Consider the following 72,089-nt stretch of genomic DNA (forward strand, 5'->3'; position numbering starts at 1 on the left):
ATGGCAGAAGTAAAATCCTTCCACAGATCTCAGTGCTGGGCAATCAGCAAGTATCACCCTGCAAACCATTCAACGAAACATCATCGATATAGGCTTTTGGGACCAATGGCCCACTCGTGTACAGTTGATGACAGCAGGACACAAAGTTCATGAACACATGGACCCTGCATGTCAGCAGTGAACTGCCCAGGCTGCTAAAGGCTCTGTAATGGTGTGGGGCATGTGCACTGGAGTGGTATGGGACCCCTGATACCACTTGATATGACTCTGACAGGTGACACATATGTAAGCGTCTTATCTGATCACCTGCATCCTTTCATGTCCATTGTGCATTCCAAAGGACTTGGTCAATTCCAGCAGGACAATGTGACACCCAACACGTCTAGAATTGCTACGGAGTAGCTCCAGGAACACCCTTCTGAGTTTAAACACTTCCGCTGCCCGCAAAACTCCCCAGAGATGCACATTATGGAGAATATTTGGGATGCTTTGCAACATGCTGTTCAGAAGAGATATCCATCTCCTCATACTCTTACAGATTTTTGGACATCCCTGCAGAACTCATAATATCAGTTCCCTCCACATTAGTCGAGTCCATGCCACATCATGTTGAGGAACTTCTGCATGCTCATGGATGCCCTACAGTTTATTAAGCAGGTGTACTAGTTTCTTTTGCGCTTCAGTGTATAACTTCAAGTGACCTTTCAACTTCAAGCTGCCTTTATACAGCATAGGCTGTCTTGTTTGCTTGTGCTCATTACATACCACACAATTCTGCTTACAAGGGAAACTCCCCATAACAGCCCCTCAAATTTAGTGGTATGATGACCCAGTAGATAGACCATCAAAAACTGAACACAGATCAAGCATGAAAACAAGAAGAAGGTGTACTGAACTGTGAAAAAAGAAGTAAAATCAAAACAGTGAATGGTCCCATCTCAAGATGCGCAACACTGAGCACACCTCTGTGCCCATGATGTCTTGGTTATGTGGTCATGGTACTGTACTTCAAAGGGGTAAATCTGGGTTCAAATCACCCTCATGTTCAATTTTTTTTCACTAAATTATGATCTGTCTGTCCAGTCATTGTCATGTCTGTGTCTGTGACATGGTGCATTGTCCATTCACAACAGTGAGGTGTAAGGGAGGGTCCTCCAGATGTACATACCTCCTATTTGTTCTACACTAGTACCATCTGTTATGAGTGCTGGAAATTTTGACTTTTGAATTCATTTGTTGTAAAATAGTTCACAATATTTTTTTAATTTAATTTATTTATTTATTTATTGAGTGGTCTATGCGGCATCTTGCCTGCTCTCACTATACATCACATTTACTTGTGATGGTAATATATTCTTACCACATGACTCATATTCTATAACAGTGTAAAGTACGACACTTTCCAAGACTGCAGAAGGAGAACAGACACATCCGTCACCAGATAGAAGGTTCATAATTTTGTGAAAAAAAAGGAAAGAAACTAAGGCACACACCCAAATCAACATATCAGTCACCTCTATTAAAAGAACCACTTAAAAAATAGCAGTGAAATGAACTGTGCATGAGGGTAGGGCCTCTGGTCACATCCACTGGATGCCTGATGCAAGTCTTTTTAGTTGACAGCACTTTGGCAACTTGCATGTCAATGAGGATGAAATGATGATGAAGACAACACAACACCCAGCCCATGAGCAGAGTAAATCTCTGACCTGCCTGGGAATTGAGCCCAGACCCTTTGCGGGGCACATGCTGGGTTCACCACTCAGCTAACAGGGAGGACAACATTACATTAAAGGCAACTGAGGTTCTGATTTGTCTGACATCATTAACCACACTGTTTTGGCACTTACTTTCAAAATGTTCTGGCTTTTTGAATTTTTAATAAATCTCTTCCTTCTTACCTTGATATTGGTATCCCACATGATTTGAAAATACAGGTTCAGTTTTATTTCTAAATGATGCCACTGAAGTCCCAAAGACTCATATTAGTGAAATTACTTTTGATTGCTCTGCCTTTTTTCACTCAAAAAGCACAACTAATGGTAACCTTTTCCTCCACATCGAGAAGCTTCCTTCTTTTTGTTTCTGACTGGTTTAATTCTGCACGCCACAAATTCCTCTCCTGTGCCAGCCATCTCAGAGTAGCATTTGCAGCCTACATTCTCAATTATTTGGATGCATTCCAATGTCTGTCTTCCTCTACAGTTCTTATGCTCTGTAGCTCCCTCTAGTACCATGGATGTTATTCAGTGACATCTTAACAGAAGCTCTGCCATCCTGTCCCTTCTTCTTCTGAGTGTTTTCCACATATTCCTTTCCTCACTAATTCTCTGAAAAACCTCCTCATTCCTTCCCTTATTAGTCCACCTAATTTTCAATATTCTTCTGTGGCACCACATCTCAAATACTTTGATTCTCTTCTTTTATAGTTTTCCTGTTCTCCATGTTTCATGACCATACAATTATATGTTCCAAACAAACACCTGAGAAAGTCCTTCCTTAAATTAAGGCCTATGTTTGATATTAGTAGACTTCTCTTAGCCAGAAATATCCTTTTTATCAGTGCCAGTCTGCTTTTTATGTCCTCCTTGCTCCAACCATCATGAGTTATTTTGCTGCATAGAGAACTCCTTAACTTCAACTACTTTGTGATCCCCAATCCTGATGTTATGTTTCTTGCTGCTCTCATTTCTGTTACTTCTCATTGCTTTTGTTTCCCTTCAATTTACTCTCAATCCATATTCCGTACTTATTAGAATGATCATTCCATTCAGTACATCCTATAATTCTTCACTTTCACTGAGGATAGCAATGTCATCCATGAATCTTATTATTGATATCACTCAGCCCTGAATTTTAATTACAAACTTTGTTTTGTTTCCCTCATTGCTTCTCCAGTGTATACATTGAACAAGAGGTTATATCCCTGTCTTACATCCTTTTTAATTTGAGCACTTCATTCTTGGTCTTCCTCTCTTATGAGTCCTTCATGGCTCTTGTACATATTGTATATTACCATCTTTCCATATAACTTACCCGTATTTTTCTCAGAATTTTGAACATCTTGCACCATTTGACATTGTCAAATGCTTTTTGCAGGTTGACATATCATACGGACATGTCTTAATTTTTCTTTAGTCTTGTTTCCACTATCAACTGTAACATAAGACTTGCCTTTCTGGTGCCTTTACATTTCCTGAAGCTAGACTGATCACCATCTAACACATCCTCAATTTCCTTTCCTTCTCAGCAACTTGGATGCATGTACTTTTAAGTTCATTGTGTGATAATTTTGACTGGAATACTCTCTTTCACATTCTAAAGGTGGCAGGGGTAAAATACAGGGAGCGAAAGGCTATTTACAATTTGTACAGAAACCAGATGGCAGTTATAAGAGTCGAGGGGCATGAAAGGGAAGCAGTGATTGGGGAAGGAGTGAGACAGGGTTGTAGCCTCTCCCCGATGTTATTCAATCTGTATATTGAGCAAGCAGTAAAGGAAACAAAAGAAAAATTCGGAGTAGGTATTAAAATTCATGGAGAAGAAATAAAAACTTTGAGGTTCGCCGATGACATTGTAATTCTGTCAGAGACAGCAAAGGACTTGGAAGAGCAGTTGAACGGAATGGACAGTGTCTTGAAAGGAGGATATAAGATGAACATCGACAAAAGCAAAACGAGGATAATGGAATGCAGTCAAATTAAATTGGGTGATGCTGAGGGAATTAGATTAGGAAATGAGACACTTAAAGTAGTAAAGGAGTTTTGCTATTTAGGGAGTAAAATAACTGATGGTGGTCGAAGTAGAGATGATATAAAATGTAGACTGGCAATGGCAAGGAAATCGTTTCTGAAGAAGAGAAATTTGTTAACATCGAGTATAGATTTAAGTGTCAGGAAGTCGTTTCTGAAAGTATTTGTATGGAGTGTAGCCATGATTGGAAGTGAAACATGGACGATAACTAGTATGGACAAGAAGAGAATAGAAGCTTTCGAAATGTGGTGCTACAAAAGAATGCTGAAGATAAGGTGGGTAGATCACGTAACTAATGAGGAGGTATTGAATAGGATTGGGGAGAAGAGAAGTTTGTGGCACAACTTGACCAGAAGAAGGGATCGGTTGGTAGGACATGTTTTGAGGCATCAAGTGATCACAAATTTAGCATTGGAGGGCAGCGTGGAGGGTAAAAATCGTAGAGGGAGACCAAGAGATGAATACACTAAGCAGATTCAGAAGGATGTAGGTTGCAGTAGGTACTGGGAGATGAAGAAGCTTGCACAGGATAGAGTAGCATGGAGAGCTGCATCAAACCAGTCTCAGGACTGAAGACCACAACTACAACAACAACTGTGTGATAATTGTCGAACTTGTCAGCTCTTGCAATCATTGTAATTATGGATTATGTTTTTCTGAAAGTCAGATGCTATATCACCAGACTTGTATATTCTAGACACCAATGTGAATAGTCATTTTATAAATTCTGACAGACTGTTATCTATCCCTTCTGTCCTGTTTAATATTCATTCTTCAAAGTTTTTTAAAGGGGTGATTCTAATACTGGATCCCCTATCTCTTGTATATTGATTCCTGTTTCTTCTTCTATCACATCATCAGACAAGTCTTCCCCCTTATAGAGGCCTTCAATGTACTCTTTCCACCTATCTGCTCTCTCCTCGGCACTTAACGGTGGAATTCCCATTGCACTTCTAATGTTACCATCTAGGCTTGTATCAAACAGTGGAAAATGCAGGATGGAATGTAACAATATTATGAGAATGAAAGTTACTACTCACCATATAGTGGAGATGCTCCCCACCACCCCCACCATACTATTCCTCCCCCTCCCCTTTCCAGCCTCCTCCTTACCACTGCCCAGTAGCCACTACCATCATACACTGCTTCTGCTGCTCACAGCTTGTTACTGAGTCATATTTTTCTAGACATACTGATATTAATGTTCTCAATAAGTTTATTCTTCTTGCTAAACAGAGTCATCGAACAATGATTTCAGTTTCTGCCACAGGGCTGGCTGCTTTTTTACATTCACATACAAAGACAGAGCAAGGGTAAGAATTATTTTCACCTTGGGTTTGGCATCTTCAGACACAACTACATCTGAGGTACATTATGCTAATACCTTGAGAATAAAATATCCATTGCAAAAGACCAATCTCTTCACTTGCCATGCCCTTTCAGCTTTGGCACATTAACCAAATAATTTGTCACCATCCATGTTGAGCAAAGCAGTTCTTCTATTCAACAACAGTAACCTGGACTGTGTGCATAACCTGTTGAGAGTATTAATGCATGTGGATAGGCATGTAGACACTGCCAATAAATTACTTCTGTTGAGAACACTGATGAGTGTAGTACTGTACACTTTATTAGACCACTTCAAGATGAAACAAACTCACATATTCTACTGCACTGAGTGCTACATGACATAGTGTATGAGGACTATAACATGCTACACAACAAGACATGACACAATGCAGGTACACACTGGCAAATTGACAGACAGACAGACGGGCACATACTGAGACTGAGCAAAGATACTGGTACATAAAAGCAAAGACATAAGAAGATCATGTCTCTCACATATCCACAGATGTTCATTTGAATGCTTTGACTAAATTCAGCAGTGCATAAAATAGCTCAGAGACAGCCACAGTATGCCAAACTTCACATGTCCTTCTCAGAAGTATGTGGAACAGCGTGACATTTCATTGAGTATTGAGGTGTGGCATTTTTTGGTTGGAACGACTCTCTGAGAAGCTCTCTGCCAGTGCAGTTTACCTTTCCTTTTTGTTCATGGTATGAATGCCATTCACAAGCCAGTGACTATTTGCACAAAAAGGGGCAGTCTAGTGATCTATTGTCACAATCTTTTAAAAAGAATGGGAATGACAGAAGAGAGGGATGAGACTTCTCATTTCAGATAATGACAGCTACTGCATATTTGCTCTGAAACAACTTTGCAATACTATGCAGAATGAATTTAAAGATTTAGTTGACAATGAAAGAGCAAAACATTATAACAATTGATAGGTGGTATTCATCATTCTGTACATAAAAAAAACACTTTTTGCTAAATCTGCAGGCGTGGAGCATATGAATAAATTTGTAACACAAATAGTAAAATTTCTGAAGTAGCACACATTATTCTAGGGGGTGTCAATTGCAACCATTTTTAATGGAAATGAACAATGGGTATGGACATTCCATATATAACTGCAAAGTACATTGGCCAAGTCAAGTGGCATGCCCAGTGCTGTGTCATCCAAACAAGACACAGTCAGGGCAGAGGCACCACAGGCACAATGATGCGAGCTGTGCCAGTGCCAAAGAGACTCACCACTTATGCAAGTTCCACCAGTGCCAAGGTCGATGCTGAAGATGGAGATATTGATTTTGCCTCAGCTGTTTGCTGGCCGAGTACAATCTGCCGACGACTGTACAACAGCAGACAGCAGCCTACTCAGAAGATAGAAGAGCAGCTCTCACTGACTTGGTTATACATTATTGTCCATGGCTTACTTAGACAAGGAACATTATTTAGCGAACTCTTGGAAGTGAACAGACAGTTGTAAATAGCATTCACTATGTACTGTAAAGTTTATCTACAATTATTTCCACTTAGCCATTGAGGGCCATTTTTGTGTTATGTTACATGCAGTGTTGTGTACTTTATTATTCAACAAGGCACAAAGATAAGTAAACCCTTATAACTCATTTGTGTGACTTTCCAAGTAAATTGTTTGAGTGTTGTATAACCTTCGTTCTCATATCCTGTTACCTGACCCCTGGGGGATATCTGTGTAATAGTGTCAGAGAGAAATTGTCTTAGTGGTGTACTGTACCAGGAGCCATTTCACGAACTCACAAACACGACTTACTGTATCAACAGTGGCAACTCGGCCTCCACAGCAGTAGAGACAAGGCCTTTACAAAACTTGTGGCAAGGGTTTACAAAACTGGTGATGGGGATGGGATGAATGAAATGTAATAATTGAGCTCCCTAAGACGGATTGCAATTCTTTGACATTCTGAGGCAGTTTGAGATCACGTATTACTTGCAAATGTGGCTGTGTCAGATGAACACCTCAAAAATTGAAAACATGACCTAAATATTCTATTTCTGTCTGAAATAAACACACTTTTCTTTATTACTCTTGAGTCCAGCCTCAGATAAAACTTGAAATAAAGTGTGCAAGTTGGCAAGATGATCTTCTGCTCTGCAGTCAGCAACTACAATATCGTCCAGGTAATTTATACAGTACACAGCAAATACAATTTACAACAAGTTTGGTCACTTCTAAGACTTCACTAAACAATGTTATCTGTCTAAGTCAGCCATGGATGATGACTTATAACCAAGTGGGTGAGAGCTACTTTTCTGTCTTCCAAGTAGGCTTCTGTACATTTTCATCTAGTCATTGGTGGATTGTACTCGGCTGGCAATTAACCAAGGTGAAGTTGATATCTTCATCCTCAGTGCCACCTGTGGTGCTGGTGGAACTTGCACAAGTGGCAAATCTCTATGCCACTGGCATCAGCTCACATCTTTGCACCTCTGGTGCTTTTACCCTGCCTGTGTCTTGTTCGGACGACACAGCACTATTTGTACAATATACTCCATCCAGTCTTCTGTGATTTCATCAAAGGTGCTATGGTGGTAGGAACTGTGGCATGGAAGCTGCAGACCTGGCTGCCAATGTGCTGCTTACTGTTAAAGCTGCCGTTTGATGTGTGATGAATTGTGCCATGATTTCAGTGAGCTTCTGAAGCAACTGCATCTGAAATCAAATGAATGTATTAAGATCCTGTAGTGATTGTACATCCACATTGGACAATGGTTCTGTAGGAACAGATACAACTGGTAGATTCTGTGGATTTGGAGCCAGAATCGGTGCAGGCATAGGTGACAGTTGCGTTACAGGATAGTGAATTATAAATTGTGGCTACATAGTGGGTGGAGTTGACATTGAAACTAGTTAGACAATAGTAATGACCAAAAAGCAAAACGTGTGATGTACATCACATGCTCCCACAACTAGAACAAAAAATGTCACAAATGAGCAGTGTTGGATTAGGGGAAACAAGACAAATAAGAACACTTTAAATTTGAAGCAGAAGTCATGCCTCCCAGCCATTATTGTCACTGCTTCTGGCTTGGGAAGCCACCACCTCATCACCAGTTTTGTAAAGGCCTCATCTCTACTGCTGTGGAGGCTGAGTTGTCACTGTTGTTATGGTAGGTTGAGTCTGTGGGTTCGTGAAATGATTACATAGCTATGTCCCTGGGTCTGATAACAAGATTGGAGAACAAAGATGCTACAACACTCCAACAAATTAGTTACACAGTCACACAAATGAGTTAAAAAGGTTTACTTATCTTTGTGATTTGTTGAATAATGAAGTCTGCAACACTGCATGTAATATAACAGAAAAATGGCACTCAATGGCTAAGGGCAAATAATCATAGGTAAACTTCACAGTACATGCAAATGTAGTTTACAACAACTGTGTATTCAATTCTAAGAGTTCACTAAACAACATTCTCTGAGTCAGCCCTGATCAATAACCTGTAACCAATTGGGTGAGAGCTGCTCGTCTACCTTCCAAGAAGGTCGTTGGTGGATTGTACTCGCCCGGCAATTGGCCGAGGCAAAGTTGATATCTTCATCCTTAGCACTGCCCATGGTGCTGGTGGAACTGGCACAAGTGACAAGTCCGTAAGGCACTGGCACCAGCTTGCATCTTGCACCTGTGGTACTTTTTTCCTGGCTGTGTCTTCTTTGGACAACACAACACCTGGAACAATTTTTCAATTTAAAACTTACTATTGTTGAATTTGTGAAGGAAAAAGGAGTGCAGAGATAAAAATTAGAACATCCAGAAAGGATTTCAGACTTCACATTTTGAGTGGACTTGACTCTACACTGCCCACAGTAAGACATTGCAAGGTAACTTCTTTCTGATTTATTTAAAAAGATGTATTTAAAAAGAAAATCATGTAATAGAACAGACACATTCTGACAAAGACAGTCCACATCTCTAACCCCACTGTCACTAAAGAAAATACAAGTTTTGAAGAATTCATTGTGTCCCCAAATGAATTGCAAGCGTAGTTTTACAGAGATTTTGAGGACAGTGTCAATTTACATCTGTTTTCGTGCTGTTTTTGAGACCATTTGCTCTTTCAGCTGAAAGTGCCCCTGTGTGTGTGCATTTGTAACTGAGTGACCTGCAAGGTAATTTTAGTTCTAATGACAAATCTTTTAATGTTAAATTTCCAGTACATACACATGGCTTTCCTCAGCGAGAATTTTCAAGTCTCAATAATGAGGCTGCAAAAGTGTGTCAATATTTTGATCAACATACACTCCTGGAAATTGAAATAAGAACACCATGAATTCATTGTCCCAGGAAGGGGAAACTTTATAGACACATTCCTGGGGTCAGATACATCACATGATCACACTGACAGAACCACAGGCACATAGACACAGGCAACAGAGCATGCACAATGTCGGCACTAGTATAGTGTATATCCACCTTTCGCAGCAATGCAGGCTGCTATTCTCCCATGGAGACGATCGTAGAGATGCTGGATGTAGTCCTGTGGAACAGCTTGCCATGCCATTTCCATCTGGCGCCTCAGTTGGACCAGCGTTCGTGCTGGACGTGCAGACCGCGTGAGACGACGCTTCATCCAGTCCCAAACATGCTCAATGGGGGACAGATCCGGAGATCTTGCTGGCCAGGGTAGTTGACTTACACCTTCTAGAGCACGTTGGGTGGCACGGGATACATGCGGACGTGCATTGTCCTGTTGGAACAGCAAGTTCCCTTGCCGGTCTAGGAATGGTAGAACGATGGGTTCGATGACGGTTTGGATGTACCGTGCACTATTCAGTGTCCCCTCGACGATCACCAGTGGTGTACGGCCAGTGTAGGAGATCGCTCCCCACACCATGATGCCGGGTGTTGGCCCTGTGTGCCTCGGTTGTATGCAGTCCTGATTGTGGCGCTCACCTGCACGGCGCCAAACACGCATAAGACCATCATTGGCACCAAGGCAGAAGCGACTCTCATCGCTGAAGACGACACATCTCCATTCGTCCCTCCATTCACGCCTGTCGCGACACCACTGGAGGCGGGCTGCACGATGTTGGGGCGTGAGCGGAAGACGGCCTAATGGTGTGTGGGACCGTAGCCCAGCTTCATGGAGACAGTTGCGAATGGTCCTCGCCGATACCCCAGGAGCAACAGTGTCCCTAATTTGCTGGGAAGTGGCGGTGCGGTCCCCTACGGCACTGCGTAGGATCCTACGGTCTTGGCGTGCATCCATGCGTCGCTGCGGTCCGGTCCCAGGTCGACGGGCACGTGCACCTTCCACCGACCACTGGCGACAACATCGATGTACTGTGGAGACCTCACGCCCCACGTGTTGAGCAATTCGGCGGTACGTCCACCCGGCCTCCCGCATGCCCACTATACGCCCTCGCTCAAAGTCCATCAACTGCACATACGGTTCACGTCCACGCTGTCGCGGCATGCTACCAGTGTTAAAGACTGCGATGGAACTCCGTATGCCACGGCAAACTGGCTGACACTGACAGCGGCGGTGCACAAATGCTGCGCAGCTAGCGCCATTCGACGGCCAACACTGCGGTTCCTGGTGTGTCCGCTGTGCCGTGCGTGTGATCATTGCTTGTACAGCCCTCTCGCAGTGTCTGGAGCAAGTATGGTGGGTCTGACACACCGGTGTCAATGTGTTCTTTTTTCCATTTCCAGGAGTATATTTGTGAGAAAGACTTTTCTTCTCTTATGAAACTAAATAAGTCAAAATTACATTGTAATTTGAGTGTGAAACTTTGTGAAATTGTCTTTTTCTGTCCATATGCCAACAGTCTGTACCTGATGAAAATTCTATTATGTCTTCAGTGCCACAACAATAACTAAATAATACTGAAAATTTGCTTTGTTTGTGACCTATGTTGTTGAGAAATCCAAAATATAAACATGCTTGTGCACAGATGGCATGCAGTGGTGGTGGGAGAAACATGAAGCAAGGCTGAGCACTTTGGCACTCAAGCCTGGGCACAGCCCACAAACTTTAGTCTTGGCCACCCCTGCAGTAGATTAAAAGTTATTTTCTGGTTTGCTCTTATTTCTTTGAGTGTTATTGCGTTGATATGATTACAAATAAGATGATGAAGCCATAAATATAAAGGGCCATGGAAGCATAATATGTTTCAAAGCAATATGGCGACAAATTAGGATGGTGTGTATGACATGAATAATTCTCTTGTGTTTACTTTGAAATTATTGTGTCATATTGTTGTATGTGTTAGCATAAGGCTGTGGAGGTCAGTTTGTTGTGTATATGTTATGTTTAGTTTAAAATTTTTGAGATATCTCTTTGCTGTTGGGACTGATAGACTTTGGGAATATTTTTATTGTGTGCTGACAGATGTAAAAGCTTTAGAGCAGTTAATTTAGTATATGTGTGTTAACCTTGTGGGATGATATATTGTGAGTTACAGATGAAAGTGAATTGTAAAATAGTTGCTCAACAAGGTTCAACAGCTGTAATTACTGTACAATATTTTATGTGTTTTTAATTGAGTATCCAAAGGGAATGGATTGATATAGAAAAGATAAAATTTTATCTACTGCAATTGCAAATTTTGCATAAGCAGTTGCATTTTCATGAATGGTGAATTAGTTTAGGTTAAACATCAAACATTCTGATGGATATGGATTGAGCTGTTACCTGAGGAAAGATCAGCCATTAATAATAAAATGGAATTAAAGTGGTCTGAAGTTAGTAACATAAGATTTACAGGTAGCTTCATCAATTATGTTTTGGTTTGTGATGTTATTTATTCATTAGGGTATAATTAGTTTCCTGTGCACTGTTGTTTAGTATTTTTGTTATTTGTAACATAAAGTGAATGAACAGCAGTTAATTTTGTTTTTTATTTTGTGTGAAAGGAGATATAGTTTGTTGTGCTGACAGTTGTTCATGACACCAGTCATTTCTTAACATTCTGAGCATTTTTTACATCACATCTACATTTTTGTAGGCGAAATTTTGTCTCAATGTAGAACAGTTGCAATGGTGTGGGCCATTCTGACATTGAATGGAACAAACTTTAAACTTTTAGTTTTGATAGTGGTGAGTCTGCATAGCAGATGATGTAGGTTTTCATCTGGCCGGTCCTTGGTATTCAGATGCATCTAAATAATAGGTGATTCATTGGGTAGTTTTTGTCCTTTGCTTGTGTCATGTCAGCTGGCTAGCAGGAGTGTTTGAAACAGCACCAATGATCTGAACTTCATCCTTGCAACAAGCCTGGGAGTCACATAAGAAGACAGCAAATGTGTTGTAATCAATGATTTGTTCATACTATTAAAAAACTATAAACAAAAAGTGCAATGATACAAGTGATTGAATTAATACATTTCAGTCTAGAGAGACAGTCAATTATTTCAATATCTTTCATCTTGTTTAGTTGTAACTGTAGCATCCCTAACAGGTGGCAGCACTGGAAGAGCCTTAATGTTTAACCTTAATGTTTAACTTCCTCACCAGAGGTCGGCTACGCACTGTTGTGTAATTCAACAAATATCCTTCAACCCCCTACTGAAATATTACTCCAATATCTAATATATGTGAAATAAACTGATAAATTACAATAATTAGTGCAAGTAAGTGGAAGATCACAATGCTAAATGACTTAACTTAGTGTCTTTCATATGTTACATGTGAAGAAGATCCATCATTGAGTCACTTGCGATATATGTGCTAGTGAATTATTGTAGACATCCAAGAGTGTCCAAATTTTTTCTTCGCTGGTGCTATACCCAGGATTTGCCATTAGAAAATGTGTAGGAGCAATCAGACAGTGTTTTGATATCAGTAAACATATGACTTTATGTACAAAGAATCCGCAGATCCTGTAAGTTACTTGATGCCTTTAGTTACAAATTCAGAGATACAGATAATAATGCAGAAGTCCCGTTTGCCCCCCCCCCCCTCCCCCATAGATACTGTAGCTCTTGATGCATAGTAAACAACATACAAATACTTGGACACAGACTATCCAAGCTCATATACATTTATATTGAAGACTTCATAGCAAAGCAATCTCAGTAGGTTCTTCTCAAAGAGAAACATTGTCAGGAGTAGAGGTAGCATTGCCATACCTCATGGCAGTGTGAAGGAAGTGCTAATACTCACAACATACAAATGACGTGGCAAATAGAATCTGCAGCTGTATGTGACTGTTCCCAGATGATGCAATAATGTATCAGTACCTGGGTTAAAGTGCAGTATTGTGTCATTATTTCCACCACCACCCACCTCTCCCCCCTGGAAACTTGGCTTTGGTCACAGACTGATGTTTGTTGCAGTCTGAGGTCTAGGTTAGATCTATCAGAAATGAGAAAGTCAAATAAAGGTTGTGTTGACAAAGTGACCATTAGCACAGCCTAATGTTTAAGTCCACACCATATTCAAATATGCAAGGGGTCCAATACATAACTGGTGCCAGGACTGATAGTTGGCACACAATATAAATAAATATAATTTAATGAATGTAAACGGACATAAAATCCAATACAGTTTGACTACATGATCAGCCTTCAGTCACTGCCATCAGTCTCACAGCCATCAAGTATCCAGCAGTTTCAGTTTGAAGTGACCATTGGCACTCTGAAGGAATTGTAAGAAATTGTAATTGATGCAGGATAGAGGTAACTTTCAAGAGCCTGGTTTGACCTATTCTTGAATGTTGTTCATTGTTATGGGACTCTCAACAACTTGGTTTATGAGATGAGATAGAACAGATTCAGGAAAAATGTGTATAGTTATTCACATATTTGTCTAGTCAATGTGATAGTGACATGGAGATGTTTAACAAAATGCAGTGGAGGACGGTACAGAAAGACACAAAAAGCCTTACTTACAACACTTTGAGAGACAACATTTGATAATGAGTAGGGAAACATTTTGCTTCCTCCAACTAATATCTCACATAATGGCCACAAAGCTCAAATAAGAAAGTAGGGCAGCAGTATCAGTTCTGGAGAAAAGGGCCCATTGTTCTCCTTACTTATTCAAATCAGTCTCTTGGCCTAGCATCCTTAAGTAAAGCATTCCAGCATGCTACTCCATTGTTTATTTATGGCCATAATATAAACAAACTGGGTATGTATACTCTTAGTTATGCAAGTCTAATTTATGATCAATGGCAGATTGACACTTACTGAAAGATAACACACTAAATTGGAGACAGGGACAATTAAAAGACACTTACAAATAAGCTTGCAGCCACAGTCTTTATTGGAACAAGAGAAAAGCAAACCATCCATTCACACAAGCAAGGACACCTCAAGAACACATGACTGCCAACTCTGGCAGCTCAGGCCCTATATAGAGTTTACATTGTCTGTTTGTGATAAAATGATTTCAGCATAATCTTAACTAGTATAATTTATGACCCAAATTAGCTTCCTTCCCCTCCTCCACTCCTATAGTCATGGGTGGGGGGAGGTGTTATCACGTTGATGGGAAATGACTCCCACCATATCTCCACACCACTCTCACCATTCTTTGGTGTACGGTAACAACCTCCACCTCCCCCCCTCCCCTCCCCACCCCTGAAACATGGACCTTGCCAGTGGTGGGGAGGCTTGCGTGCCTCAACGATACAGATAGCCATACCGTAGGTGCAACCACAATGAAGAGGTATTTGTTGAGAGGCCAGACAAATGTGTGGTTCCTCAAGGGGGGCAGCAGCCTTTTCAATAGTTGCAGGGGCAACAGTCTGGATGATTGATGGTATGGCCTTGTAACACTAATCAAAACGGCCTTGCTGTTCTGGTACTGAGAACGGCTGAAAGCAAGGGGAAACCACGGCTGTAATTTTTCCTGAGGGCATGCAGCTTTACTGTATGGTTAAATGATGATGGCGTCCTCTTGGGTAAAATATTCCGGAGGTAAAATAGTCCCCCATTTGGATCACCGGGCAGGGACTACTCAAGAGGACATCACTATCTATTTTTTTTTTTTTTTTGTACTCTTTTGATCGTTGCATCTGCTCAGGGCGGACGTCGTAAAACATCCATTGAAGTTCGCTGTTAATCGAGTAACTCAGTTTTTCTTTATTATGGAGAGCACGTAACCCTCTGACCAAACACGCTGAGCTACCGTGCCGGCTACTATCAGTAGAAAGAAAACTGGCATTCTACAGATCGGAGCATGGAATGTCAGATCCCTTAATCGGGCAGGTAGGTTAGAAAATTTAAAAAGGGAAATGGATAGGTTAAAGTTAGATATAGTGGGAATTAGCGAAGTTTGGTGGCAGGAGGAACAAGACTTTTGGTCAGGTGAATACAGGGTTATAAATACAAAATCAAATAGGGGTAATGCAGGAGTAGGTTTAATAATGAATAAAAAACTAGGAGTGTGGGTAAGATACTACAAACAGCATAGTGAATGCATTATTGTGGCCAAGATGGACACGAAGCCCATGCCTACTACAGTAGTGCAAGTTTATATGCCAAGTAGCTCTGCAGATGATGAAGAGATTGATGAAATGTATGAAGAGATAAAAGAACTTATTCAGATAGTGAAGGGAGACGAAAATTTAATACTCATGGGTGACTGGAATTCGATAGTAGGAGAAGGGAGAGAAGGAAACGTAGTAGGTGAATATGGATTGGGGCTAAGAAATGAAAGAGGAAGCCACCTGGTAGAATTTTGGACAGAGCCTAACTTAATCATAGCTAACACTTGGTTCAAGAATCATGAAAGGAGGTTGTATACATGGAAGAACCCTGGAGATACTAAAAGGTTTCAGATAGATTATATAGTGGTAAGACAGAGATTTAGGAAGCAGGTTTTAAATTGTAAGACATTTCCAGGGGCAGATGTAGACTCTGACCACAAACTATTGGTTATGAACTGTAGATTAAAACTGAAGAAACTCCAAAAAGGTGGGAATTTAAGCAGATGGGACCTGGATAAACTGAAAGAACCAGAGGTTGTAGAGAATTTCAGGGAGAGCATAAGGGAACTATTGACAGCAGTGGGGGAAATAAATAAGGTAGAAGAAGAATGGGTAGCTTTGAGGGATGAAATAGTGAAGGCAGTAGAGAATCAGGTAGGTAAAAAGACAAGGGCTAGTAGAAATCCTTGGGAAACAGAAGAGATGTTGAATTTAATTGATAAAAGGAGAAAATACAAAAATGCTGTAAATGGAACAGGCAAAAAAGAATACAAACGTCTCAAAAATGAGAGCGACAGGAAGTGCAAAATTGCTAAGCAGGGATGGCTAGAGGACAAATGTAAGGATGTAGAAGCATGTATCACTAGGAGTAAGATAGATACTGCCTACAGAAAAATTAAAGATACCTTTGGAGAAAAGAGAACCACTTGCATGAATATCAAGAGCTCAGATGGAAACCCAGTTCTAAGCAAAGAAGGGAAAGCAAGGGTGATGTACTTGGGGACAATATTATGGAAATGGAAGAGGAGGTAGATGAAGATGAAATGGGAGATACGATACTGCATGAAGAGTTTGACAGAGCACTGAAAGACCTGAGTTGACGCAAGGCCCCGGGAGTAGACAACATTCCATTAGAACTACTGACAGCTTTGGCAGAGCCAGTCCTGACAAAACTCTACCATCTAGTGAGCAAGATGTATGAGACAGGCAAAATTCCCACAGACTTCAAGAAGAATATAATAATCCCAATTCCAAAGAAAGCAGGTGTTGAGAGATGTGAAAATTACCGAAGTATCAGTTTAATATCTCACAGCTGCAAAATAATAACGTGAACTCTTTACAGATGAATGGAAAAACTGGTAGAAGCCGACCTTGGGGAAGATCAGTTTGGATTCTGTAGAAATGTTGGAACACATGAGGCAATACTGACCCTAAGACTTTCTTAGAAGAAAGATTAAGGAAAGGCAAACATATGTTTCTAGCATTTGTAGACTTAGAGAAAGCTTTTGACAATGTTGACTGGAATACTCATGACATTGTAATTCTGTCAGAGACAGCAATGGACTTCGAAGAGCAGTTGAACTTAATGGACAGTGTTTTTAAGGAGGGTATAAGATGAACATCAACAAAAGCAAAACAAGGATAATGGAATGTAGTTGAATTAAATCGGGTGATGTTGCCGGAATTAGATTAGGAAATGAGACACTTAAAGTAGTAAATGAGTTTTGCTATTCTGGGAGCAAAATAACTGATGACGGTCAAAGTAGAGAAGATATAAAATGTAGACTGGCAATGCCAAGGTATGTGTTTCTGAAGAAGAGAAATTTGTTAACATTGAGTATAAATTTAAGTGTCAGAAAGTCGTTTCTGAAAGTATTTGTATAGAGTGTAGCCATGTATGGAAGTGAAACATGGACGATAAATCCTGTGCAGGCTTCTTCATGTCCCAGTACCTACTGCAACCTACATCCTTCTGAATATTTTTAGTGTATTCATCTCTTGGTCTCCCTCTATGATTTTACCCTCCATGCTGCCTCCAATACTAAATTGGTGATCCATTGATGCCTCAGAATAAGTCCTACCAACCAATCCCTTCTTCTGGTCAAGTTGTGCCACAAACTCCTCTTCTTCCCAATTCTATTCAATAGTTCCTCATTAGTTATGTGATCTGCCCACCTAATCTTCAGCATTCTTCTGTAGCACCACATTTTGAAAGCTTCTGTTCTCTTGTCCAACCTATTTATCATCCACGTTTCACTTCCATACGTGGCTACTCTGCATACACATATTTTCAGAAACGACTTCCTGACATTTAAATCTGTAGTTGATGCTAACAAATTTCTCTTCTTCAGAAACACTTTCCTTGCGTGCAAGTCTACATTCTATATCTTTTCTACTTCGACCATCATCAGTTATTTTGCTCCCAAAATAGCAAAACTCATTTACTACTTTAAGTGTCTCATTTCCTAATCTAATTCCCGCAACATCACCTGATTTAATTTGACTACATTCCATTATCCCTGTTTTGCTTTTGTTGATGTTCATCTTATATCCTCCTTTCAGAACACTGTCCATTCCATTCAGCTGCTCTTCCAGGTCCTTTGCCGTCTCTGACAAAAGTACAATGTCATCGGCAAAACTCAAAATTTTTATTTCTTCTCCATGGATTTTAATTCCTACTTCAGATTTTTCTTTTGTTTCCTTTACTGCTTGCTCAATATACAGATTAAATAACATCAGGGATAGGCTACAACCTTGTCTCACTCCATTCCTGACCACTGCTTCCCTTTCATTCCCCTCGACTCTTATAACTGCCATCTTGTTTCTGTACAAATTGTAAATAGCCTTTCGCTCCCTGTACATTACCCTTGCCACCTTCAGAATATGAAACAGAGTATTCCAATCAACATTGTCAAAAGCTTTCCCTAAGTCTACAAATGCTAGAAATGTAGGCTTGCCTTTCCTTAATCTTTCTTATAAGAAAGTCTTAGGGTCAGTATTGCCTCACATGTTCCAACATTTCTACAGAATCCAAACTGATCTTCCCCAAGGTCGAATTCTACCAGTTTTTCCATTCATCTGTCAAGAATTTGTGTTAGTATTTTGCAGCCGTGGCTTATTAAACTGATAGTTGCATACTATAAAAGTACCTCAGTATTTCAAGGAAAGACATTAAAATGTCCAGAAGTATGCATGACCTGACAGAAATAAATACTGCTGATAATATGGGTGAAACTATATGGGATATAGCCAAATGGTAGACAGGACCGCCAGTCAGTCTACAAGACCATCATAACAATTAAACTGAATGACACTGTTTTGACAGATAATTCACAAGTTGCAAGTGCTTTTAACACTCACTTTCTGAATGTAGCAGCAAAAATAGGATTAGATGGTCAAGCTGAAGAAGCCAGAGATTATATAAAATGTTATTCCTTGAAACTCTCAGCAACTATATGTAGTACCAGCATCCTTCACCGAAATTAATAGAACTCCATAAATTCCAAAAACCAAAAGCTCATGTGATGCTGATGGAATTTCAAACATAATTCTGAAAAGTTGTTGCAACTTAGTAAGCACTGTCCAAATTCTTTACTAATATCTTTTTCGAAAGTGTTAGAAAAAGTAATTTACTCATGAGTAGTCTCACACTTAAGTAGAAACAATTTACATATAATAGGTTGGATTCTAGGAGTGTTGTTCAACTGAGAGAGCTATTTATAGATTTATTCAACAATTATTACAAGTCTTAAATAATAAAATAATAAAATATTTCCAGTTGGTATTTTTGTGATATTTTCAAGACATTTGATGAACAGAATACAAAAGGTTGTGCTAAATAATTCAAACAATGTCAGAAGGTTAGAAAATTTTAGTGACTCAGAAGAAACCACAATGGGAGTCCCAAAGGTTCAATTTTGGGTCTGCTCCCATTCCTCATATATGTGAATTACCTTCAGCTTAACATTAAACAAGTAGAATTGGTGCTTTTTACTGACAATACTGGTGATGTAATAAATCGTATTAGAGAGAAAGCAACAAAAGAGATGGTAAATGATATTTTCCAAAAAATTATAAAGTGCTTCTCAGAAAATAGACTTTCCCTAAATTCTGAAAGAAAAAGAAACACTGTATTGAGTTCTATACAATGGGCAGACTCATACCAAGTATTGATGTAGCTCATGAGCAGGAGTGAGTAAATAGGGTAGATTTTTTCAACTTTTAAAATTTATACTTGATATTAGCAAATTGTTTTCAACGTGTGAATAACATAACACATAAAGCTCTTTTTCCCTTCAGGTGAAGCATTTTTGAAGCAAAATTGAACTTGAAAGCCTGATAAATATGGACACCATGGGAGAAAACTCAGTGTGTGGCTTGGTTCGTATAGACAGTGTACAGTACCTAAGTGCAACAAAACTTCAAATATGATATGGAAGACAACCACCATCCCAACCAACTATCCACACTTGGCATACATTATCTATGTTTTCCATAAAAAGGGGTGGGTCACACATCAGTTTCAGATGCCCGAGTGGACAAAGTATGGCAGTCATTTGCAAGGAGTCTTACAAAATCAGTGCATACAGTGGCCAGAGAGTTGGAAATTAGATGATCAACAGTGCACAACATCTCCCTGATATATAAAACCAAGGTTGGAGACCTGCAGGACTTGAAGATACACATTCAAAATGCATTGGAACATGTTACCAAGGAGATCTTGAATTGTTTGTGTCGAGAAATGGAATTCTGACTAGACATTATCCATGCCACTCATAGTGCGCACATTGATACATATGAATGAGGAAACAAAATTTTAAGAGTTTTCTTATCACATGTTTGAAACCATTTATTAATATCTAGTATAGTTTTAAAGGTATTGAAGTCTTAAAAGTCATAAAGATACTTTATGAACACCCCGCATATGGTGTTCACCCACAGATGATATGTAGGTACCTTTTCAAGTGGCTAGGTCAGAAATTATCCATCACAGTTTGAGAAGAATAGTGTATCCACACCTAGAACACTTGAGGGAAAAGTGACTTTTATAACCCATTATTAAAGCTGTCAGTGGCTCAAACAGAAGTCAAATACACAGAAACAGAAATGTTTGATCATTTGCCCAATAACATAAAATGCCTGACAGGTAGAAAAGCAAGTTTTAAATCTGAATTAAAATCATTTCTCCTGGACAACTACTTCTATTTCATTGGCGAATTTCCACTTAAAAATTGGTAGTCAGAGACAAACTTGTTTTTAAGTGTAGTTACACAAGCTGGACTAAAACAATAATTTATTATAATTTATAATAATTTATTCACTAATCTTAACACTAATCATGTATACATATCCTGTAGACTGGTGGTTCCACAACATTTCAATAAAAGAATTCTTCAAATGATCTATGGATCATGTAACTTACTTGATCATCTCCCTTCTCTGGTGCAATCCCAAATATATTTGAATGCAGAAAATGAAGCTTCATGCTAATTTTATATCAAGATTTCATGGAACTCTGCAATATTGTTTTAACCATGGTTTTATGGTGTTTGTTGTTGCCCCAAAAAGTAGCACACTACTTCCTCAAACAAAACCTACACCCTTTTTTCCCACTGTTCTCACAGCACTTTCAGACAAATTGTCTTTCATTAAATTTCTGACCAGTGGCTCCACAAATATCCCTTCTTTAAGTTCTTCATAAGATACTTTTGGAAGTTTTCTTAGCAAGTACAGGAAGCAGCCACAATATTTTAAAAGTGCTTTAGTAAACTGTTTCATTAATTTATGCTTGGATCAATAATTGATTCATTTTTTATATTCTGTGTCTTGGATGGAGGGTTTTTCTTTAGGGCCAGTTGGTTTCCTTCCCATGTTTGTCTTTGATTCAGCTGTCCCACTCACAAGTGAAACATGACATTTTTTTGTAGCTAGGTTATTGACCAAGTAACATGACAATTACCTTCAAACACTCAGATGTTCTCCAAGAATATTTTACGTGGTTCTTATATTGCAACACAATTTTGAGAACATATGGCATACCTAGAGTGGTGCCCATCTTTTTTCTTCATCACCAAGCCTTACACTAAAGTATGTGTTGTAGACATCTTTCACAAAATCTATTAATATCTTGTCTTTGCTTAGCAAACTACATAAAATTAAACTAAACTTCACCTGCACAGGCCTTGAAGGCCCAACGGTACTGACCAAATGCCATGTCATTCTCAGCCCACAGGCATCACGGATATGGAGGCGCTGTGGCCAGCACACTGCTCTATTGTTCAAAATAGGAAATTATAACCATTTGAATTTTACCTATTTAAAAAATCTGAAATAATTCATTGTTCCTGTTACTTTCTAACAGCAATTAGCTCTGTTTGTCTCTCTACAATATATAAAGTGTCAGCCACAAAAGCAGTGCCTGAGTACTGACACACAAAAACATGCACACAGGTTTCTTTCTTCATTCTGATGATGTCCAGTGGTGTAAATAAATCACTGAAGCAAAGGTCTTTCTTGCAACCACTTTAGAAAGACATTCATGTTATAATGGGGGAATTATTATTGATAGTCGTCACACAGTATCAGTAAATAAAACTTTCAACACAATATTGGTTAAAAAACTAAAGTTGGCAGTAATTGTAAACAGTCACAAAGTTTATAGCTTATTGCCAACAAGGAGGTTAGTCAGGTTAGGGATGTCCTGGGTGAGAAAGAGGGTGGAAACTGTCATCACATAAAGGTGTGTTCACATGATGACTCTTTTGTGTTCAATTACGTACAGAAGTATAAATTTGCAACAGCACAACCACACAGGTCTATTTGTGCATGTGTAATTTCTTGCAAATGGAGGCTGTGCATAAAGGGCATTACTTTCTGGCTTCAACTGGAATCTCTGTGCTTCTTAGCAGGTGACAGACTGATGGGGCTGATGCATGTTTGATTGATAGTGTGTTGAGGTTGTGCTGTGAAGTGATTTATGTACAATATTGTCTGTTCTCTCCAAAGGAAGCCCACTTCAATTTATAGATGATTACAGACAAAGAAAAGTTGTATGAAATGCCACTTTTAAAGATTATGACATGTGACACCCCTAGTGTTAACACTAGGAGGATGGGCATTAGTGAACTACCTATAAGGACTGCTACAAGTCATTTTAATTGGTGAAATTTTTCTTTTTGTTTTCAGTTTTATGTCTTAAGTTACTTCAGTACAGTGTCTTCATAGGTCAGTAGTGCTTTATATTCATCATACAAAAGTGTTGAGCTTAAAAATTTCTATAGAAAGCACATTTAATTAAATAAAAAATTTTGAAGTAAAGAATACATTGTAAAAACAAAATCAATCTAAAATAAACTTACAAATGCAGATAAACATATACTTCCACAATAACATTTCTATCTGTATCAGTTGTACTCAGTCAAAGCTCCAAACAAGTCACAAACATATATTTAGTACGAAAAATGGACACAAATTGCTGTAGCAATAACAAGAAAATAATTTTTCTCTCTATGACATCTTTTCAATCAAAGCCACCATCTTTGTTAAAAAACGTTGTACATACATATTGAAAACTTCAAGCACATGGATCACATACAAATTTCCTTCACTGCAGACACAAATTTTTGTTTCGTTTCAACTTTTGCATCCTCATAAGTGGCAGGTTTTCTGTAGTGGTACCTTACATATTTCAGTGGCTACAGTGAAAGTATGCACAGGTCCTTTCCTTGGTTATACATACACAGAGGAGAGTTCTTCAGCTAACCTGAAAAGAAACATTCACCAACAAAATTCTCTCCAGTTATCTCTCTGTAAAGTATCCAGGTGTTGATTCCTGCAAGGCCTAGGACATTGAAAAGCACGTGCATAGGCCATGTGTGGCAGCCAAACTTGACATTGTACAGATGAGACAACTGTTCCACAATATAAACTACATATTTAGTGCAGTTGTAGAAGGTCATAGTTTCAAGGAGTTTCATCTGTGTTTGTTCCTTTACTGCAACTGACTGGTACATAGTGCTCAACAGAATAACATTTTTCTTGGTCTTCCCCTGATAGGAGGTAAATGTTGTGTCACCATGTTTGTTTAAAATAGTATCACACAAAGATCTGGCAACTGACTTTGCTAATGGAAGAATTTCTCTTCAGGTTTTCTTCAGTGTACCCACCATGGTTGTGTTCTCCCACTTTAGCTGCTCTGTAAGATTTTTGACTGTGAAGAAATTGTCACATGTAATGTTTCTTCCCCTTGAAATGTTAGGTTTACATGAGTCATGTAATAGCATGCTCTGCAACAGGTATGCTAGTGGGTCTTTCACTTTGTTTACCCACATTTGGAAATTCATTCCCCACACGTTTACTACTAGCATCTGCTGCAAGCCAATACTTCAAACCAAATTTGTCTGGTTTATTACTCATGTATTGTATACAGCAGTAATGAACTTTGCATGGATATAGCTCCTCATCTTCAGTTATAAATGGACCTGGTTTATTGTTGTGAATACAGTTAGCTAAAAATGAATTCCAGACAGAGGAAGCTGCTGCAAAGCCATTGGTTTTGAGTCTTTCAGCATCACTGTGCTTGTCATCAAACAGAGACAAACAAATTCCAGCACCCAGCCCCCCCCCCCCTTAAGACTGCAGAAGTTTCAGGGGGAAATTCTTTCCTCCATACATTCCAAGTGCATACATTATAGCTATAGCAGCTTCTAATTCGGCAATATGACATACCAATGTGTCATCCTGGAGATGTTATTGGACTCTAATTTCTGTAATTTTTTTTATTTTCTGTAGAATATTATTGTTTGTCAACACTCACCATGCACTCAAGTAACTGCCTGCATTACACATTGGCCCATGAGCTACAACCTACATGTTGTGATGCCCAAATCTTTAAGGTGGATGCCTTGGTGCAATTCAAGTCCCATTGCTCCATCAGCGGCAATCTCAACTCTTCCAATTTCCATATGCTGAGACAAATGTGATTTTTTTCCATTTTTTTCCTCAGCTGTGAGTGTGTAAGCACTGGGTTATTTGTATGTTGTTGTACACGTTCTTTATACTCATCTTCTGACTCTGATGATTTGCCTTATTCTGTTTCATGGGGCTGTTATTTCGTGTCACCTTTATAATCATTGTCATCTATATCAGCCAACTCATCACATTCAAAAATATGCCCTCCTTCAGAATCTTCTTCAGGTTAACTGTCCTCATAATTCAGTAATTCTTCATCCAAAAGGAAACACAGGTGTGCCATAATAATGAGGAGGAGCACTATAACTTCTGCGTAGAAAAACAGTGTATTAACAGAGAACAGCAAATAAAGTATGTCCACTCTTCCACTAAATAAAGGAAAATGTTAAGAGAGAGAGTAAATGAGATCACAATAATGTCATAAAATAAGCTAAGTGAATGAAAAAATCCATTGTTGTGCCTTTAGAGATATGAAATGTAAAAAATATCTCACTGGTCAGAATGACTGGCTATGGTCCTTTAAGATAAAAATGTTTATAATTCATTCAGTTTTTGTAATAGACGTTTGTTTCTTATAGAAATTATAAACCACCAACGTACGTTAAAAGTCATGAAAAATAACACCCATAAATTAAAACATACACTATTTAGTAAATGTTAACCAATGCTCACTGGTCAGATTGACCAGTGCGGTCCTTATAATGTTACATACTAGATAAAAAGTCTCATCATATTACTGTATAGAATAAGATACCATACATTTTGAAGTAGGAAAACAGAGAATATTAGGCCAAAACATTATGAAAAGTGTATATGAAAACTGTGGCCGAATACTCATGTTAGGGTGACTTAATAGCACAACAACTGATGAGAGTCACATCTGAACAAAGGAAATGATGAGGTACATGTACCTACTCAATAAAGCACTAGAAGAGATTCAGGCCACTGCTGATGCAGAAATTACAAAACTGGAAACATAATCTCCATTCTAGTGGATTCTGGACTCTATAAAACTTCCAAATTGGTCGAGTCCAAGGATGTTAATCTATATATATTTTCTCAAGATTAATATTTTGTGAACAACTTTTTTTATAAAATGAAATACAAATGATGCATTGAAAATTAATTAGGCCACAGATAACAACTAAGGATCTCCGTTACAAGTTCTTAAGTTTCAGGAATAATCACAGAATTGTTTAATACTCAAACGTGAAATAATAGTTCAGACATAAGTCACCAGTTGCAAGATAATGAAATGTTACTGCCAGGCTTATCATTGCAGTTTGCCAAGTAGAAAATCAAAACTCTTGTTGCAGCCTTCTTTCTAAATTTGAAAACAAAATGATGTCACTGTCTGTTTCTTGTACCTCAGTTGTTTAGATACTGGTACTTCTTTAATTATTGTTTCATTTGCATTTGCATTTGCGCAGTAAGCTCAGCTCAAACTCCCATGCAATGAGGCAGATCCATAGTAGACAGCCTGTGTAATGAGGCAATGTGTGGTAATAGCCCCAAAGAGTCCTTTCTACAAATTTTTGTCATGCCCATTTATTCCTGTGTGTCCTTGATGGCAGACATGGAATGTGGCATCAAGTGGACACTCTTCTATGGCACATCTTGATGAGAAATGTTCATGTTCCTCATCAGGTCATACCAACATAGGGCTGTACACCTAGTATGGATTAGCATATTTCATGAGGAAGTAAGAATAATTTGTGAAAGTCCATTATAGGGATGACCATCTTCAAAATCATTAAGCTAGTGACTCAGCCCTTCCAAACACTGCAAACCTATAATATATTTTGCCATGATCCTACACTCTGACAAAGAAAATCTTGCTTGCTGCACTAACTCTACATTACATGATCAATAAATTTGTTTATAGTCTGTGTTTTCTGATGTCTTCCAAGGCTGACTTTAAGGAGGAATATGATGCACTTTTCCAGGAATCTGTATAAAAATCAAAGATGAAGGCTGTGATAAATCAAAGAAAACATAAAATACAGGAACTGTTGTAACACAGAATCATTAATGACGAGAAAACATTGTATTGAGAGAATAAAACATCTGTTGAAACTGAAAAAAAGAACATAAAAAGAAGGAAAACACAGAATATGGGAACATGAAAATGGTTTCACTGTATAAAGTTTCCCACCTAACAGTTAGATGAGGGTGACAAGTATTGCCAACAACTCCTGCTAGCTAAAATAAAATTTCCCTTAGATGCAGTAAAATTTCTCTGTATGAATTGAGGTTCAAATGAAAACTGAGTTCACTTGGTTGGTAAAAAAATTGTAAATGATTGATAATAGCTAATAGTAAATCCGAAATCAGCACAGAAAAGTACTTAAGGAACAGTGAAAATTATACAAACTCTAAAAATCATGTTGAATAGAGTAATTTATGAGGCAAACAATGGCCACCACACTTGTCTAGTCTGATTGTGTTATTGGTGGTAATTTAAACCAACCACTAGTCCCCGATCATCCCTCTTCAGGGTATGGTAGACACCCACATGAGATTCATGCTCTCTATGTCAGCCAATCACCATGAAATATCAGCAGCAGCAGCAGCAGAAAGTGAGACAATCCACCACCCACCCCCTTCCTGGCAGAATAAAAAGGAGAATAAGGCTGTCACATTTGAATGTAAGTATTATTAACTTCACACATCTCTCTCATTACTCATTATTATGAGCATTTTCTTTTGTCATTTCTTTGCCACACAGAAAAGAGCTTCTGATGATGCAGTGCAGCAGCAGTGGCACACAGTCAACCTATCTGACTTGTGATCAGGACACACAGCCATTTGAATTTCCATTCACTACAACTGTAGCAGCAGCACCCACCAGATCTATCACCTGACTCAGAGTCTGCACTGTAGCAGCTGCAGCAGCAGCAGCAGTGATACATGATAGCAACAGGACATACAAGAGCCATTCTTCACATACATAGAGCTCTCACCACCATCTTTGTCAGCACCACTCATTGGACAGTTATGATGGTATACCTCACATATTCAAGTGAAGTTATTCTCTGTAATGTACAGTCTCAATGTAAATGGGAGTAAATATATGGTTGTCGGCATATCCTCTAATAATGAGTTCAACATAGGGTAACATTTGAAAATCACAAATTTAGTGGCATGAAAGTAGTGCTTCCATACTATGATTGGTATAAATTATGTAAGACTGTTGCATATATAACTGCAGTGTTGAAAATGTTGCATACATAACTGTACTTTGAATGTTCAGACGGCATGTTGCTGGGCTCTCACACGATATGTGCTGGGGACTAAGCAAGAACAATTAATTTTATAACATATACGTATGTATAACAAATATAAACAACTAATATTAGTAAAGATCAATAGGTACATAGATTTTAGTCTAAATTTTATAAACATCTTCAAGTGTAATAGGAAATTTAATTCTGTCAAGCTTCTGACTGATATTGAGTTCACAGTTTCTATATTTCGTGATCTCTGCATATTTAACTTCTTCATATAATGCTGATTTTATTGACTACAAAAACATTTTTATCACAATTTTTAACATTAAAATAAGTTTTCTAATTTTTTTCTGGTAGTTCATTGTAAGATGAACCTCTTAAAGGAGTTTATTTCTTAAAGGCTGATTGTAGCTCAGTATTTTGAACTAGACTCTAATCACATCCTTGAGCTTGAAATTCTGATATTCGTGCTGTAATTTCCTTTTTCTCATTTTTATAACAATTCATATGATCTCTTTCGTTCATGATTCTATAGTTATGTATCTGAAATTAATGTCTCATTCTGATGGTTTCACTTGTAATCAGGAATAAGTAGAAAACTTACATTTGACCCACTGTGTAGTTTAAATTTTCGTTCACTAATTTGATAATTTCTTGTTATGAATCGGTTCAAAGGATATTTATATTAAACAAGTTAGGATTTTTCTCTGTGAAAATAGTTTTTAATCTATTGACAAAACGTTTTTTCTGTTTTCCAAATACACCAAAAGAAAACTGAAATATATCTCTCAATTTTAGTTACAATGTCTTTGAAAACTATATCTTTATTTTCACTTTCGAAATAATGTAAATGTTCCCAAATATTTTCCTGGTTATTAAGATGTTTACAAAGAAAGCAATTAACCTTCTTTTCTTAAACTACTACATACAGTAAATTTATTTTTCTTTCACATGTTATGAAGATTACCTATCGTCAACCACCTAAATTTTCACACACTTTATAAGATAAAATTTTTATTATGAAAATGAAACATAATGACAATGAAAATATAGAACAAAAATGGTTAAATTGTTAAATTCGAAGTATTGACAAAATTAAAAAAGAAAAAGTTTTAAAAATTTATTAAAATGTATTGAATAGAAGATAAATTGAGTTCAAAATAAAAATAAATTTAATTGGATTCAGAATAAACATACATCTGTAGTTAAAAAAATGGACTGAGTTTGAGATAAAAATAGATTAAGAGATATTAATTTAAAATTATCTTTTATTTTATTTCAAACCGATTTTAATCAGCACCTTTCCTATTTTTGACATGTTCCTGTATACATTCATTACCTTTATCTCAATGCTGACTTTCACATGACGGATTTTGATTAAGAAACAATCTTAAATTTTAGTTTATGTACAATTAATGCATTTTTACATGTTGTTTGTTGTCCATGAACCCCATTTTTATCAATAATAATATTTTGCAATGTGTCTTCGAATGTTCATCGGTAAATTTTCTTTTTTATGATAATATCCACAACGTTTTAACTGCATACATAAAAAATTCGCTTATTATCCTATTTTTATAATAATCGTTAAAATACTGTTATGTAACTACTTTTTATATTTCTCTAAATTAAAAATATTTAAAAAAACTGTTTCTAATTTTTTTAAAGTAGTGGATTTCCGTATGCAGAAGTAAATTATGATGAAGATTAGAGCAAATCAAAAATTAGTATTATTAAATAGAATAATTTCTTCAAATGAAAATGTTTTTCTGTTGAATGGAGTTGTTCATAGACATAACAAACAACAAATTTTCATAAGATAATCTGCATGTGTTAATGATTATTGTTGTAAAATAATCGATGGTTTAAAGAAAAATTTTAATGAAATATTACAATATAATCCAACAATAAAGCATATAAATATATTGTTTAAAATGCAAAAAATATATCAGAAAATTAGAACCCACACATATGGCACATATTAAAAGGAAATGAAAAACCAACTCAGTTTATCAATTAATCATGTCTACATAGTTCAATTTTACCATCTCAATAAGCAAAAATATTTAAAAGAAACAGGTAATCTATGATGTTTTACTACAAAAATGATATATGGTGAAAAGAAGTTACAAAAAAATAACGAACATCTTGCAATCAAATCTGTAAAAACTAAACATCAAACACAATGGAATACCAGTTAAATAATAAGAAGTAAAAGCAGTAACTGTAAAGTTAAGTAAAATTAATAAAAAGATATCAAAAATGAGCTGAATGCTATAATTAACCTTGGTAGTACAAAACTGTTACAAAAAGATCTTTTTTACAAATTGGTGGCAAAATGAAACATAAAAAATTAGTTCAAGATCATCTACACATAATACTGGTAAACATCCAGATAATTAATTGCAATATCATTACATAAGGGAGACAGTAGTGTTATTTATCATGTAATTGTAGAATTATTAAAATCAGCTTTTAAATTAGATAGACAAGAAGAAGGTAAGAATTAAATAACATCAATTTTGATGATATAACATATTACTTTGATATTTTTGTTGACAGAGAGAATAACTGTTGCTATATCAATTAAGATAAAATGATCATAAACTTAGAGAGAAAATATTTATAACATGTTAATACGTCTTTAAAAATTAAAACCATTGAGAATGTCTCAAGAAATTACAACTAAAAAGAACAACAAGATAATAGATAAAATTTTATTAAATAATCCGAAAGAAGAAGGAAAAAACAAGTGATAAAAGAATGTTACCCAGCTTATCCTAAGAAAGATAAAACAAAAAGAAGAGGTTTTGAACAACTTACATATGATAACAGATATAAATAAACATATAAATGTAAAATATAAATAAACAATAGCAAACACATATTTAACTAAAGAACCAATTGAGGATTAAATTATTGTTAGTATATTAGTCTGGGACATGTAATACTTATAAAGAACAGATATTTTATCAACATGAGGACTAAATAAATAATTAATACAATTATTAGTCAATTACTAAACGTTTTTTATAAAATAATTTAATCTTCATTTACACAGTTACTGCATGAATTAACAAATCCTAACCATTTAACATAAACTTCATCACATTTCTGTTTTATAACTATTTCTAAAAGATACACATCCACAAATTTCGTTGTTTGCCCTTCTTACTCACAAGGAATTCCATTGACATCTTTTAATTTGTATTTAACTGGTTTTAAAATACTGTGTCTTTAGTTTCAAACATTTCTATCGAATTGTTTACAGCATAATTTTTTTCAAAAAATTCCTTTCAACATGCTTATTCTCACTTTATCCCCTGGTTTATAGTAACTGCACACAAGTACAATCAGATGAAAATTAAATTTATGTATGCATTTTAGTTTCATTTTTATTGTTAAATGCTGTGTATTATTGCATTTTTAAGGAGTATTTTAACTAAATCAACCCACAACTAATTACAATCACAGACTTCCACATATTTTGCTTCATTGCACTGTTATATCTTTTAACAACTAATGCCTTTAATTCTGAAAAGGTTCAGTAACAATTAATGTTACATTCTTCCACAGGTTCTTAGAAACCTTCATTGTAAAATCATTTTCCATTATCTGCTTGAATATTTCTCAGTGCTCTTGTTAGTAAAATATTTCTGGAGCTTCAATAGTCCAAGCAAATTTTGAAAAAAAAACATCACAGTTAATAAATAAATATTTAAACCCTCTATTTATTTCTAAAAGTCCTTTAATTTTCCACACTCCATTTCTACTAAATCTTCTTGCCATAAATAATCTATATCGAATGAAACATTTCTTCTTATAGAACTTTTCTCATTGGCTTATGCAGTTTAGTGATTGTTACTTCACAAGTGTTAATGTTACCAATAATTAACCAATTTTTAACAAATTTAACTTTTTTGGAGTAATTCTCTCAATCTACTGCCATCTATTTTTCAGTTTTTGTTCTTTGAGGATGATAGGATCCAGTAAATTTTTTGCTCTCAAAATATCAAATTAGATCATCCTTAAGAATTGAGAATTAAATTTCGTCACCTATTTATACAGATAAATTTCACCAAATAAAATAATTTTTCCCTTCTACTGGTAGTGTTTTAATGGTATCCCTTAATCTTACAGCTAGAAAATTTGACTTATGCACTATTATTCATTGATCATTATTATTTATTTCATATAGATATTCACACACTCTTAATGTAATATCAGAAACATTAAATTTTCCAAAATTGTGTTAAGTGAGAAAAAGGGAACGCTGAAACCCAGTATACATATTGAAAATACACATATACAGGGTGTACATGAAGTCCGGGATCACTTTCATTTATTTGTTGCACAAGAACTAAATATAGTACATATGTCATACATATTGCATTGTGGAGACAAACTCTGTAAGATTTTTTTTTACACACATTCGATATGCAGACCATGAGTGACCCAGCAGACATCAATAGAGTAATCAAATTGTTGCCATACCTGTCGCAGCATGGTATCATCAACTGTGACAGTAACTTCCTGTAGTCTTTACCAGAGCTCTGCTACATCACGTGGTGAAGGCGGTACATACACCAGATCTTGAATGTGTTGTTTTTTCAAAAATTCCTTTCAATTAGCTTATTCATACTTTAACTGCTGTTTTTAATTTTGGTTCATAATCATTAGGTACATTTTTAGTCAAATTGAAATTATATATTGATATGCATTTTGGTTTTATTGTTATTGCCATGTGTTTTGTGTTATTATATTCTTCAATCAGTTTTCTAACTAAATCAACCCACTTGCATTTACCTGGACAACAATTTTTTCGACATTCTTTCCCCTAATTTTATGTTAAATCTTTCAGCAAGTCACGCCTTCAAGTTTAAAAAAGTTGCGTACTGAAAAATGTTATATTTTCTCATAAGATCTTGAAAATCTCTATTGTAAACTACTTTTCTATTATATGTTTGAAGATTTCTCAGAGGTGGTGTGACTAATTTTTTTTCAAACTTTCCCAAAACACTTCTATGCATTTTGCAATTAATTGGATTAGTCCAACCAAATTAAAAAAATTACAGTTCAAAAATATTTATATCCCTTCTAATGTACTAGCTGTTAATGCAGTGTGCTCCACAATACTAGGTACGAAAGGACCACCCTGAGTGTGTGTAAAAGTGTTTACATTCTGCCCTGCCAAGTAGGGAGCATCAGTCACAGAATTGGTTAAACGTCACAAGAACAGTTATTTGTGGATTCCTGAAAGAGTTTGTTTAGCAAGCAACTTAATTTAATGAGAGTAGATAGCCAACTTTTAGGACAAATAACCCGTTTGCTGCAGTATTATATTAATTTTATTACATGTTGTTTACAAAATGATTCCAGATATAAAAGGTTTACAGATAACTGAATTTGGAAAAGGACACACGAATCTTCATAGAGGTATAAGGCAGTTATAGATAACAATACTTTGCTACCTGATAAGTAAAACCAAACAAGCAAGAACAGATGTAAACTCCCTGTGTGATTTCAATGGATTATTTACCTTAGCTGCAAGGTGTGTCATTGGATGTGCTGGATGCCAGACGACTACAACTGCTCTGTGCTGCCTGTTTATCTATAAAATTGCTTATTCTTGACTGAAGTGCCAGTGATATACTCTCACTGAGTACTTCTGTGAAACAGAAGACTGTTGCCACTAGTCTGTCTGTAATGGCTGTGTACATTCGCTTGGTTGGTGGGGCGATGTGCACAGTGATGCTCTTGCAGTTGTCACAATGACATATTAACTAATATAACCCCTCAGATCTCTCCACTTGGTGAATATACGAGACTCTCATGTAATTTAACGCTGATCTCTTTAGAGTCCATTGTAATCAGAGTGACCACAGAATAAATCGTTCTCCATGCTAAATGGAGCATTAAGCATTTATTGCATCAAAACAATGCTTTGAAGAGAGAGTCCCTTTTTGTCTGAAAACTGCATATATTCCCTCTCAATGAAGAGCATTGTCTCCCTCCACAGCTTGAGTCTGCCAACCAAAGTGCTACATACAGGAATTATTTCTCCCATTCTCACATCATTACTTTGAGACGTCCATCTGCTTACTCTGCCCCACAAAGAAATGACGTAAAGGGTGCAGTCCCATTCTCCTCAAAGCTTTCAGACTGTTCCGCCAATTGGAGTGTGTTCTGCGATAGGCTTAGGCCTTTACTAGCATTAAAATGAATACCTATACCAAAGAGCCAAAGAATCTGGTACACCTGCCTAATATTGTGGAGGGCCCCTTGTGAAGATGCAGAAGTGTCACAACACGACATGGCAAGGAATCGACTAATGTCTGAAGTAGTGCTAGAGGGAATTGACAGCATCACTCCTGCAGGATATTTATAAATCCGTAAGAGTATGGGGAGGTGGAATTCTCTTCTTAACATTGCAAGGCATCCCGGATTTGCTCAATAGTGTTTATGTCTGGGGAGTTTGGTGGCTAGCAAAAGTGTTTAAACTCAGTACAGTGTTGCTGGAGCCACTCTGTAGCAATTCTGAACGGGTGGGGTGTCGCATTGTCCTGCTGGAATTTCCCCAGCCCTTCAGAAGGCACAATGGACATGAAAATGTGCAGGTGATCAGACAGGATGCTTATGTACGAGTCACCTGTCAGAGTAGTAACTAGAAATATCAGGGGACCCATACCACTCCATATGCACACATCCCACACCATTACGGAGCCTCTACCAGCTTGAACAGTCCCCTCCTGATTTGCATGGTCCATGGATTCATGAGGTTGTCACCATATCCACACACGTCCATCCGCTCGATACTGTATGAAACGAGACTTGTCTGAGCAGGCAACATGTTTCCAGTCATCAACAGTCCAATGTCAGTATTGATGGGCCCAGGAAAGGTATAAGGGTTTGTGTCGTGCAGTCATCAAGGGTACATGAGTGGACCTTTCATTCCAAAAGCCAATATTGATGATGATTCGTTAAATGGTTCACACTCTATTACTTGTTGATACCCAGCACTGAAATCTGCAGCAATTTGTGGAAGAGTTGCACTTCTGTCAAGTTGAACGGTTCTCTTCAATCGTTGTTGGTACTGTTCTTGCAGGATCTTTTACCAGCCACAGCAATGTCGGAGAGTTGATTTTTTACCTGATTGCTGATATTCACTGCACACTCGTGAAATGGTCGTCTGGGAAAATCCCCACTTCATCACTACCTTCGAGATGCTGTGTCCCATCGTTCGTTCGCCAACTATAACACCACTATCAAATTCACTTAAATCTTGATAACCTGCCATTGTAGCAGCAGTAACCAATCTTACAACTGCGCCAGACACTTGTTGTCTTATATAGGCGTTGGCAACTGCAGCACTGTATTCTGCCTGTTTACATATCAATATGCATGCCTATACCAGTTTCTTTGGCGCTTCTGCTCATGTGCCACTTTAACTATATATTTTCTTCTCTGCCTCTGAAAATGTGGCCTGTCCCGTTAGTGTGAACTGCTCTGTCACCTTTCCCTTGGGAGACCTGAGGCACTAAACTCGTCATTGCTCCCCTGTGATGGAGCAAGCTTCACGACTCTGTTAGGACCTGCAGTGTGTCCATTGTGACTCTGATATTTATTACCCATCTCTACCTTTTGACACTAATCTCCAAGAAAAATATTGCATCATGGCTTGTTGCCTTCTCAATGTTCCAGTGACAAAGGACTGCTTAGTATCGTATTCTGATCAGTTAAGTACACTTTCATTATCGTTCGATACAGAAATTATATCTGTTATGCCCAAAGTATGGCGTCTGATGTACCAGCCAACTCGTGTTCACATGGAAGATGGTAAAATGGATTGTTGCCTTATGTGTTGCCCATGGAAGGTGGTAAGAATGGTCTGCCACCTTACACGCTTATTAATTAAATTTTGAAATTTCCTTTCATTTTCCATCTTCCGCTTCTACTAAAACTGCTTGGCATAAATAATATGTATGAAGTGAAACAACATTGGCTTATGTAATTCACTAATAATTACTTTGTAAATGTTGATGTTACCAGTACCTGCAAAAGTTCTTAACAAATTTACTTTTTGGTTTAACAAACTGTTGAATTTCCTTCAATCTTTTGTCATTCATTTTTAGTTACATTGTTTGAGGATGATGGACTTCAGTAAATTTTATATATTTAAGACATCAAATGTGATCATCCTTAATTACTGAGAATGAAATTCAAGTCATAATTTATATAGGTTAAATTCTGTTAAATAAAATTATTTTTACAACTGCTGGTACGGTTTTAACACTATCTTTCAATGTTACAATTACAAAATTTTGTTTATGTACTAATATTGACTGATTAACACAATTTAATACATATCAGTTATCATATACACTTAAGGTAATATGAAACTCACTAAATGTTAAATCTTTGTTTATATTTTCATCAGTGGTAATAAATGCTGTCAATGTAAAACCTTACTCACAATTATGCATTTGTTGCTCATTTCAAGTTATAAATGAAAAGCCAGTTATTTCCTTTCATATACTTTCCTTTCTTTCCAGTACATCAAGAATACCTTATGCAGTGATTTATAGTTCTGCATTTAAATTATTAATCACTTCATTAAGCTGTATAATAATGACTAAATTTGCATTTGAAGATGGTTATTTTTTCATTAAGATGAGATTTAGTGATACATTTCTTAAATTGTGTTACAGTACTTGCATCTTCATCTTCTGTAACTACATTATTTATATCATTTTCTAAATATTTTTTGTTATATACATTCTTTTTATGATTATATGGTTTACATCTACTAATCTTCCTTCGTTAAAAGCAATATAACTTCTATTTATTTAAAAAAAGTTACTCAATCCATACTGAAGGAACTGAACATTTTTCATTTTTTATCAATTCCTTTTTTTAAATCTCATATCTGATTCTTTATGATTCTCCTAATTTTATTTTAATACTGCTTTGCACCTTTATTTTATTTCCAAACATGCTGATTTATTAGTTTTAAAATGCTACTGAATTTGTAACTTTCTAACGATAGCTTTAACACAAATATACGTGTACCATGATATATTAATTCATCAGAATAACTTATTCCACCCTCCATGAACCATGGATGGTGGCATTTAGGGGTGACTTGCATGCCTCAGTGAAACAGATAGCCCTATTGTGGGTGCAATGACAATTAAGAGGCATCTGTTGAGAAGCCACAGAAATGTGTGGTTCCTGAAAGTGAGCAGCGATCTATCAGTAGTTGGGCAACAGTCATGATGATTAACTGATATGCCCTTTTAACATCAACCGAATTAGCCTTGCTATGGTGGTACTATGAACAGCTGACAGCAAGGGGAAACTACAGCCATACATGTTCCCTAGGGCATGCAGTTAGCCTTCTGCCAGCGAGCAGCGTGTCAGCAGTGAGCAAGTAGTAGTAAGTGGCTTATTTAGCATTCATATAAGTGTAGTAGTAAAGTTGAAAATTTGTTTGAGTGTTCTTAGCGCATTTGTTTAGTTAAATCCGTCAAATCATTGTGCAGTTTCGTAATTAGCAGGGGCAATTTCCATTTTAATATCTGTGACGTGTAAAGTCACGTAGTCGTCTGTCATTTGTTTATTTCTTTCAAATAGTCTTTATATGTTACTGACAGTACAGTTAGCTTTCTGCCACCGAGCAGTGTGTCAGCGTGCGCAAGTAGCAGCATTACAGCATTTACTAGGCAGTCTTGTATTTTAATAACCGTTTAAATTTTCTGTCGAATTGTTTGTGCTCTCTGTAGATTAGTTCAGACGTTCCTTGCACAACAGTATTTAACATGGACACGGACTGCAACTGCTGTGTTCAGATGCGGGCTGAGGCATCCCTTAGGGATATGGCTGCAAGGGAGCGGAAGAAAACCAATGTGCACTCCATGTGCATACCGGGGGGAGTCATTCTAGATATGGAAAGGGTCCTTCCAGATGCCATGAAGGGTACAGGGTGCACCCATCTGCAGGTGGGCGCTCATGTCGACACCAATGATGTGTGTCACTATGGATCGGAGGAAATCCTCTCTGCCTTCCGGCGGCTATCTGATTTGGTGAAGACTGCCAGTCTCACTAGCGGGATGAAAGCAGAGCTCACCATCTGCAGCATCGTCGACAGGACTGACTGCGGACCTTTGGTACAGAGCTGAGTGGAGGGTCTGAATCAGAGGCTGAGACGGTTCTGCAACCATGTGGGCAGTAGATTCCTCGACTTGGTGTAGAGTGAAATTAAACACTCCTCCACAAAAAACAGAAGGCCCATACAAAAACACCGGCCATTAACGCTATTAACATTTATATCAATGTTGTCAATAGCTTTATTAACTGTCTGGCGTGAAAATTACTAGGGCCCGCAGCTCAGCGTACAAAATGCGCGCCACAGCTGCTCTGGCTCACTGGTTAAGTCCTGTTGCAGGTCACACAGAAATGCCTCACACAGAGTACGTCACAGAGTGACAAAGTGAGATTGCAATTTTTTTCGGAAGGGAAATAAGGACAGGATAGGCACTTTATTAATTTCTGTAATAATGAGTCAAATCACCTACAATATGAACATTGTTACAATTGCCTGCACCTTTAGCCCAGACACATACAGATTCATATTCACCGACTTTACGGTGATTCTTAGTCCTCAGAGTAAGAGGCATACAGATTATAAAGCTATAGACAATATTAATATGAATGTCAATCACACTAATGGGCAAGCGTTTTTGCACGGCCCTTCTGTTTTTTGTGGAGGAGTGTTCAATTTCACTCTAACAAATAATGATACGAACCAAGCTGGAAATGGATGGGCGACTGTAGCAATTGTACGTTACCCAGGAGACAGAGTGGCTAAAGTAGAAGGACTAGAGGCCTTTTATAATAGAGACATAATTGCCTATCGTACATACCATATAGCTGAAGTGTATAACAGGGACATGGGGGCCTCGTATTTTATGTCTACAATGCCTCTTACTCTGAGGACTAAGAATCACCGTAAAGTCAGTGAATATGAATCTAGGGTGGTGGGGTTCCGTGTTCCGCTGGATAGGCCAGGAGTCCACTGCACACAGCAGGCTGGCCTCGGGCAAGTACAGAAAGGGCAACAGCGTCAAAGGGTGTGATGCAAAGTCAGGACATGTGGGGTACAAGCAGCAATCTGTATTGTAATTGTAAACTGTCGAAGCTGCGTTGGTAAGGTACCGGAACTTCGAGCGCTGATAGAAAGCACCGAAGCTAAAATCTTTATAGGTACTGAAAGCTGGCTGAAGCCAGAGATAAATTCTGCCATAATTCTTACAAAGGCACAGACGGTGTTTAGAAAGGATAGACTGCATGCAACCGGTGGTGGCGTGTTTGTCACTGTTAGTAGTAGTTTATCCTGTAGTGAAATAGAAGTGGATAGTTCCTGTGAATTATTATGGGTGGAGGTTATACTCAAAAACCGAGCTAGATTAATAATTGGCTCCTTTTACCGACCTCGCGACACAGCAGCATTAGTGGCAGAACAACTGGGAGAAAATCTGGAATACGTTTCACATAAATTTCCTCAGCGTGTTATAGTCTTAAGTGGAGATTTCAATTTACCAGATATAGACTGGGGCACTCAGATGTTTACTACAGGTGGTAGGGACAGAGCAACGAGTGACATTATACTGAGTGCACTATCCGAAAATTACCTCGAGCAATTAAACAGAGAACCGACTCGTGGAGATAACATCTTGGACCTACTGATAACAAACAGACCCGAGCCGGCCGCAGTGGTCTAGTGGTTCTAGGCGCGCAGTCCGGAACCGCGGGACTGCTACGGTCGCAGGTTCGAATCCTGCCTTGGGCATGGATGTGTGTGATGTCTTTAGGTTAGTTGGGTTTAAGTAGTTCTAAGTTCTAGGGGACTGATGACCACAGACGTTAAATCCCATAGTGCTCAGAGCCAGCCAAACAGACCCGAACTTTTCGACTCTGTAAGCGCAGAACAGGGAATCAGTGATCATAAGGCCGTTGTAGCATCACTGAATATGGAAGTAAATAGGAATATAAAAAAAGGGACGAAGGTTTATCTATTTAGCAAGAGTAATAGGAGGCAGATTTCAGGCTACCTAACAGACAAAAACGAAAAGTTCTGTTCCGACACTGACAATGTTGAGTGTTTATGGAAAAAGTTCAAGGCAGTCGTAAAATGCGTTTTAGACAGGTACGTGCCGAGTAAAACTGTGAGGGACGGGAAAAACCCACCGTGGTTCAACAACAAAGTTAGGAAACTACTGCAAAAGCGAAGAGAGCTTCACTGCAAATTTAAACGCAGCCAAAACCTCTCAGACAAACAGAAGCTAAACGATGTCAAAGTTAGCGTAAGGAGGGCTATGCGTGATGCGTTCAGTGAATTCGGAAGTAAAATTCTATGTACCAACTTGACAGAAAAATCCTAGGAAGTTCTGGTCTTTCGTTAAATCAGTAAGTGGACTGAAAAAGCATATCCAGACACTCTGGGATGATAATGGCGTTGAAACAGAGGATGACACACGTAAAGCTGAAATACTAAACACCTTTTTCCAAAGCTGATTCACAGAGGAAGACCGAACTGCAGTTCCTTCTCTAAATCCTCACACGAACGAAAAAATGGCTGACATCGAAATAATTGTCCAAGGAATAGGAAAGCAACTGAAATCACTCAACAGAGGAAAGTCCACTGGACCTGATGGGATACCAATTCGATTCTACACAGAGTACGCGAAAGAACTTGCCCCCCATCTAACAGCCATGTACCGCAAGTCTCTAGAGGAACGGAAGGTTCCAAATTATTGGAAAAGAGAACAGGCAGTTCCAGTTTTCAAGAAGGGTCGTCGAGCAGATACTATACGCCTATATCACTGACATCGATCTGTTCTAGAATTTTAGAACATGTTTTTTGCTCATGTATCATGTCATTTCTGGAAACCCAGAATCTACTCTGTAGGAATCAACATGGATTCCGGAAACAGCTCAAAATGGTTCAAATGTCTCTGAGCACTATGGGACTTAACTGCTGTGGTCATCTGTCCCCTAGAACTTAGAACCACTTAAACCTAACCAACCTATGGACATCACACACATCCATGCCCGAGGCACTATTCGAACCTGCGACCATAGCAGTCGCGCGGTTCCGGACTGTGCGCCTGGAACCGCGGGACCACCGTGGCCAGCTCCGGAAACAGCGATCGTGTGAGACGCAACTCGCTTTATTTGTTCTCAAGACCCAGAAAATATTAGATATAGGCTCCCAGATAGATGCCATTTTCCTTGACTTCCGGAAGGCGTTCGATACAGTTCCACACTGTCGCCTGATAAACAAAGTAAGAGCCTATGGAATATCAGACCAGCTGTGTGGCTGGATTGAAGAGTTTTTAGCAAACAGAACACATCATGTTGATTTCAATAGAGAGACGTCTACAGACGTTAAAGTAATCTCTGGCGTGCCACAGGGGAGTGTTATGGGACCATTGCTTTTCACAATATATATAAATGACCCAGTAGATAGTGTCGGAAGTTCCATGCGGCTTTTCGCGGATGATAGTTTACAGAGAAGTTGCAGCATTAAAAAATTGCAGCGAAATGCAGGAAGATCTGCAGCAGATAGGCACTTGGTGCAGGGAGTATCAACTGACCCTTAACATAGACAAATGTAATGTATTGCAAATACATAGAAAGAAGGATCCTTTATTGTATAATTATATGATAACGGAACAAACACTGGTAGCAGTTACATCTGTAAAATATCTGGGAGTATGTATATGGAACAATTTGAAGTGGAATGATCACATAAAATTAATTGTTGGTAAGGCGAGTGCCAGGTTGAGATTCATTGGGCGAGTCCTTAGAAAATGTAGTCCATCAACAAAGGAGGTGGCTTACAAAACACTCGTTCGACCTATACTTGAGTATTGCTCATCAGTGTGGGATCCGTACCAGGTCGGATTGACAGAGGAGATAGGGAAGATCCAAAGAGCAGTGGTGCGTTTCGTCACAGGGTTATTTGGTAAGCGTGATAGCATTACGAAGATATTGAGGAAACTCAAGTGGCAGACTCTGCAAGAGAGGCACTCTGGATCGCGGTGTAGCTTGCTGTCCAGATGAGGTATCGAATATATGGCATCCCCCTACTTATACCTCCCGAGGAGATCACGAATGTAAAATTAGAGAGATTCGAGCGTGACGGAGGGTTTCCAGCAGTCGTTCTTCCCGCAAACCATATGCGACTGGAACAGGAAAGGGAGTTAATGACAGTGGCATGTAAAGTGCGCTCTGCCACACAACGTTGGGTGGCTTGCGGAGTATAAATGTAGATGTAGATGTACTATATGAGTAAAGTATTCCAGATGTAAAAAAGTTCCCCATTTGGATCTCCAGATGCCAACTTCTCAGGAGAATTCTTTATTAGGAGAAAGAAAGGTAGCGTTAACATCAAGAACTGCATCAAGTCAGTCTTTGGACTGAGGAGTACTACACCAACAGAAACAATAGCAACAATTTTTACTAACTCCATGTTATAGCGTACATCATTTTCCCAAATAGTTAACTAGTGCTTTTGGTATATTTCCGCTAAATAAATCAAAATTTTGGATTATTTGTTTTATAGAAACAAACCCAATGTGTGCCATTATGATTTGAAGTATCTTAATTAACTATTCCAAATTCAAAATTTTATGGTTTACTTGGTATTTGATCAGTCATAAACACACAATGAAAGTGATTAAGTGGAAATTGTGTAAATGTATTTTCTTTTCAAATCGCCTATTATATTCCTTAATCGTATCTCCTGTTTTTTGATCTATCAAATGTTCACCTTATTTTGCTTAGCATGAGCAGATTAAGCTATAGTTGCTGTTCTGCCAGCTAATGCCGCATACGAAATCAGTACAAAACCTCTCTCTTGCTTGTTTGTCATTAAATATTCAACATTTATTTTCATATACGTATTCCTAATGTTATGAGCAAATTTCTAAGAATTTTTATTGCCGTAACAGACTCTTGAAACTTCGTTTTTGGCTCTCTTTCTTTTTTGATCATTAGTTGCTTAATTTTAATTAATTTAACTTGCTTCTTGCCACTCAGTGCACAGGCTAAAAGAAGGTATAAAATTATATTCATCAAATATTAACATCCATATCCTAATATCCTACTCGAAATTTTCAGTTTCCATACATAATTCCTGTGAGTGCTATTGCTCCCAATTTTTCTCCAAATAATGAATTTTTCTCCAAATGATGCATCTTGAGCAGGCACTCTCTCTTTTCGGTTTTTCGGTGTTGTTTGTCTGATTCATATCTAGTTTCTTAATCTTTATGATCTCTAGATGAAATATCTTGTTTTTATATGCTTAATGAAACTTGTTTATACCATGGTCACCTCTCGATAATCGTCGTTCTGATTCTGTTTCTAGGCCACATTAATTTTAGCTTGGAAGATGCATTTCGAATGTTAATTTGTTAACTAATGCTATAATCTATCCTTTTCCACATGCTCAGTATTTCTAAAATGTGTGCGCTCAGTTGGTCAAAAAGCTAGTCAGTTAAGTTGTATCACAAAGTCACTGGATTTACCAATTAAAATTCGTGATATCAAAACTTTTGTCAGTGTAATCCTTATCATTGCAGCTAATCTGCCAATCACATGTTTTTTAGTGAATTATTCAGATGTACATTTGAAGATTTACATTCTCTTTCAGCAATAATAAATTTATCTACATCAATTTATACATATCAAGACTTTTAATAAAAGAAAGTTTCATACTCATCAGCTTATTTATTTAGTACAACTTGTATTTATGATTTATTTATTGTATACTCCATTGGTGATATAATTCAAAATTCTTTAAATATTGTTGGTAATAAAGAAGAATTTGTTGTTGTACTTTTCTATTTTCCTCAATATTTTTAACATATTATCTGCTAAACCTTTGATTACAGCCCTTAATTTTTCTGTCACATCCATAACATTATATCATTATAACATTCATTATGATATTCCCTTTTATGTTAAAAATTGAATTCATAGATTTGTAACAATTATTTAAAAGAGGTATGTAACATTTACATCATAAAAAATAGCACCTTAATGCATCTCATCTACTTTCATCATCATTATTAGACCACAAACAAAAGTATAGAGTTATATTACTCAAATAATTCTTATTGTTGTAAACAATCAAGAGCATTTGCAAAATATCTTACATTCATCTAAGATACGTTCAGAAAGGTTTATTAGTAGTTTTTAAAACTTTCGATGAATACATTAAATTAAGGTTTAAATTCTTAGAAAATTTTTGATCTCATTTTTATAGTTTATATGAATAATTTTTCTCCTTATATCTACTGTAAAACTATCAGATAGATCCCTATTCTAGTATTTATTATACATTTCTTACACATTAGATAAGATTTAAAGCACACAACAAATTATGGCAAATATAATTAAAATTTATGTCATATTGACTGATCATTTTTAAAAAATAGACATTTCCTCTGACTATTTGTTTTGGTATTTTTCAATATGTCTGTGCTAAATAAAAATTTATGCCTCTAGCAAAATATTCTCTATCTAGAATTTAACTGACAACAATAAAACCAGGAAACCAAACATCAGAATTATCTTCATTGGTAGCAAGAAACTGGGTGACCAGCATGCAGTTTATGTGTGCCCCTTATTTTTTTCGAGAATTTCTAAAGAAAATCAATTTCAAACATACCATTTTTAATTGGGTAAAACGGCTAAAACCTATAACAATACGAAATTAAAAACTCAAAAACTATAAATTTTAACCTAATATAACAATTAAAAAGCAGAAAAAATTAGATTTTTACTGAATATGAATGTGACTAAAAATAAGTTAATCACACGTTTTTAAATGAAAATACACGACCTAAAAATATTAATTTTTTGTCATTAAATGTTAAAAATATAAACAAAATTATTATAATTTCATATAAATGGAGATTTTATTAATCAAAGGTAAAACAAGTAAAGTGCAGAGCAAAAGGATTAAAAATTAAAGCACATTGTAGATATAATATAAATAAGCTACTGGAAAAATCGTTGATCATAATAACATTTTATTAATTGATAATAACGACCTTATATATTAAAACTATATAAATCTCTCTAATAAGAAGAATTACATAGTTTATATTGAAAAATGAAAAAGATATTATTTCTGTTGTTCATTATATTCAAAAGAATGGCACACTTAAGGTAAGATGAATGGAGTGATATTTGCCTTTACAGTTAATTATAGGAAAATGATTTAAGAGACTTTAGAGATATAGGAAACTGAATTTTTATTTCACAATACAAAACATTGTCAATAGATTTCATTAAATAATTCAAAGACAATATAGACTGGTGTCATGTACGTATGACTCGAGAATTAACTGAAAATTAATTAGAGAATATAAACAAAAAGTAATTTGGTATTGTATTACTCAATACCAAAATTACCAAAATATTTTATAGAAAAAGTTGAATCATTATGTAAATTGGAGAATTATATATATATATATATATATATATATATATATATATATATATATTTCAAATTAAAATCAATTTCAAACACACCATTTTTGATTGGGTAACACAGCTAAAATTTATAACAATACGAAATTAAAGACTCAAAAACTATAAATTTTAACCTAATATAACAATTAAACCCGTGTGAGGTTGATAGATCCTCCATCGGGCGCCTCCCCAGGTGGCGGATATGGGAAAGCCTTCCAGATATGGGTGGCACCGAGGAAATCAAATACTCGGGGCGGACCAAAACTATCACATCCTCGAGGATAAGTACCCGGAGTAAAAACTGGCGAAACGAAGAAAACTAACACAAAAGCCCAGACACGTCTGTGTGGTAACCACCGGTACTCTGGCCAGCGTCTGTCACCAATGGTGTGGCTGATAAGAGCTCCAGGAACTGAAAATCCCTGGTTCTACCAAACTGGCGAAAGCCAGACGAATTACAAGCATAATGGCAAGTACACCTAAAAACAACATTACCCCAGGTGGACGATCCACCTGTCGCAAGACGGCAACCAGGCACTCGGATTCTGGGGGACCTGGAGATGTACTAAAGGGCGAGTCGGAGCGCTCTGGCAAACTACCCAAGAAAACACACACATACTTTGGCACCTTCAACATACAGACACTAATACAAACGGGAAAATTACACAATCTAACAACGGAACTCACCAGTCAAAAGATCTCGATCCTAGCGCTACAAGAAACAAGATACACGGATTCAGACACAATAGACTACGGAAATTACAGATTCTTCAAGAGTGGAACCAACAGGAAAATCGGCAAAGGAGGAGCACTCCTCGGCATGGCCTTCGCAGTAAACAAAAACATCCTAGACTCAGTAAAAGAAGTCAACGCGATCAACAACAGGCTCATGACCATGCGAATCAAACACGCCAACAAGAACTACACCCTCATCAACGTATATGCCCCCACGAACGCAGACAACAAGGACAAACCAGAAGAAACAGACAAATTCTGGGACAAACTCGAAACCACCCTGGCAAAAATACCCCAAGACAACGCGAAAATTCTACTAGGCGATTTCAACGCACAAATCGGCAGAGAAAAACGCTACAGAAAACAGTAGGAAATTTCCCTGCACACAAATTCACCAACAAAAACGGCACCAGACTGATCGAACTCTGCCAGCAAAACAACCTCAAAATCATGTCAACCTCCCTGATGAAAAAGCCCAAGAAACAAAAGACGTGGCGATCACCAGTCCACTCACTAGGCGAATTCCAGATAGATCACGTGGCAATCTCCTATGAATACCAGAAAGAAATCCACGACTTCCAAGTGAGAAAAGGCGCCAACATAGATTCGGACCACTACCTAACAAGAATCAAAATCAAACTCACACCAAGAAGACAACACAAAAAGAAATTGACCTCACCGAACTTTGATACAAGAAAGATCAGAGAATCGAACATCACAGAACACTGGGAAAAAAAAGAGGCGAAAGATTGGACCAGCTTTAAACAAAAAATTGTGAACACAGCCAAAGAACTGATCCCGCTGACTAGAAAACCCAGGCACCCTTGGTGGAACACTACCTGCGAAATCGCCCTACAAAATCGAAGAACAGCTTTCACAAACTACAACAGCAACAAAACACAAGAAACACAGGACAACTTCTATGAAATTCGAAGACAAACATCGAAAACAATAAGACAAGGGAAACGCAAATACATAAACGATCAGCTAAACTCCATCGAAGAAGACTTCAGAAATTTCAACACACGGGATTTCTACAGGACGTTCGCCAACCAAGTCAAAGGATACTCACCACAGAACCTCTGTTTCAGAAAAGAAGACGGAAAACTGGCACTTACCAACAAAGAAAACTGTGAAGAGCTCGCGAAGTACTTTTCAAAATTACTAAATTGCCCAGAACCTAACTCAACCTTCGAACCCCGAGAACTGGCCAACGCACCGGAAGACTCACCATCACCAACAAAAGAAGAAATCCTCCACTGCATAAAGAAACTGAAAAACAACAAGGCAGCCGGTGAAGACGGAATAACGGCAGAACTGCTGAAGAACCTAGGACCAAACTTGCTAAACGAAATCACACAAATCATACAGAACACCTGGACAACCGAAATCATACCTGACGACTGGAAGACCGCACTCATTCATCCGCTACACAAGAAAGGTGACAGGACAGACACAAACAATTATAGAGGAATTTCCCTGCTACCGGTCATGTACAAAATTCTATCAACCTGCCTTCTCACCAGAACGCAAGGACAACTGGAACCCGCCATCTCGGAATACCAAGCGGGTTTCAGACCCAACAGAGCCTGCCCCGAACAAATCTTCAACCTGAAATCAATCATAAAATCCCACATGACAAGCCCCAAAAAAATCATCTGCACTTTCGTCGACTTCAAAAAGGCTTACGACTCGATCGACAGACAGTCCCTCATCCAAATCCTCAGAGAAAAAGGCCTAGACCAAAAGACCCGAACACTAATCGAACAGACACTAACCAATACAAAATCCAAAGTCAAATTCATGGGCAAAATCTCGGACCCCTTTGAAATCCACACTGGCCTAAGACAAGGAGATGGACTATCCTCGCTATTGTTCAACATCGTCCTGGACAAAGTAATGAGCGAATGGGAAGCTGAAGTCAGGAGACAAAACACCTGGAGACCAGTCACATTAGGAAGGAAAAGACTGGAAATCCCTTACCTAGCATTCGCAGACGACCTAACGATACTGACCTATGACCCAACATCAGCAAAAACACAGATCGAAATCCTGAAAGAATGCGCCGAGAAAGTCGGCCTACAAATCTCTTTTGAAAAAACGCAAGTCCTAACAAGAGAAGGCGACGACATCACAACCAAGTACGGCAAAATTAAAGGGGTCACACACTTCAGATACCTAGGCGAAATCATCGAACCGACCAGAACAGAGAAACTGGCTTATGAAGACAGACAACAGAAGACACGGAAATCACTAGGCATGGTACGAAACGTCTACAACAAACAATGCATTTCCAGAAACACCAAGATCAGACACTATAACACAGTGATCAAACCCGCCGTACTGTATGCCAGCGAAACACTAGCACTCAACAGGAAAATCAAAATTGAAGAAATCAAAAAAGAACGCAAAATCATGAGGAAAATTTTAGGAGGAAGACCCACACCAGATGGCTACAGACTACAGAAGAACTCAACAGTAGAAGCATATTCGAACATCGAGAACGATATGAGAAAAAGGCGCCTTAAATTCTACGGACATTTAGATAGACTCCCTGAAACAAGACTCACCAAGAAAATTCTAGAACACATCAAGACACTTAAAGTTTCGACACCCTGGATGGAAGGAGTCCGAAAAGACCTACAAGCAATTGACACCACAAAAACCACAGACAGAAGCACCTTCCGAAAACACATAGACAATTGGGAAGTAAAGTGAGAAGCACTAAAACAGCGGACCAAACAAGAATGGTCTGAGGAGAGAAAAGAGGCCCTCTCCAAGAGAATGAAGGAGTACTGGAAGGACAAGAAGAACAAGCCTTCAAAGTCATAAGCTTAACGATTTCCTTTTAGGGAAAATCCGCCAACAATAATAATAATAATAATAACAATTAAAATGCAGAAAAAATTAGATTTTTACTGAATATGAATGTGACTAAAAATAAGTTAATCACACGTTTTTAAATGAAAATACATGACCTAAAAATATTAAAATACACACACACACACACACACACACACATATATATATATATATATATATATATATATATATATATATATAATTATTCAAGTTATTCGTCCTACATATGAAGGGAAATCCAGTTTTTATATGTACACTCCTGGAAATTGAAATAAGAACACCGTGAATTCATTGTCCCAGGAAGGGGAAACTTTATTGACACATTCCTGGGGTCAGATACATCACATGATCACACTGACAGAACCACAGGCACATAGACACAGGCAACAGAGCATGCACAATGCCGGCACTAGTACAGTGTATATCCACCTTTCGCAGCAATGCAGGCTGCTATTCTCCCATGGAGACGATCGTAGAGATGCTGGATGTAGTCCTGTGGAACGGCTTGCCATACCATTTCCACCTGGCACCTCAGTTGGACCAGCGTTCGTGCTGGACGTGCAGACCGCGTGAGACGACGCTCCATCCAGTCCCAAACATGCTCAATGGGGGACAGATCCGGAGATCTTGCTGGCCAGGGTAGTTGACTTACACCTTCTAGAGCACGTTGGGTGGCACGGGATACATGCGGACGTGCATTGTCCTGTTGGAACAGCAAGTTCCCTTGCCGGTCTAGGAATGGTAGAACGATGGGTTCGATGACGGTTTGGATGTACCGTGCACTATTCAGTGTCCCCTCGACGATCACCAGTGGTGTACGGCCAGTGTAGGAGATCGCTCCCCACACCATGATGCCGGGTGTTGGCCCTGTGTGCCTCGGTCGTATGCAGTCCTGATTGTGGCGCTCACCTGCACGGCGCCAAACACGCATACGACCATCATTGGCACCAAGGCAGAAGCGACTCTCATCGCTGAAGACGACACGTCTCCATTCGTCCCTCCATTCACGCCTGTCGCGACACCACTGGAGGCGGGCTGCACAATGTTGGGGCGTGAGCGGAAGACGGCCTAACGGTGTGCGGGACCGTAGCCCAGCTTCATGGAGACGGTTGCGAATGGTCCTCGCCGATACCCCAGGAGCAACAGTGTCCCTAATTTGCTGGGAAGTGGCGGTGCGGTCCCCTACGGCACTGCGTAGGATCCTACGGTCTTGGCGTGCATCCGTGCGTCGCTGCGGTCCGGTCCCAGGTCGACGGGCACGTGCACCTTCCGCCGACTACTGGCGACAACATCGATGTACTGTGGAGACCTCACGCCCCACGTGTTGAACAATTCGGCGGTACGTCCACCCGGCCTCCCGCATGCCCACTATACGCCCTCGCTCAAAGTCCGTCAACTGCACATATGGTTCACGTCCACACTGTCGCGGCATGCTACCAGTGTTAAAGACTGCGATGGAGCTCCGTATGCCACGGCAAACTGGCTGACACTGACGGCGGCGGTGCACAAATGCTGCGCAGCTAGCGCCATTCGACGGCCAACACCGCGGTTCCTGGTGTGTCCGCTGTGCCGTGCGTGTGATCATTGCTTGTACAGCCCTCTCGCAGTGTCCGGAGCAAGTATGGTGGGTCTGACACACCGGTGTCAATGTGTTCTTTTTTCCATTTCCAGGAGTGTATTAATATATACATATATATTAATCAAAATTATCCAAAAGTTTCAAAAAAGGATATTGAGATTGAATTCTATAGAATACAGACTTTTATTATTTTCTAAATATGAAGAGATAGATTCAGATTGACAAATACAAAGATTCAAAATTTTCTGCTAATACTCTCTTTTGAATAACAGAAGTTAAAATTTTTCCATAAAAAATTTTATAAGCGAAAGTATCATTATATTTTTGTCCTTAAAAGTGTTACATCATTTCATAGTTTTCTTATGGTGTAGTCATACTATTTTTTTCATCGACTCACATTTCTAACATGTATAGAATAATTTGTAATGAAATTCTATCGATGTATATCACAATCTTTTAAATGTATTAGTCATTAAAACCCCGAAATCAATTCTGACCTTTTAAAGAATTCTTCAGTGGTTTTAAATTCATCTTCCTGGGGAAAAGTTGCATTGCCCATTTTTGCAAAAAATATTTTCTTATTTATAGTATCTAATAATTTAGAATCAACTAGTTTATCTTATTTTCTTATTTTTTGAAGAACAACAAAAATAAAGTAAGGGAGGTCAAAATCTGCTGCTTTGCAATGAGTTATTATATCTGTATCGAAATCATATTTATTATTCAGTACAGCCATATTCTGTAACTTGGAATTCAATAAACGAATTGGTAAGATAGGAATTTTTAATTTTTTTGTAATAATTAAAGTTCCAAATCAGGATCATATTTAATGATACATACACTAAATTCCCTATTTTCAATTACAGTTTTGCTTTCATTTGATTATATATTAATTGTTTTTGCTCCAGCACCATTTTTCTCAAAACATCTATGAATTGTATCATTTGAACTTCCACCAAAAATAAATATAACACACATTCTCGATCCGCAAATTATTTCTACATAATCATTACAAAAATCCATCAAACAATTCTAACTGATAATGTACTTCATTATCTTTACTTTTTATTTTACCATTATAAAGTGTATTTCTTTCCACATAAATTGTAACAGAAATAAAAGAAGTTAAACTTAATAACACATAGCAAGGAATAAAAGGACCTAGATTTCCCATCATACGTAGGACCAATAATTTGAATGATTTTAAAACTCGATATTATTTGGACATGTTGAGTTTGAACCCAACCATCACCAATATTTATATTAATTTCTAATTTTTTATTAGCAATTATTTATTTATTTAACTTTCCTCATTGGATGGAAAAAATATAAAATCATAGCTTTAATTTTGTTCATTTATAAATAATAAAATTTGTAAAGATTAAAATTATTTTATAACACAATTTTTTGATACCCAACTATTATGTGAATTATCACACTATTTAACAAAAATTTTATCATCTTTCTTCTTTAAAAAATTTTCCACAATATAATACATCTGGTATTTTTTTCTTTATAGTTCTTTTTCATAAAATTTTTTTTTACTTCTCTTCCGTCTAATGCTTTAAATACACATGTGAATGTTTTGGAATGAATGGCACGTTCACTTTCATTAATTTTGGTGTGCTATATCTGTGTAACTGTTCTCAAAAATTCCTTTTCATTTACTTATCCTTACTTTATCACGTATTTTATACTTGAGTTTACTACTTCCAAATTATTTTATGGACAGGTTGGAATAGAATTTTCTCATTTTTTCTTGCTTACATCTTTGGGCTTTATTTTTACTGTTGGATGCATTGTGTCATTACATTAATTATTTAATTTTGAAACTAAATCAATCCATTTATAATTTCGTTGTATGTTAATACTATTCCACATTTTCTAAATGTTGTATTAATTGTTTCAACAGTTGGTACTTTTAATTCTGTATAAATTTATGATGGTTAATTGTATTTTTTATTGGTTCATGAAAATATTTATTAAAATGATCTCTTTGTAAATACTTTGTGTGTAATTCCTTCAAGAATTTTTCAAAATTACCAAGCTAATTTTGCTAATATTTAAAAAACATCAATAGTAGTTATACAGTCTCTTTATTTTAAAATTCTTTTCAGTATACCACATTATATTTTTACTTATTTTGCCTTCCATGAAAAGTCGGTATCAAACGAAATAAGATTCCTTCTCTTTAAAGTATTTTCGAAGATTTGTATTATATTTTGATGAATGTTAACACTTACAAATTTATTTTAGTCAATTTACGCATTTTAGTTTTACAAATTGCATTCAATTCTTTGTATACACTTTTTGCTATCATTCCATAAGAATGATATATGTTGCAAAAGAAAATGAGAAAATTTTATTGCAAACTGTTTATTAAAATATTTAGAAGGTAGTTAGCCTGAAGTAAAATATGATACAATAAAAATAGGTAAATTAAAAGGAATTTTAAGAAACCAAAAATGATTTTCTGAAAAGAAATAATGGTTATAACTTACATGGATTAATAGTAACTAAAATTTAAATAACTGAATCTCTTCTGGTAAATACTTCATGAAATAGAAAGAATTTAAGCTCACTTCCATAGTTGCATGCTAAGTCAAGTTTGCTGTTATATTTTCACTCCCTACTTGAGGCGGTGCAAGGATTCCTTCTATTGTGATCACAAGATCATGACATGTGAGGTTTTTTCTCTATTTTCCCATAAACAGTAAGATTTCTCATTTTTAAATTAACATTAGAACACACACATTCACATCAATCACCTTATTAATTGATAATCTATAGACATCCCTATGAGTTATATCTTTTTGTGTTGCACCACATCTGTCATTAAGAGACATATTCACATTATGTACGCCTTTATTGTGATGTGCCATAGATCCCGTCATAGATTCCATTTTTTGTTATTATCTGTGTCATTTTAGTGTATTTAGCTCAAATTCTGTTTTATTTTGTATTTATTGCTTAATGATATGGTTACAATATTCTGTTCCAATACTTTTGTATTTACCTTTACTAAAATAACTTTATATAATTTTAATAAATTCCATTTTTCATTACTTATAATTGATGAGTATTTATTTATGTACTAATTTTGGTTTATATTTCTCCTAATTCCTGATTTGGAGTTATTCTTAATGTTGATTATATTTTTGATTTAAGTTTAGTTACATTTTCAATTTTTATTTTCATTAACATTTTATTCTAAATCACAACTATATTTTTCGATTGTAATGAGTTATTAACTTTCATTTTATATTTCGTGATCCATCTTTGTTAAATTTTGTGTTAATTTTCGTTTCTGTCTCGTTGTTTACTAATTTTTGACACTTAGGTTTTTCTAAATTATAATATTTTTTAAATTTTTTCTCCAAAAATCTACTTTATAACATTTAAATGTCATTAAATTCAGTAACAACTAAAGTAGTATTAGGATAATATCTATACTTATCTGATAAATGTTCCAACAATGTCATAAGTGAATTCATCAAAATTTTGTATTATTTACACATTATAATATAAATCATTTAACCCAAATAATGAAGTAACATTTTTGCAATATTTTCACGAAAGGAATAAAAACAATTTTTGATTAATTTGTTTTCTAATAAAAATCCAATGGGTACCACCATTACCAGCGTTATTACTAATTCTTTTATTTTAATGTATTTTGGTTTTTTTTCTTTACCGCAGTTCCACCTGAAGCTTTGTTTACAATTGCGAAATTATCACCTTTTTACCTTCAAATTATTCCATACTTTGTCCTTATCTACTGTTGTTTTTGCTACTGTACTGATAGAAGCAAAATATGGTATTTCAAAAACTAATAATTGTATAAAACAACCATCATGTTTTACTACGCCTGAACTTGTTGTTTTTTATAGAATTTTCAATAGTTTTTTTCACAATTGAAATGCTTATTGTTATTAGTTAATTTTCATTAAGTTTTTATGTGTTTTTTCTTTTCTGCATCAGGAAAAGTATATCTATACTATATAAGTGTTCAGTATTTCATTTTTATTGCATAAGTTTTAAATTTACTAGTTGGCATGAAATGTACAGTCAACAGTTAGGATGTTGGCTTGTTGCGATTAAAGTTGTATAAAATATTGATTAAAACATTAATAAAATTACAATCTCAGCCATTAACATCTAAACCCATTCCATATTTTCTTTTACTCAGCATTATTGATCTAACTATGGTTGCTCCTATTTTCCAGGAAATGAAGCACCTTGAGCATACATTCTCTCTTTTGCATTGAATCTAAGTTGTTTATCTGAATCATTAACTTTTTAAAATATTTATTACCTCAGTATCCAATGTCATTCCTTTACAAACTTTGACGAATTAATTTACTCCTGTATAGATATATTAACTTTCGCTATATTATGCTAATCTTTAATTCCAATTTTGTTCATGGACTGCTGTAATTACAACCAAGAAGCTCCCTTTAGAAATGTAATTTACTAATTGGACCTTAATAAAATTTTCCATATTTTTATGATTTCCAAACAAAAAAGTTGTACTGGAATACTAACAATATTATATTGATCAGAAAATATATAAATTACTCCATACTTTTCCGTATGAGAATTTTTACTGTAAATTTTTTTATTAATATTTCACCAATTATTTCGTTTTCTGAACTTATGTTATCTAATAGTTCATCAAGATTTCTTTGTGAAAAATTAGGAAAGTATTTACTTAGAATCACTTTATCAACAAATATATACCTTTTGCTTACTGTTTTGATTTCATTTGTAGTATTTTCACTATATAATGCTTCCATGTCAAATAAAATTTCGGTATATTGTAATAAACCAAAACCATCGAATTTTTCACCCGAATCATCTGTAGTTATCTGTTTTTTTTAGGCACAGAATTCTCTAATCCATTTAACCTTATACTGCTTTATAGAGATTATTAACAATACCCATAAAATATTATTGGTTTAGCACAGACATGTATAAAACTATTAACAGCTCTCAATCCAAAAACTTGATTTTCACTATTTTTAATAGATTCTAGAATTCTATGACTTTGAATTTTCTCGTAACCTTCCGTTTCTTTGACTTTTAACTTTTCCTAATTTTAACCTATTTTTCACAATCTCTTAACAAATTAGTTATTTGCAATTCAATTACTGTACAATATCTAACACATTGTATAATTGGTGGAATATGGTAAAATTCTTCTAAGTAATGTCTGTGATAATGAACAACTGGTTTTTTTTACTTCTCTGTTTTCTTCAGCCACTTTTAACACTTTATCGCCTACTTTCTCACTTATGTCAATAACATCGACAACAGGTTTACCTTCTATTCAATATTTTTATAATTTGTTCAAGATTACTCATTTCTTTCCTTAAATTCCTCTCTTAACTGCAGCTACATCTGTCTATTTCGTCTAGCATTTTTAATAACTGCTACGTCATTCAGTTTAAACACTTAAAATGGATGGAAGGAAGAAAAACAATAATGTTATATGCTTAACTCTCATTTTTCAAGTATAATTTGTTTAAAAATCTTTAAATTTACTGTTTTGTAAATGTTGTTAAAAATTCTTTACATTTGTGTTTAGTGTTTGTGTTGTTAAAAGTCTTTAACATTTTTTATTTTGTTTGTGTTACCAAAAAAGGTTGTTTTACTTTTATGCCTACATTTATCTTGTTAAAAAATCTTGAACGATTGTTGTTTTGCTTATTTTATAAAAAAATCTTTTAATTGATAGATGTAGTTCCCTTCAACATATTTTGAGTTGTAATAAATCCAATTCCATGATTATTCTAACATTTAGTACACATTTTTTAAGTCGTCTAACTCTATCAACAAATTCGTTATTTATACCTTTGCATCATGTTGTCTAAAAGTATTTGAAAAATTAAAACTAGCTTTAACTAATTGTTATAATATTTCTGAAGCTGTTTATGCTAAATAACCAAAAATCGGTTCTTTTATGTCTTCCTCTTCTGTAAAGTTCTTATTTATATATAGATTTATCAGAGTGAAATCATCAAATAAAACAAAATAATGAACTTCACAACAGTCTAGTGGTATCTCAGCTTTATTTTCAATAAAAGTAACAATTTTTCATTGTTTTTATACTAATTTAGTGTATTAGTTTTGAAATTTTGTGTTTTTGCTTTGTCAAAAAATTTGAGCATAAATATATAAATGGTTAATGTAATTGGTCTGGAGCTAAACTTTAGTTAATGGTCATTAATTTCCTTTTTCTGCATCCACTTCCTTCTACTACAGAACATTGAATAGAATGTGGAAAAATTTTAACAAGTTTCCTAATTACTTTTCTGGAAATCTTATCTGTGATTCCCAAACGGTTTTCATTTAATTACAGTTTTTCACAAGACATTGTACTAAATATATTACTTAAAAAATAATATATAATATTTTGTTGGAGAGGCTATAATAAAAACTATTGCTCAATTGAGTTTAAAGAGTTTAGAAAATATATTGACACTACAAAACCTGGTATTCACATGAAATGAAAAAAAGTTTCTTACTGGAAAAATTAAAGGCTTACAGATCAAATAATTGAGGTTTTTGAAAAATTGTGGCTATTAATTTGTTAAAAATTATATCTTTTTAATCAATAAAGACATACATTTATTTTGAAGATGGATTGACTGCAGAAAAGAAATATTTTCTTCAAGAAGCTAATATTATTGCTTCTTCCAAACATAATTTAGAATTAGGATTTCCTACAAATTATGAACCACGATATCTTTCATTCATTCAGGTTCATAATATAACGTTTTTACTGAATGTTTTTGATGGATGTAATTTATTGACTGTTTTTACTAACGGTTCTATAACAGTTTACTTAACAATGAATAAAACGAAACGATTTGGTTTATTATGCTACAAACAAACTGCTCTGTTATATCTAATCTGTTAAAATGGAACTGATGTAATTAATTCTCAAATTTGATTTTATTCTAACTGATGCTTTTTATATGCATAAATGGAATAATTTGATAAGAATCCCAACAACATTATAATTATATTTTGTTTAAGAAATTACATACATAAAGTCAATTTTTTCGATAATATTACTTGCTATATATAATTCGATACAAAATATGTTGAAAAATTAGTTCAGATGTATATAATGAATTCAAAATTATTTACCAAGATATATGTAATAAGGTGACAAGTGCATACGATTTTCATGTATTGTAGATGGAAATTTTGAACTAAAATGTGAAGGAATGAAGGTTTATAAAAAGGATGAGATTAACAGAATAGAATACACTACATCAATTTGTAGGAATGCGATATGGAATTCACAAAAGAAAAGGAAACTGGTACTTAAAAAAATTAATAAACATAACTTTTTAAATGTTGCAAATTTATTATTCTATAAATTTCTTATACTAAATCTAATATTCAGCTAGTTTTTCCATTTCGAAAAAATTAATTTTTTTATTAGTAAGTAAACAGCCACTAAAGCAGTTTTAAATTCGTAAAAAATTAAATTTAGTGTATAATACTAATAGCTGTGATTGTATGAGTACTTTTAATGGTAAAATAATGCATTTTGATGACAGTACTAAATTTCAAATCTCTTACCAGAGAGATATTTCTTCAAGAAACGATTGCTGAACTAAAATATAAAGCTAAGCTGATGACCAAAGCAGAAGGAATGAATTTAAATTTTTGCCACATTTAGGACTCGAACCCGGCAAGGGGACCTGGGGTAGGGTCCTGGCTGCAGCACACGTTATAACTAAGTAAGGCAAGGAAAATTAAGAAAACTTGTGGTCGAGTCCCAGACAAGCACTAATTTTAAACTAATTAATGCAAGGCAAGAAAAGGAGACCTGGGCTCAGTCCCCACTGCAGCACAAATTTTAATTAATTTCTTCTGCTTTGGTCATTGTCATAGATAATGACGAGACTTAAATGTCTTAGGGAAACACTTAATTATAAAATATGATGGATTTAAAAATAATAAGGTTTAAGATTTTGAATTCAGTAATATTGAAAAAAATGACGAAATATTTGAAACTTTATTTTCCAGAATAACAGTAAATTACAACTTAATTCTAAAGCAAAAGAAGTAAATAATATAAAGTGAATTGGGCCTAACTATTTCTTTAATGGTTCGAACCATAAAAATTGTGAAAGAAGTGAAAGATAATTGAAATAACTTATTGTTATACAAGTTTCTGTAAATTTATCAGATGAATATCAACTGTACACATATAAGTAAGTCAAAGAATTTGGTGTTCAAACTAGAAATTAAAAGATTACTATAGAAAAAAAATTAAAAATAAAAAAATTTAAGAAGGGTAAACATCAACAAAAGTGGCTAACTTTTTAATTCTCGAAGAGTAGACAGAATTAATGGAATACAATAGGTGTGTTCCAGTAAAAGTCCATCTTCTAACAAATTACCAGAAAAAATAATGGAAGAAAGAGTTTGTATTTACATTAAAAACATAGACCGAAAGTGTCTTCATTGTACTACAAAATCTGCATTACTTCATGTAAATAAAAATCCATTAACGGTTACTAAACGTAAAACTGTCAGACTCAGTAGGAAAAATCTAAGGCTTTTGAAACAATTAAGATTGATTATATTTTGATAACTGAGACCAAAATTTATATCTCTTAACGTCTTTTCTTCTGATGATATATACCAGGTATACATCAAAATTTCTTTTGAATAATGGAAAACATAATAATTTATTGTGTTTTAAAGAGGGAAGTAATTCACACTATGTTGGGATACAAGATATATGTAAAACTGCTTCAGCTCTAATCATAAAACATTAATGTTCAAGATTTATTTGTGACTTGAGTTTATGTCATTTTAGAAATAAAGTAATGTTAGACAATCACATTAATAATCGTTTAATTAATAATCTACTAAAGGTAGAACTACAAGAAGAAATCATTAAATTTTATAAGTGTACTCAAGATGTTTTCTATTGTTATTTATGCTGATTTGTATGTTTCTTCTAGACGATTGATAATTGTCAAGGAAAGCCAATAATGATAAATATATTTTTAATTTTCGCAAAATAACAGCAATCACATCATGGAGTGATTGTCATAAGGGATTACACAAGGAAATATTAGAACATGGAGATAACGTAGAAACAAGAAGATTAATATAACCAAATAAAAGTCAAATAATGAATCTTATATTACAAAGTATCAAAAATTCAACCAAGTGGTGACTGTAATGATACAAAATATATAAATAAACATTAGAAATTTTTACTTATTAACAAAGGACCAAATGGAATGAAAAATCGTTGAATGTATGAAGAAAGTTAAAAATTAGTAAAACTTACACTGAAGTTGTACAAATGAAATCCATAGCAAGTGAAGAACAAAATAGACTAGATTAATCTAAAATTGGCATTTTACGTAAGAAATATCGGATTTTGTGAATAATGATGTCTAGCTTATGGACATTTGCTAAATTGATTACATCTGCATTGCTCTTTCATGGTAATGGTTTCCATTCTTCCATTTCTGAATGTAAACTAGTCATTTCTTCAACTGATTTTCTAATACCTTCAATACATTTCCTCTGAAAATTTGTTCCTTTATATACCACTTTATTTTTATAACGAACCATCATTTATTTAATGTAATGAGAAAAGCCAGTTATTTTTGATAGTTCATCGTGTATTTTTTTCTGGATCCGCTGACAGTTATCCGTTTTTAACAGTGTGCTTACAAAATCAACATAAGAAACAAGACAAAATTTGATAATTTTTTAAAACTTATATAGCAATTTTACTGTGCTGGTTTAACTTTAAGGGACTTATTTACTAAACATTTTGGAAAATAGCTATCAATTCTGTCTTTATTGTTACAATGTCCCAAAGAGATAAAGTTTGATGCTTCTTATGTCAATTATCCTGAAACAAGTATACGTAATATTTCTATCCAACCAGTGTGTGTTCTTTTATACTTTAAATATTAAAATTAATTTGTGTCTTTTTCAATTAAATAGTTTTAATGAATATACTTGTTCCATTTGATAAAATTAAATAATGCCAACAGATACTTTAATTTTATTCTCAATTATAGGAATATCTACAACTGTAAACAGATATTTAAATTTTTTCCAGCTTCTGATTGATAATGACTTCAATAGTTTTAAGATTTCCAGCTATCTCTGCGTATTTGTTAAAAGCCTAAAGGGCTGATTTTATTGAACACAGAAACGTTTTTGATAATTTTTTAACATTAACATAAGTTTATTTATTTTCTCTAGTAATTCATTACATTTGAGCCCTTCATGTAATTTATTTCTTAAACAGTAAACGTAACCCAATATTTCAATTAGTCCCCAACCTTGCTCTTGATCTTGAAACATTCGTCCTATAATTTCTTTTACCCATTTTTTTTAATTTAGTCTAATTTCTTTTTATTCTGATAGTGTCATCCTATAATCATAAATAAGTATAAAACATATTTTCAAGTACTATTTATTTTGAAGTTTCGCTAAAAGTCTGATAATTTGTTGTTTTGATGCATTCAAAAAGAAATGTGTATCAACCAAGTTAAGACTGTTCCCTATGATGAAGTTTTTTAATCCATATTCAAATTCCTTATTAACTTCATATTGTCCAGCTTCTTTTCGTTTCCCTGATGCTCCAGTTGGAAATGGCCATATTTCTTTCGTCATTGTACCACCATTTGCAAAATTTTCATCACTATTTAGTGTTTAGAGATATATTGAGGTTTTCGTATGTTTTTCTGGTTATTAAGATGTTTAATAATAAAAGAAATTAGAACATCATTTCTTAAATTACTATACCTAGTAAATTTATGTCACTTTCACATGTCATGAAGATTAGCAACAATGAACCATCCCACCTTTGTCAGAATTTATAAAAAAATATAAAAAAATTAAAACACAATGTCAATGCAATATAGATTAGTAATGGTAAAATTCGAGCCAATATGAGAAAACGTAACATCTAAAAAATAAAATGCATTAAGATTTTATTAAAATGCATCAATATAAGATAAACTGAGTTCAAGATACAGATAAATTTAACAGAGTTCAAGATAAATATAAATTTAAAAAATTGTGTTTCAAAAATGGTTCAAATGTGTCTGAGCACAATGCATCTTAACGTCTAAGGTCATCAGTTGCCTAGAACTTAGAACTAATTAAACCTAACTAACCTATGGACATCACACACATCCATGCACGAGGCAAGATTCGAACCTGCGACCATAGCGGTCGATCGGTTCCAGACTGTAGCTCCTAGAACCGCATCGCCACTCTGGCCTGCAGTTGTGTTTCATACGAAAATAAATTCAGAGATAAGATTTTTAAATAATTCACAATAATATGTCTAAAAATGATTATTAAAATCCCTTTTAACCAAGATGGAAATAGTTAAAAACCCTATCCCTGAAATTATTTACATTTATTCTGTTCAGCCATTTGAATTTTGATCTTTACATGATGGATTTTGAAAAAAGTAGTCTCAGCTTTTTAATTATTTAACATTAATACCTTTTTACGTTCTGTTGGTTGTCCATAATAATTATTTTTCACTGTTAATATGATTTTAGAACCTTCGATTGTTCATCACTTCAGTTTCATTTGCACTATAATACACATTATTCTTATATCATATTCCTAAAGAATTCGTTAATTATACTACCGTCATTAAAACATTTTTCCAAAGTGTCATATACCCATCTTTTGTATTTTTCTCTAAATTAAAATTGTCAGTTGGTCTCTCAATTTTCTAAACCTAACATGGTTTAGTATTTATTGCTCCAATTAAGTAGAAAATGTTTAAAAGGTAAATGTATTCGCTATTCTCAACCAAAACAGTTATAAATTAAAGTAGGTACAGTGTTAAAATATATTTGAGTCCCATTATTTGAAAAAATAATAAACTTTTAACATAATAATCTGGATGAATCAACTCATTCTCATCAAGATTTCACTATTGAAAGTATTTGCTGCTTAATTCCATAAAACAATCGAAGCCCCACATTCAATAGTAAATTGTGTTAAATATTAGATAATATCGAACATTAATGAAATTGAGAGGCACCTACATGTCTTGCTCATACTGCGGCATCAAGCAGTCAGGCCTGCAAGATGAGTGGTCTGCCATGCGAGTGGATTCATTTTTTATTTATCAAGTAACATGAACTCTAGCACTCACAAATAAGTTAAAAGTTATTCTCCTGCTTGGATATTACGCAACGGAAACGCACATCTGACTATTTGTAATTTACACAACACTGACTGTTCACTACGCACTGGCAATACCACATTTTCTTTCTTATTTAACGGCTTTTATCAACACGTGGCCATCGCACTGAATATGAATGGCGCACACATTATAAATTCTGGATGTCATGACAACATACAATTCGAAGGAAAAGGCCACCAATCTTTTTCTTGCCACTATCTTATTTATTCCGATAAATTCTACAACCTAAACACACAAATTCTATAACCTACAACAATAACACATGAGAAATTCCGCCCAGTGGGCATGGCTTTACATTGGTGATTCACTATCCTATGGTCTCGTAATTATTTAATGCTACAGTGCACTTTCTGGATAGGATGGTGGATCTTTTGCTATATCTCACACTTCGACTCTCACAACCATCTTCATGAAACTTTCCTCCAGACCGAGCGGTACAAAAGGAACATGCATAACCCACTACCTCAGAAACTACCTTGCTACTCTCCCATGCAAACCACACATACTTAAATTACATGACATACACCACACTGCAACATGGAATACGACATAAGGAATAGTCACAACATTATAATCACATCACTTTCAGCTTACCCACTTAAATTAGCATTCATCCCCGTACCACATGACACTGCCCCACTTCATAACTTTTCTATCCTACTGCGAAGTCTGGACGTTATATGCACGTCTTCCTGTGCAATGCAAGCCAAGTGGCGTTGCTGGATAGATGGCTGACTCATCTCGCTTCTCTCTCAGAGCATTATAGTTTGAATCAAGCATCAAACGGAAACACAACACGCAAAGTAATATTAAGAACATATTCATCACTCACGCGAGTCCTCAACTGGTACCATGGATGAGTACTTCTCTTTATCGTTTGTCTCATACACAGATTGAGACACACACAGTATTAACCATGTGGAAGTACTCGTCTCTAATTTCAAGTCCTGCACACGCCATTTCTTAAATATTTCCAACTTATAGTACACACGCTAGTAATTCAGCTTAACTTAAGCACTCGGAAGTATTTCAACTTATTGCTACACGTGGTTTCATTGTGTCCGTTGGTCACTTCCGAAGATTACTACGATCCCATTAATATTACCTGCCTGACATTTAATTCTCCCCACAAAAGTTCCTGAAATAGAGAAATTATTATTCTAAACTACTCTTAAGTATTTCACATGCATACCATGGCTCCACTCTTTTGTGTTTACAGAGCTCACCTAAGACATGTATTACCAACACTAGATCCAGTGGCAGAGTGCTGAAACATGGCTGTCCTTCAGGTCATCTCGCACCTCTGTCGAGATGTGGGAAGACCATGCTACCATATTGGTCAGCCACATTTCAGGCGCTCAGAGCTCTGGTAAGTTTCATCTCTTTGGTTCCACCAAAGGTGGCCAAAGGATCGTCTCAAAGATGATCATATATTCACATTCACTATCTGCGGTTAGCAGACGACCATTCATTTCACAGATATCACCATACTGCATGTAGGGACTTATTTTGTGGGAGTGCACATGTGATCAATTAAATAAATAAATTGTCATTCTTTCCCACACTGGTATCTGGCTTCGCTGTATTAACTGAAATTGAGTTATTTTTACGAAAAATATGTTCTACTGACAAGAATAACGAAGAATGTTGTACCTATTTTCAGTGTCGGGTGGTACTGTAACATTTCAAAATTAAAGAATATTTTATTCTAATTGAAGGTTTTTTTAAATGGAATTATTCACAACATAATCACAACTAATTCTCTATAGTAATAAGTAAATTTTAATAATTATTGATTAGAAATAATGCATCGTTTAAAGCAAAAGCTGTTCCTGGAAGTTTACAGTATAATCGAACAAGTAATGCATTTAATTTTGATGTTCAAGATGAGAAAAATGTATTTGCAGTATTCAATCTGTTCAATGTGGATGTATTCAAAGGAAATGGAAAATCTTCACTAGTTATTAATGAATTACATTTGCATATTTTAATATTCTCATCTTCATAAGACATGGAAAAACATTTATATAATGGAAAAATAAAAGTGTTCAATAAGTTTTCATGGTGAATATAAATTAAAAAAGGTATAGGAAAAACTTACAATCGAATTCGAAAGTCACTGACAACTAAATACCAGTTAAAGATCAAGAAGAAAAGCAGAAAATTTTAATAAGAAGTAACATTAATAAAAGGATGTCAAAAATTGATTACAATGAGCTAATGTATATTGTTAGTACAAAACTATTAGGAAAGATCATTTTTATAAAATTATGGGCTCAATGAAAAATCAATTTCCTTCAAGATTATCTACAGATAAAACTGATGAACTCTCAGATAATAAATGAATATATCATTACATAAGAGATAGAGTTCATCATCTAAAGACAACTATATAACATAATGTTGAAGACAGAGAGACTGACTGTTAGTAAATCAATTAAAATTAAGTGATACTAAACTTGGAAATAGAACATGGCTATATCTCCTTAGAAATTTATGCTGTTGAGACTGTCTCTAGTTATGACACACTAAGGTGAATAACAAAATGATTGATAAAATTGTATTAGATAATGTCAGAGAAGAAGGAGAAAACCTGTAACAGCTGAATGTTCCTCAGCCTATCCCAACATAGAAAAAATATGAAAATGTGAAACTTTAAAAACATTTATCTGATAACGTATGTAAAATGAACAATAGGATACATTCATTAAATATGTTAACAAAGTACAAGGGGTAGAATTATGTATATAATTATGTAGGTTATGTATAACATATAATTATGTATATTAGTCTTTCTCATTAATATTTGTAAACAATACAAACATCATCAACATGTAGACTAAATAAATAGTTGCCAAAATTGTAAGGCAATTAATTTCTTATTTTAGATATATTATTAGCATTATGATGACAAACAGAGAAAAACAGAGTGCTACTATTTTTTGTTAGTCCATCCAGTAATATATAAAGTGGTTTTTATAACATTGTTTTATCTTTATTTAGACAAAAGACAACAATTACGTGAACTATCACAGCCTAACCATGAACTTTATTACTTTTTTTGTAACTATTTCGAAAAGACACAACACACAGGAATTTTGTTGCTTATATGTCTTTCTCATAAAAATTTCTTTCACCTCTTTGAAGTAGCTTTTAATTCAATGTGAAAATATGACTTCACAATGTCAAATATTTCTGTTGAACTGTTTATAGTATAAATTGTTTAAAAAAATTTTTTTTAATAGACATATTACTATTTTATACCCCACATAGAATTTTGGTTAATAATCATTACATACAAGTATAATCATATAAAATTGTTTTCAAATATTTTTATTATGATATTCTTCAACCAGTTTTTAACTAAATCATCCTACACGTAATTACTATGAAGAACAATTTAATTTCAAATTTTCTTTCAATGCATTATTATATCTGAATAACATGAGTATTGATTCATGTCATATTTCTCCATAAGTTATTGAAAATCTTTGGTGTAAAATATCTTCCATTATCTGTTTGATTATTTTCAAAGTTTTGCGACTGAAATATTTTGAAAACTTTCTAAAGCATTTTTTTCTGTGTTGCTGGAATAATTCAAGCAAATTTCAAACATTAATTAAAGACAATAAATATTTATACACATTTTTTGTTTTTGAAAAAAATTTTATTTTAGCCAATCGGTTTCTTCTAAATCTTCTATCTGTATATTATCTATGTTGCGTGAAACAATATATCTTCCTTTAAAATTTTTCTTAATGGCTTATGTAATTCATTAATTATTTTTCAAAAAAATTAGTGTCACAAATAACTAACATTTTCCAACAAATTTAATTTTTGTTTTTTGTGCAAAATGTACACCTTCCTTCAACCCTGTCATCGTATTTTACTGATTGTTCTTTCAAGATGATTGGCCTCATAAAAATTTTTGCACTTAAAACATCTAATTGATTATCCTTAATCAGTTAGAATACATTTCTTTTTCTATTTATGCGGGTTAAATTTCACTAATTAAAGTTATTTATTATATGTATTGTACAGTTTTATAGGATCCTTTTATCATTCAGACTTTAATTTTGGTTTATGGACTATTATTGTTTGGTCACTGTTACTTCTTTCATTTAGGTTGTCATTAACTCCTAATGTTATGTCAAAAATATTAAATGACAAATTTAGCTGATATTTTTACCAATACCAAAAATTTTCAAAAATTTATACAAGTGAGCAAAAGTGACCTAGTAATCCGGAAATACATAATGAAAATTCATATATGCAGTAGAAAATACATACCAAAATATACCAAATTTTGGTTTGCTAAAACTTATTTTTTCATGAAACCCATATTAATAACAAAAAAAGGTGTTCGACATGAACGAAAATCACTCATTATTGTTTATTAATTTTTGTGGGTTGTCAGAATATTTTTACTGTTTTTCTGCATTTTCATTATTTTTTAGTAATTATTACTATTTTTCTAGTGTTTTTGCTATTATATTTGGAAGGTCTTGTTCAACTGTGAAAATATTTTTCTAAGATTTCAAGGAAAATTCATGAAGTTTCAAGCACAAAAAACCATATAATTTTTCAAGCAATCTAATTATTAAATTTTTTACCACTCTTATACAGACCTAAGTCATAATTTTGTTTTTTAACATAAAAATTAGTAGTTCATATATTTTAACCAATATTTCACATATAGTATTAATAATGGAATGATTCGATTTGTAAGAATCTACAGGCTCTGGAAGCTAAAGATTCTATTTTGAGCATCAAATGATAGATTCTTTTTCCCAAATTGATAACTACAAAACTATATCAGATGATATGTTAGCATTAGAGGCAGTACATAATTTCATTGTTGTATATTGTGTCACCACAATATCTTTCCTATGTTGTGTAACAATGTGATAAATTAAATTATTTGTCGCAAAATAAGTTATAATAATTTATGTTATCGATCTCAAAATTGCACTTCAATCTACTGTGTCGTTGTTCTGGCTCATAGATACGTTTAAATTTATAACTGATGCTTTGAGATTGTTACTTTCTACTATAATTTTGACTTCCTTTAATAAAGAATCTTTCATATTGACACCAGTATAAGTTTAATACGCTCATCCAAAAGCAGTGATTCACTACTTCACTTTCTTGCTGCTTACTTTACCACTATTAGGTACGTCCTTCCATACATAAGTTATCAGCAAGAGATGAAGTTACGTGTAATAACAGTAGTGAAAAAAATGATGGATATTCGAGTTTGGATAAACATTATTTGCTTTACTTATTTTGAGGAAATCAAATATATTTCTTATAGTGTTATTAATTAATGATTGATTTGAAGATATCCAACATCAATTTGAATGTTGGTATTTGCATCCGTATTAGAACTGTTTATATTATTTTTACATTTTACATTCACAGGTAAGAATAAAACTGAATGCTCTCAATCTTTGTCATCCATTAATTCAATTCTGCAATAACTACTAAAGTAGCACCATTGAAAATTACACATTATAAATCTCATGTTTAATTTTATCAACTAAATTAAAATTAGCACTAATTGATTCACATGGTAGAATTTTCGAAATATTTTTATCAACAGTTTTTCATTAGGTGCAATAATTAGAATATTAAAACTTAACAAACTTCTGATACCATCTTTTATGTCTGTATACAATTTAAGATTACTTTTACTAATAGCTTCATTTAAATTTTCGTTGCTTGAATGTATACTTCGGCGTTTTGTATACAAATAAATGCTTCTAAATTTTTAGACATTATTGACCAACAGCAACTTCTATTGTTTCTTCATCACATTGCGAAATATATGGAGCTAAAGATGTTCTAGATATATAATAATTTAAAAGAAGGAATGGTAAACTTTTACCTCATTCATTCCGTATGCGATAACTGGGAAAAGCAGATGTGGAAAAACAGCAACAATGATGAGATTATTATGTTTTAGTTCCATGATGTGGTAACTGGGTTCAAATGAATGATTTAAATGCTTGTAATAAATGTTTAGATCTGCTGGAATATCAAGAATTTACACAAAAATTTGAAGAGAATACTGTTACTTTTTAGAGAAAATAATGTTGAAATTGTTTCGTTGGATGAATATGAAGGTAATTCAGTTGTGTTATGTGATGATTTCATTCTTCAAAAGTAGGATATTGTTAGAGTTTATTGTCCTAGAGACTGACATAAAGGAATAGATTGTTTTATTTAGGTCAGACCCACTCAGAATTACCAGAACTTTTAGTCAGAAATATTATCAATTTTGTGAAAATATTTAGAAAAGGTGAGATTGCTTTAAGTTATATTTACCATAAGTTTACTATTAGAAGACTATATTTTTATTATTGTTAAAATGTAATAATTTTGGAATGTGGATGTTTGGATTTTTGGTAATACATATGATAAGAAAGTTAACTGAAAGATGATATCAGCAGTAAATGTGGTCCACATAAATATATTTCTTACATTTTTTATTAATGTAAATGTAAAATACTTCACTTAATAAATTTTTATAAATCGACCATTATAATATAATTTTGAACAAATAGGAAGATAATCAGTTAATTAATGTTATAGATTATCGAATCATTAAACATATGCATATTCATTAAATGTAACTGTAGACATTAAACAAAAAAGAAATGTTGACGATAAGATTTAACAAATTTCAATTGTTTATCCAAATTAAATGCTAATAATGTAGAATCTGAAGTATACTTCTTTTGATAAAGCAGTCGCCAACAAGCTAAATGAAACACAAAAAGCTTTTGAATCAAAAGATAAATTTAAGAAATGGAGGAAACAAATGATGACAGAATATGATAAATTTAAAGGAAATGCTCAACCTGATATTATGCATTCGAATAGTTAAAAAAGGAATCGAACATTTAGGTAATTATATGTTACAAGCAACTGAAGAAAACAGGATTTGAGAAGTAAATTCTTCCTAATTATCACCAACATAAGAAAAATTTGTAGATATATCACCAACTGATCGTACATTAAGCAAAACAGAATAGAGGTCCATTAAATCAGTATGAAAAAATAAAAAATGGCGTTAATAAATAAATACAAATGAAATAATGTTGAAATTTATTGCAGAGATAAAACCTTTGGATTAACAATGACTCAGTTTTTAAATACATTGATAATTTCTCTCTAAAATTATATAGAGATGAATTAATAATAGGTGAAAGAGAATATAAAAACAAAGACGGACAGATGAATTCTTTAAGAAAAAAGCCTATTACATTAGATGATATTAATACAATTATATATTCTATCAATTTATCATATTATGCAAATATATTTATGCGATTCTGAAGTATATAGTCTGATAATCCAAATAAAACAAAATCAAGTACAGGAATTAAACACAGTATTTAGATAAAGAAAGGGAGGTATTGTATTTTCCAAAATCGGTATCAGATTCTTCAATTAGACAAGTAAAACATTAATTAAAGATATACTAATATGCCAGCTAAATATGTTTGGAGAAATGATGTTACAGGTTTAATCAACAAATTAGCCAAAATTCATGCTGACAATATAGATTGAAATTAGAATTATCATAATGTTAGTATATTACAAATGTTAACTAAAAAATTAAATAATTTTATCAATAACAATTCGAAAATGACTACCCTCTTTAATTAGATTTTTGAACAATTTACTGCATCGATTTTGTAAAACTGAAAAATATGAAAAGACATAATTAACACAATAATTAACAAATTGTCGTTTGAGTTGCTCTGTCCAGTCTACAATTATTTTGGTCCAGCAAAGAGAAACTAGATGAAAGGTTAGTGTTTGGAGGACAAGGTAAAACAAATCAGATCAGGCATGTAAAAGGCATGATATTCCATACAGAGGTCATAAAGCATGAAGCAGGAGAGAAATTCGCAGCAACAGAAGTTAGAGGAACAATGTATGGATAAAGAAAATTGTGAATAGGATTAGGAGTTGATTGTAATTTTTTATAAATTTTTCTGTTTTTCTTTTATCTATATTAACGAGTAATTTCAGGATTGGTTATTCTGTGCTATCAAAGAGCAAAACTAAGTCAACATCAAATAAAATTAAAAACAATAATCATGAATTACATAGTACTGAAAAGTTTTTAACTGATGCTCAAAAGAGAAAACAGACAGAAATGCAGTTTCAAGAGCCCATCAGGGCAATAAAACATTCGGTCTAAATTTGCTCATAACTTTATATATACATGTTGTGAAAAATCATTGACTATTTAACAATAAGAAACAAGGAGAAAGTTTAACAAATCCTGACCAAGATTTCTTAGCGATTTTATTAGCAGCATTAAAAGTGGTTGGTTAATTACCTGGCGGATGATGACTATGAAAACAATCACTAAATCATTTGAGAATAGAGAAAATATGATGAATTATAAGAATAAGAAGTTCATTATTTAGCAATAGAAAAGAAATATAAACAATAAGATATGTTATAGAGAAATGTGTTCATTTAAGTTTATTTTTGCTACAGCTATTGTCAGATAATTGTAAGTTTAATCGTATTTTGAATTTTATAAATGGAAATTTTCGTAAATAAAGTAATTGTCCGAAGCACAATTACAATAAATTTAGGGGAATTGGAGGGTATGCTGTGATATCAGCACATCATGTTGTATGTTTTAGTTAAGTGTTACTTTCTTTGTGGCACACTGATGTTCCCTGCAACATTTCATGTTACTTTCAGTAACATAACAAGGATGTACAACTAATAATGTTCCAAGATTGGAAGATGGCAGCATACATCTTTCAAAACCAATCACAGTAATAAAAAGAATTGCTCGAGATCTTCACAAACTTGATTGATCAAGAACAATATATAGAATAAGAAAAACAAAAAATGACATTAAGGAAGCATTTCATCCAAAAATAAAAATTATTGTTAAATAAATTCATAGTGAGCTAGAAGTTAAACTGATTTTAAAAACAAAGGTTAATAGATGTAAATCAGTCTATTGACAAATAGGGTATAGTGAAGAAAGAAAATTATAAAATGAAGTAAATAACCTAGTTACAAAAGGTGGATACACACTGTATCACAGCCTAATGGAAATAGCTTAATAATGATAACTAAGTCACCATAAATCATATTAACAAAGAGATTAATAATATAAACAGAGAATTTGAAAATTTCGTGAAGGATCTCTTTAATATTTTAGAGAGAAACATAAATGATAAACAAATAATTGAAATTTCATTTTTGAGTCATAGTGAGCTAAAATGTATAATTTTGAGTATGATTTGCACTGAAAACATTTGTGTCTTTGGTAAAAAGATAAACAAAGGTTAAACATTTAATGAGTTTGCTATTACAGTAAGTGTTATGATAATCTGTATGAAATAAGTAATAACATTCAATCA

The sequence above is a fragment of the Schistocerca piceifrons genome, chromosome X, assembly GCF_021461385.2.
Source record: "Schistocerca piceifrons isolate TAMUIC-IGC-003096 chromosome X, iqSchPice1.1, whole genome shotgun sequence".
Taxonomy (NCBI): Eukaryota; Metazoa; Arthropoda; class Insecta; order Orthoptera; family Acrididae; genus Schistocerca; species Schistocerca piceifrons.